A 72,089-nucleotide genomic window follows, 5' to 3' on the forward strand; every position below is an offset into this window, starting at 1 on the left:
GTCCTTTAAAATTGGCTCCAAGTATAGGCTACATCAAAAAAAAAAAAAAAAAAAAACCTACAGCAAAACTCATAATGTGTACAATATATATTTATATACACAATGAAATAAACAGCCAGTCAGTAACTACACGGTATCACAAACTATCTCAGTGCAATTTGACTTTTAGGTTTAATTTCCGGGCAGCCAGGATGAAAGTAATAACTTCTTGTTTAGTAAATTAGTGAGATACGCACTGTTTGACTCATAAGTGTTTTTCCGTCATTTAAAAAGAACTGGATAGTAAGAGTTATTCATTCTTTAGTTGCGCTGTTTGTTTGGCACTGGTATATATTAGTGAAGGAGACACTGTCTTTGGAGCATTTTTCTAGAGCAGGTATTAGTGTAAAAAACAGCCTGCTTCACATCTAGTTTAATCCAGTTGTTAAATCTGACAAAACTCATGATCCTAACCTTTATCTCAGTACTCTCAGTTGGCCAGACAGTGATTCATCTTTTCTGAATCATTAAAATATTGAACAAGCCCAGAGACTAGTGTAGTTGTGAGATCTTTAAAGGTGTGGTAAAAATGAAATAGAGCTCATAAAAGGCTGTATTCTCACTTGACATGGAGTAAAGGCTTGGACCCAGCAACAGTAGGCCTATTTGACGGCACAACTTAACAAGCGGATGACACAGGCATTTGAAAGTAACTTTATGGGTGCCTTGAGTATTGAGGTTTGTCACTACTGCAGTATCACAAGAACACACAATACAAGGGACTCAATGCACTGGCGTCAGCATTTACCTACTTATGTAAAGTATGTTTCTTGCCTTACTCTTCCTGGAACATCTGACACACACACACACACACACACACACACACACACAGTCTTTTGAGAGGAATCTGGTAACTTCAGACAGAAAGTGACGAGGAAATGAGAGGCTAATTGGGGGCAGTCTACTTTATCTGAAGGCAAGCCCACAGATTCAAAGAGGACAAAGACACAGGAAGCCACAGTATTCATAGACCAGCACAGGACTCAGTAGCTAATCTATTTTAACATAAGACAGAACATATGTGCTATAATGCAAACAAAAACATCCCTGCACTTTCAAAAACCAACAGCTTGAGTGTTATGACACCAGGCATAATGACACTGATTTTAAAGGAACAGTTCACCCAAAACTAAAAGTTTTGTCAATATTTACTCAGCTTCATGTCGTTGAGTAAATGTCAAGTCAAACCCATATGACTTGCGTAAAGAATCACAGGTAACACTTCACAATAATGTCCCGTTAGTTAAAGGAATAGTTCACATGAAAATGAATACAAATAAAAATAAAACATTTACTCACACTCAAGTTGTTTCAAACCTGTATAAATTTCTTTGTTCTGCTGAACACAAAGGAAGATATTTTGAAGAATGTCGGTAGACAGTTGATGGACTATCTTGTGTGGAAGTCTCAGGCAATAAAGAGATCGACTATTTTTGACTGTCAAAATGCCGGCGGACACAGCTACAGTGAATTGTTCAAAATCTTTCTTATTGGTAAACTCTGTGTACACAAACAATGTTCTCAATGCTCGAGTTCATGTGTAGAGCCCCTGGTGATACTTCGAGCAAAGTTTCATGTTGTGTCGAGCCTTCTTAGTGTTTTAAAAATAAAGTTTTTTGATGCTATCATAGTAGTGCCCCAAGCACTCCCATTCAAAAGGCAATTTGACCGAAAACTAAAATACGTTCAAACTTAAAAGTGGCGTTTTCATTCTAATTATGCTTTTAAATGAAAGTTTACCTCGGGTAGATTAACAAAAAGACCCTATTGCATTTTGGCGAGAGTTCTCCTTTAAGTCGTTTACATTCATTATTATTGTAATGTTATGTGCTTTGAGACATAAGGTAATTTAACGCCGTATCTCACAACGCTTTGCAGACTCTGCTCTGACGTGCATGTATTTTGAAGGAGGCTTGTCTTTGGAGACGTTTTAAAGGGAGGGTGGGATCTTATGCATTCAAAGCTAGCTAGCTATTGCTAGCCTCTCCGAAATTGCCTACCAACTTTTAAGTAATATTAACAGTAAATTTTGATTTTAGTGATGTATCAGTAATAGCTGAAATTGACATTTACTAACAAATGGTTTGTGAACTAATGTTAATAAACGGAACCTTATTGTAAAGTGTAACCAAATTGCATTATTTTCCATGCAATTACTGGAGTACTTTATAGTGCATTTTTTAAGCTTGAATAGCCTACCTCATGGCATGGCGAACTGTCCCTTTAAGTTTATCTGTTTATACTTCATATCAGATTCAAACAAACGCAAAGGGGGGGGGAAATGATGTGAGCACAGCACATTGCTTCATTTCAAATGTAAACAGAAGAAGAAGAAGAAAAAAAAGATGTGAGCTAACCTAAAAAAAAACATAAAGCTAAAAACATGTCAATTAAGCTAATCTATGACCTCATTAGCTATAGATTTGACATCAACCGCATGTCAGCAACCAAATCTGACCTCTCAAGTCAATTAGCGAGATAATCTATAGGCGTCCTTCTGCACGCGCTATATAAAAACGGCCTGCCCATTAACCTGTGGTCTATAAAAGCACACGACTTAGCAATTAGCCCACATTCCCGTCGCGATCCAGCAGCCTCCTTCCCCAAATTACTATAATTCCTAACAACAACGTGGCAATTTCTAAGGCATGGAGCGTATGCCTCTCAAACTGTTCATTAAGGCTTTTGGAAAGATATAAGAAGTGTGGTTTCCTGGAGAATGACCGCATCAGCTGTCATAATCATAATTATAGCATCTCTGCTATTTCTACTGTAATCATATAATTACAACATATCTGGTATTTCAATCATATAATTACATTATTTGGCCATCCTCACAGAAAGATACCCTCTCTTAGGCCTCTATATTTTCGAAAATGAAATATCTGTGGATGTCCACAGATATTTATCCATAAGCGAGCCACGTGTTTGGCGTCGGGACCTCTTGTTTGAGTCCACTAGCTCTGATAGATGATAACATGATGATGAACGGGCAAGAATTCCATACAGCCTATCTATTTTGTCAAAAACATTTCCTGTAGATTCTCATTTTGCAACACACACAGGGAATAAGATCTGAAAACATGATTATTTTCGAAGCAGAAATCCCTATCTGAAAGCAAACAATGGCTCATTCGTTTTTCTAACAGCATTGAAATCACAATTCTCTCACAGTTGTCTCAGCTAGTTTTTCATGGTTTAGGAAATGTATCTCTTCAAAAAAGTGGTTCTTAACTCTGTGTGAGATAAAAATGTTATTCTCCTCTATTACAATCCTTGAAAGTTATTAGTGCAGGCAGCTGCCATGTTATCATAACAATGAGCTCAGGCAAAACTTAGATTCAGTAAACATTTTTCTAAGATGTCTGCACATTTTGGATGTGCCTAATTTTAACTCAAAAAAAGCAGCTACCTTAATAAGACTCAAGGTCTGTTAAATGCAGACCCACCACAGCTTCTCTAAATAAAATCCTGGCCATTATCACGAAGGACTCGCCAACCAGTCTGTGGCCAGGAGACGTTAATGAGCACAGGGTGTCATTTCTCTCTCACCAGGTGTTAGGAGCTCCAGGACTTGTGTGCTGTAGTTCCACCTGGGCGTAATTAAACATCCCACATATTTATAACAATTTTATAAAGGGCCCCACATAGTCACCAAGGGCTGTGTCCAACAGAGCTGAATTTATGACTCACTGTCCAACCCTTCTACCTAATGAGATACAGAAGAGTTGGTTTCCTATAAGAAACTGCTGAAATAAACATAGCAAATTAAAAATTAATGTACCATGTGGAAACCATAATTTGGGTATGTACAAGAATATCATTACACACAGGACACACCACAAAAGTGGAACATCTGCTCTTTCTTTATACAACATTATCCATTGTGTGTGCGTGTGAATATATTCCTCACAGTATTGTTATTTATATAACTTTTAGGTTGTCTTGATCCACTTTGAAATGGAAATTCAGCTGAAACTTTACTCAAAGGCAAAGAATTGTACAGAATAATGGAAAACAGATTTGTTAGTCCAAATATTCAACAAGTACAAGGATAAAGCAATATTTTTTTTTTATTGAACATTATTTTTTATCACAATGCAGTGGTAAGTCTGCAAAGCCAATGTGACTACAGACAAGAGTGACCTTCATGATCGAAAATGTGCATTGATTAAATGAGTGACATTGAGCTAAGATACTACTTTATGTCAGACACGTTTTTTAAATGTATAACACATTATACGAGTCTTAATTTTTAGCTAAAGGGATATATAAATGCAACAAAAATTATATAAAAAATACATAAAAAAAATAAAAAGGAATTACTGTGTGGGGTTTATGTTCAGCTTGTTTGTGTTTTAGTTTAGTTTGCCTGCCTGTCTGTATTCACTAGTTAGTGTCTTGGTAACTGATTATGTTACACACCTGTTTCAGTTTCTGTTAATTAGCCTCCCTTGCATATATTTAAGCCTTGAGTTCTCACAGTTTTTGTTTGGTGTTGTTTTCGTCTCTGTTTATGTGGACGAGTTTTATATTTCCTGAGTTTCTCATACGTGTTCCCTGTTGGATTTATTATTAAAGCTATTTGTGCAACCACCCATGACAGAACACTGAACCCCTAAAAAGATCATTTTTGGAAAAAAAAGATGGACTTACCAGCGGGTCCGCCTTCTTTGCCTGGAGCAGGAGCATAGTTTTCGGCCTAACCTTAATGAACAAACTGAGAAGTGGGTGCTGGTTACCTGCGAGTCACCTCCATCTGCCTTGTGGACAAGGACAAAACCAGGCCCACTCCTGACCCAGAGCCAAGTCAGACATTAACCATGCCCCCAAGGGCCAAGAGCCTGGGCCAACCGTAACACAGAGCCAGAGTCGTCGCAATGCCAGCATCAGAGTCTATACACCAGAGCCCAAATCACCCTGGAGCTCGAGGTCCACAGAGTGCAGGTGCGTGAGCCGGGCAACAACGTCCGTCAAGGAGGGCATCCTTGTGGAGTTTGACGGCATGGACTGGAGCCCCACCCATACTTCCCCCACTGAGGGTGAGCTTCCCCAGATTCCAGTAAAATGGCATGAGGAAATAGAAGAGGGATTTCCCTGTACTCTCCTGTCCGAGTTTCCTTAATCTCCGCTTGTCCCTTCCAGCCTCCCTCTCCCGCCTTGTCTGTCTATGCCTCCGCTGGCTCCCTTCAGTCCCTTGTCTTCTCCTCTGTTAACTCCACTCTGCTGCTCGGATCCAGCTCGAGTCTTCCGATCGCCAGCTACCCCTTCGCAGGTCCCCTAGCTCTGCCTCTAACCGTCGAGCCTGTTACTCCACCTCAACCTGTCAACCAGTCAGCTCCACCTTGGCTCCTCGCCCCCTTGGCTCCACCTGGGACTGTGATCCTAACGCAGGGGTGGGCAAACTACGGCCCGCGGGCCACATACGGCCCGTTAGGCTGTTTAATCCGGCCCGTCGAGTATTTAAAAAATTGTCTAAAGATCGCATTCATTTAGCCTTTTTCTTGCAATACTTTGCGTTATATATATATATATATTGCGTTGCATATATTTGACAATCGGAATATCAGATATTTCATGCCATAGCTAACAAATGTAAAAAGGAAAAATGACATAAAAGCAGATCATCATTCATTCAGCGCTGTTGTGGCTGCGGTGTGTCACGTAACAAGCTAGACGCGTCCCCATGGAAACCAAACAGACAGCAACTTAAGCGCATAGACTTGGTGCACGTTAATGTTTTTTTCTTTTTTTGAAAACTCACAGAGAAAAAAAAATGTTTGGTAACCGCTTGCACACATGTTTAGTTTTTCCTTTGATTTGTCTGCTATTTAGTTTTGCTACTCTGGATTTGTGGATGTATCCTCCTTTATCGCCTGGCTTTCGACTAACGTTACGCTCCCCTGTCTGCCATGTACAGAACCCGGTTTTGTTTATTAAATGTTCTGATCTGCCTTTGCTTTTTATGTTTTATTTTATTATACTTAAAATAAATTTGTATATTCGTTTATTTCGTTTTTTTCCACAAATGTATGACTTTTGGAAGTGCAAACTTATTGATATGCAGTTTTAATAAAGTTGAATTTATGAAACGCAGTTTATGAAACGCAGTTTTCGCGTGCATATGATACGCACTTAAAGGGATAGTTCGGTCATCATTTACTCACCCTTAAGTTGTTTCAAACCTGTATGAATTTCTTTTTTCTGCTGAACACAAAAGAAGATATTTTGAAAAATGTAGGTAACCAAACAGTTGATGGACCCCATTGACTTCCATTGTAGGAAAAAAAAATACTATGGAAGTCAATGGGGTCCATCAACTGTTTGGTTACCGACATTTTTCAAAATATATTCTTTTGTGTTCAGCAGAAAAAAGAAATTCATACAGGTTTGAAACAACTTAAGGGTGAGTAAATGATGACCGAATTTTAATTTCTGTCAGGACCACTACCGTCAAATATGATTGACAATTAGCATACAGTTTGGATTGGCGGAATGGTTCCGTTCTGGGCGAGAACTCCCTGCGCATCCATGCAGCCTAGCATGGATAAGAGCAGGGAGAGCAGCAATAATCCCCCTTGGGGTAAACAGAACAGAACCAACATGAAAATTTGCAAATATATTTAATTCAAGATTTAAAGTACAACATTATTCAATAATTATTCTGATTCAAGGGGAATCAGAATGTCAAATCCTGACTGGGCGAGAGGAGGAGCTGGGGATGGAGGAGGGTAATTAGCTCCTGAGAAACGCGATAGCTGCTGATAATACTGAAGGAGCTTATATATGTATACGGTGATAGGTGTCGTATTCCTATAGGTAGATGTGGATCAGCTGAGGGTCAGCTGATGCGAGCTTGACTAACGTGACCTGCCAGAACTAACGCTATGCTTGATTTTTGGGCGAACTATCCCTTTAATGGCGTGTAATAGGCACGCACTCAGCACCCCTAATCCTAACCAAGGGGTTTACAGTGTGCAGCATATGCACGCAAAAAAAAATTATTTTGGCGTATAAATGGCACGAGAAATAAAATTCGTGGTATAGATACGCACTTTCATGAGATCGTGTTTCATAATCTGCTACTGGGCCGGCCCTCTGTCAAATTTTAAAACCCAGTGTGGCCCTTGAGCCAAAAAGTTTGCCCACCCCTGTCCTAACGGCTCCATCTGGCTCCTTTGCCCCTCTACCTCCAACTTGGTCAGTCGTCGCGTTGCCTGTGCCACAGACTTTCAGGCCTTCAGCGGCACCTTGTCCCTTTACCCCTTTGGCTCCGTTTTGGTTCTTGGTCCCACCGGATGCACCTCAGATCTCCTGGTTCCAACTCGACCGGTCGTCACCTCCGCCTTGGCCTCCAGGAACTTGTGTCATTCGGTCCCTTTGGCTCTTCAGCGCCGCCGGGGTCTTCACCTCTGTGTGTGGGGGGGGAGAGGTTCAGCTTGTTTGTTTTAATTTGCCCTGTGTGCCTGCCCGTCTGTATTTTACTAGTCAGTTTCCATTTGTTAGTTTGTTTACGTGGTTGTGTTTTATATTTCCTGAGTTTCTCTTACGTGTTGGATTTATTATTAAAGACTGTTTGTTTCTTGAAATCTCCAGCGTCGTGCTATTTGTGAACCCACCCGTGACTGCTTATACCACATAAAACATTTTCAGGAATTTCATCAAACATTACTATGTTGTGATACTGTTGGCATGATATAACAATTCTCATACCTTCAGATAAGATACTTACCAGCATGATTATTGGGCTCATTTGGTGATGTAATTGAATATGATGGATAAGTGAGATAATGAGGTTTAATTAAACTCGCCTTTCTTTTCTTGAACAAGACAGCTGTAAGAAGAAACTCGACAAGGCCTCTTCTTAGAATGACGTTTCCGAGACAAACGCTGCTCCCTACAAGAGCACACATTGTTCTCTCCAAAAACATAGCTGAATGAAAATGGATAATAATCAAACTCAAAAAAAAAAAAAGGTCAGGAGGAGCAGAGTAGAGGAGAAATGTGTTAAGCTACACATATTTCTTTGTGCTAGTACTTGCTATGGTCTTTGTGTGAAATGACATCTGAATTGGCCGCATGGTGTAGAGATGAAAGCTTATTCATTCATACTTGCACCTCACTCTCAGAGGGGAAGTTACCATGATGCAGAGCAACATGGGAAGCACTTTTTCATATGAGAGAACAAACAAGCTTAATAAAAAAAATAAAAAAAAGCTTTCCCAGAAGAGTTGAAGCTGCTCAACAATGTATGGGTATCTGCATACTTATAGTCCTATAGTCAACCTTAATCTAAGCTGATAAAGCTCCCTTCTCGTAAAGACAGTGGGTTCATAGTATGCACTTTATTAAAACACTATTAAAAGAGAGACTTTAACCTCAGAATGGTGCAGATCACTACAGGCGGCACCTAATCCCATAACAAACAGCTCAAGGGAGAGTGGAAAATGCCCGGCCGCAATATCACCGCACCGCTGAGTGGATGAGAACAGCCCCCCTCCCCATCGGCCTCTTTAAAAGGCCTCCATTGTACAGGAGCCATCGCCATGGCTACTGTCGGCCAACTGTAAGCCTTTCAGAATTATTAGCATTCTTCCTGACTCTCTGCACTGTAGCAGAGCCCCTCGCTATTCCAGAAAATCAGCCAGATAAAAACGAACTGAACTTTCCATCTCTCTCCCCTCAAAATTAATTAAATTCGAATTACAAAAAGGTTGGAGTGGAGAAGGTGAAACCTCATACTAACTAAACACCCAGGGTTTGTGTGAGGTGTATGAAGACTCTGGTGTTGCTTTTGCACAGCAGTGATGGAAGAAACTTTAAAAAACTACAGCATTTAATAAGAACCAGCATGGCGTAGCACTGTTCCAGCTAACAGAGAATGTTCTCAGAACTTTGTCGAACATTCTGGCAAGATTCTCTCAAATATATGAACAAATCTTCTTCCAGTAACATTAATAGAATGTTCATTCAGTTAACTGGTCTTTAATAATGTTCTCAAAACGTTAACAAAAACATTCTTTATACATTGTCCATGGAACATTTTAGTTGGACATTCGTCTAACATTACTACTTGTTTCAGAATGTTCAGAGAAAATTAAAAAGTAACGTTCCCATAATTATAAAAATGTTCCCCTAACGTTCATATAACCAATAAAAAATACTCAGAGAACGTTCAGAAATACAATTTTCATTACTTAATGTAATAGGAATGTTAGCAAGATGTTCTTGGAACATGTTTTTTGTTTGCTGAGATGTTCTAACCAGATGCAATTGGCTAAAGGAAGCCATTATAAATCCCTTAAATTTAGTCTTAACCAGCTTCAGCTTAGACAGATGTCAGAACATTCATAAATACGCTGGAGAGCTGTTTTACAGTTGAAATTTATGTCATAATTATAACTAAAATTCTGATTCCTGAATTTGAAAAACTGCGACAGAGGCAGTTTTTTTCCTGTTTATTATTGTTATGAAATAATGTTACTAAAGTTTGGCAATGGTAACATTAGGCATAATGGTTGCTATTCATATCAGATAATGGTGGAAACTTTTAACATGGCAAGGCTAAGCTGGTTGGTCAGCTGGTCTCCCAGCCTGACCATCTAAAGAAGTGGCCAAAACCCCTCTAAAACCAGCCTGCTTAACCAGCTACGAACAGGTACGCCCATCCCAGACAGCAACATAGTGTCGGCCCAGATCCGGTACATGTGGATTCAACGCGTACAGTACCAGATGTGGTCCGGATTTGGGCTGACACTATGTTGGTGTCTGGGATGTCAACAGTCTCTTCTCGTCTCTTCTCTTCGCGGGGCAACCTGTCACTCACATGATACAAGTTATTTTCACTACACTGTCTCTCTATCATATAGAATGTAATAGATGTAATTTAGATGGAGACACTTATTAAGGACACTATGTAATGGTGTTCTTGGTCTCCACCCAGACAATTTTAAGCTCAATTGTTAAGCCCAATTTTAAGAGGACAGGCTGGTTTAGTTACTTCTGTGGAGACTATGACTATGGAGACTCCCTGTGCATAGGGGACACTTTCGAAAAACATAATCGGCTTAACTGGTTATATTTATAAAGCTATTTCTAAAAAGTCTTCATATAGCCTATAACATTATTGCATGAAACCTCAATCTGCCATTTTTAATTGGATAATGCCCAGTGGTTTTTCCAGGACCTATTATAAATCCAGCACAACTGCGTAGCCTTAATAATTGTGTAATTTTTTTCCCATTAAGATTCCAGCAAGCCTTACAAAGCCTTTAAACACAACAAATGAGTGTGCACCAGGTTACTACTATAAGTTGCATTTAAGGTACAGTATATATTTGTCAATTAATGCATTCCCTGGGAATCGAACCCATGACCTTGGTGTTGCTAGTACCATGCTCTACCGTCTGAGGCCACGGGCCACTAACTAACCACTATCTAACTCACCAGGCCACGTTATTACCTGTTCAACTGCTTGTTAACACAAATATCTAATCAGCCAATCACAAGGCAGCAACACCTAAAATGCATTTAGGCATGTAGACATGGTCAAGACGATCTGCTGAAGTTCAAACTGAGCATCAGAATGGGGAACAAGGTGATTTAAGTTACTTTGAACATGGCATGGTTGTTGCTGCTATACGGGCTGGTCTGAGTATTGCAGAAACTGCTGATCAACTGGGATTTTCACGCACAACCATCTCTAGGGTTTACAGAGAATGGTCCAAAAAAGAGAAAGTATTCAATGAGTGGCAGTTCTGTGGGTGAAAATGCCTTTTTGAGGTCAGACTGATTCGAGCTGGATAAAAGGCAACAGTAACTCATATAACAACTTGTTATAACCCGAGGACTGCAGGAGAGCATCTCTGAACGAACAACACATCGAACCTTGAAGCAGATACAGCAGCAGAAGACACAACGAAAGACCACTCCTGTCAGCTGAGAACTGGAAACTGAGGCTCACCAAAACTGGACAATAGAAGATTGAAAAAATGTTGCCTGGTCTGATGAATCTCAATTTCCACTGCGACGTTCAGATGGTAGGGGCAGAATTTGGCATAAACAACATGAATCCATCCCGCCTTGTATCAACGGTTCAGGCTGCTGCTGGTGTAATGGTGTGGGGAGTATTTTTTTAGCACACTTTGGGCCACTTAGTACTGTTTGGGCCCTTGCATTGTTGCTGACCATGTCCATCCCTTTATGATGGCTACATCCAGCAGGATAATGATCCAAGTCACAAAATGTCAAACTGGTTTTATACTCAAATGGCCACCAGTCACCAGATCTCAATCCAATAGAGCACTTTAGGGATGAGGTGGAATGGGAGATTCACGTCATGGATGTGCAGCCGACAACGGTGTGAAGCTATCATGTCAATATGGACCAAAATCTCTGAGGATTGTTTCCAGCACATTGTTGAATCTATGCCATGAATAATCAAGGCAGTTCTGAAGGCAAAACCCAGTACTAGCAAGGTGTACATAATAAAGTGACCGGTATTTCTTTTGTCTTTTTCTGTATAAATCATCTATTTTCATTGTATAGAAAAGAGCAACTTGGACATTCTTGTCAACGTCTAATTTTGTTTAATGTTCGAATTTTTTTTTTTTACAAATGTCGGAATGACATGCGGGTGAGTAAATGATGCCAAAATATTTCTTTTGGAGATAATTATTCCTTCAAGTAAAAGAAAAAGAAAAAGAAAAAACTATTGAAAGTTCAGGGGGAAGGCAAGGACACAATTAAGCCCAAATCCTGATTACCCAACAGGCAGTAATCGAAATCGAACTACTTCATCTACTGTGCCTCTCTAAAAGAATGAGACCCCTTCCATCTAAGGGCTCCAACTCAACAATCAGACCTTTGTTTTAGCCAGGAGTGCTGTTGTGTATTTTGAGACCATGTGGGTTCTTCTCTAAGCTCCAGTAAAGCCTGTGCCCAAAGTGAGAGCCGAGTTGGGTTGGGCTGCGCGTGAGAGAGCGCCAGGCTTCCTCGTCCGGCCCACAGTCAGACATCAGCCACACGGATAGGAAGCCAGGACTGGAATGAGCTTGCCAAGCTGCATCTGTCCACTGCCAGGGCTTCCTCTCCTGTAAATGTTAACACTTTCCCTGGAGTATAATGAGGTGGATTAGATTGAGTTTCATTGCTATAATGCTTGTCTGGAAAGCTGTTGGCTGTGACGGATGAGAATGAAGAGGGGGAACTAATTGTTTGAGGGTGTGAGAGAAGGAAGTAATCTACCTTCAGGTCCCAGTGCACCTATGTTCCCTCAAAACCCAATTATCAATTTGAATGTGGTAAAAAAAAAAAAAAAGGGGCCAAAAGGCACCAGTGTTATTATTAGTGAAACAAACACATTGTTTGCTGGGCTTAAAGACATGGATGTGCCAAAAAATATATATTACTCACCCTCATGTCATCATTTAAAGTCAAGTCAAGTCACCTTTATTTTTATAGCTCTTTATACAATAAAGATTGTTTCAAAGCCGCTTTACAGTGATCAATAGAGTGTCATTGTTCAGCTGAAGTCAGTTCAGTGTTGATTCAGTTTCTGTGGAATAAAAATATTTCAAATAATCTTGATGCAGAAAAAAAAAAAACAATAGCATTAAAGTATCAGAAAGCTTTCAAAGAATCACCTTAAAAGCAGTCCAAATGAACCAAGTCAGTCAAATGAAATAATTAAAGAATGAATCAGATTTGTGAACCGTTTCAACTGGTTTATTGAAAAGCATAGCCTCAAAAAACTGATCTGTTCGCTGATTTGGTTTTGGAATCATGAAAGTGCGTCAAATATGAATTATTAATTTTCATTTTTGGGTGAACGATTTCTTGAATTTGTGTTGGAACAAGTCAAATATGGAAATGGATCCTCCACATCATATGCCTCTGAATGACATGCTATGAATAATTTGCAATATAAATCCCAGATTACCAAGTTAAAGGGATGGTTTGGAGTAAAATCAACCTAGGGTCCTTTGCACCATGACCTCGAGCCAAAGTTAAAGTTAGAGCTTATTTAGAGAAATCAGCCGAATGGCTTAGTGCAGGCGCTAATGGATCCAAGGTTGTATCTCGTAAATTACCCCACTAATAATGCCCAGAATGGTACCAAACTTCTATAGTAGAACAAATAGGTTCTGTACTCATAAAACGAGGCATTGGAAAGTTCGTAAGTACATCAGGAGTTTATTTAAATAACACTTGCCTGATGGCTTGTGCTACCGCTAACCCGGGCGTCGAGGTCACTTCCGTGATTTGGGAAAAGCTCGTAAAAGTCCTGGCAGGAAGCGATGCATTTTTTATTATTTAAGTGTTGACAATTTAGTGTTAACTAATAATTGTTGCAAACTGGTACTACCAACAAAATATTAGTGCATTCCTGGAACTGGGCGTCGTTACACTACATCCTTATGCATCGCTTTCTGCCAGGACTTTTACGTGCTTTTCCCTAATCACTGAAGTGGCCTCGACGACCGGGTTAGCGGTAGCATGAGCCGTCAGGCAAGTGTTATTTAAATAAACTCCTGATGTACTTACAAACTTTACAATGCCTCGTTTTAGAGTACAGAACCTATTTGTACTACTGTAGAAGTTTGGTACCATTCCGGGCATTATTAGTGGGGTAATTTACGAGATACAACCTTGGATCCATTAGCGCCTGCACTAAGCCATTTGGCTGATATCTCTAAATAAGCTCTAACTTTAATAATGTTCAACCAAGGGAAAAAAAGCTTCTGGGGGGGGGGTGTGTTTGGATCGAGGTCATGGTGCAAAGGACCCTAGGTTGATTTTACTCTGAACCATCCCTTTAAGGAACATTTGAAGCAAAAAAAATTAAGCACTGAGCTCAAAGACATTTTCCTTAATAATTTAATGATGACAGGTAATATACTATTAGATGGACAACTTTATCAGACAGCAGAGAAGACATAAGGACACCGTCCCTGATGTCCAGACAGAACGCAGTGCAGAGAGGCCGACAGGTGAACTTCTGTCCAGGTGAGACTGAACAGATCTATTGGAGTGAAGTCTGAAACAAACAAACAAACAAGACGAGATATAAACCAATATTAAGGCACCACTTTTGGTAACACTTTACAGTAAGGTTTCTTCCTGAAAAATCTTACTGACCTCACACATTGACGGTGCACACACACACATTGTATATACAAAAGCGTACCATTTTATTATTACCAATGAGTATTATTACTCATCTATTTCATTGTAGCAAGGGGCAGTATTGTGCTGACAGAAAATCTTAATATTGATGGAGAAAGGCATATTCATCACAGATTAAAGGTGACATATTATGCCCCTTTTCACAATATATAATATAAATCTATGGAGTCCCCAGAATGTGTCCGTGAAAATTCAGCTCAAAATACCCCCCAGATAAATGGAGTGCAGCCTTACGAAGAGACTCAGGAAGAGTTTTGCTACTTTTAAACTGAACCTGGACGTTTCTGAATGGTTAGAGGATAAATTTATGTAGTTGTTGTGGAGTTACATTGATTCATCTCATCGACTTGCATGTACCGTCATGTTTAACTTTCACACAAGTTGACACAGTTCCCTGAGGTCTTTATAAGACAGCAGTGACATTTTTTGGTCAAATAGTCTTAGGTGCTCGTCTGTGCAGCCAAACTTTTGCTATTGCGTTAGACCTGGTTACACTGTTTTGTCGCTTGCGAAAACCAAATGCCGGCGCCGTGGGTGGAAGCGTGCAGATTAAGGGGCGGTAATATTATAATAAGATCCCCTTCTGACGTAGAAATCTGATCAGCTTATTTTTTAACATGCTTGCAGAGAAAGGCTTACCAAAACAAAGTTACTGGATTGTCACTTTTCATGTTTTCTGGGTTGGTAGATGCACCGAGGACCCGATTATAGCACTTAAACAGATTTTCATGATATGTCCACTTTAATTTCAAATGTTCTTGTAACTGAAACCTAATGGTTTCTGTGTCCGATTAGGAGAACCGAACACCCACTAACGCATAAAAACACCTTGTTCTCCCAACAGTCGATGTGTAACACTGAAAGCAGCATCTGGATGTCAGATGCCGTATGATGCAACATCCCCCAAACTACAAAATGTTCTCCCATAAAACCTCTTTAGATGCCTAAATGCGTCACCTTGGCTACCAGAGTCGGCCTTGGCACTCCCAACCAATCGCAGAGCTGATTCCTGTGGGTTCGCACAGTAGCGATGTCACTTTCCCTAAGACAGGAAACAAGTAACGAGCATTAAATCAGTAGCTGAGCTGAAGTTCTTCATCATAATCCTCCAATAAGCCCCGTGTCAACACTCACCAATTAGTGTCACTAAGCGAGGCCATGACATCAGCCAGCACTTGATCGTCGTCAATGACATCATCGTAGGTCAAGAGCATCTCGTATACCTGGCTGGCAGTCGTCTTCCTGATCTACAGACCCAAGAGAGACAATGGAGTCAGAATTACATCAGAGGTGCCTAGACTAAGTCTGGGCTGAAGTGGTCTGCTTATGGTCTCACCACAGGGAAGGGGTGACAGAGCAACATCAACAGCTGCACTAAGACATTCTTCCTCACATCACCCTGGAACTGCACCATCCCACAGAACCTGCGGTGAAAGAGTGGGAGTCAGTCAGAAGGGCTGCAGGATAGAGCCTGTTTTAATCAGTGATCGACAGATTGGCCGATGCCAATATCTTAGGGAGGAGTGATATAAAGCCAGTTGGCTATGGCTACGTTCACACTGTGAGCCTTTGTTTTGTACAGCTCTTCACATTTTGTTGTTTTAAACGTGGTTAATATCAGATTCCAGTGCGAACAGGTCATGGTCCTGAACTGACCCGCATGCGCAAAAGAACGATAAAAATACGTCACGCAACTCGATGTCGTAAGGAAGTAAACATGGAGGACATTAAAGTACGGTAAGTGATTACGCGTTTATTTATAGTGTGATCTGCCGTGGAAGCCAGCGAATTTATGCGCAGGCAATATTAAAAAAACAAAGACGAGGAAATGAAAATATCGTATATAGAGCTGTCACTGCAATACTTGTGATGAGTTCTGACACATCACTCCTTCACTGACTGCCTTTCGCAATTGTCTTGATAACATTGAGTATGTAAAATCTTTGAAGTGACTCCCATGAGCGCAGAATTGTGCTGAATGTTGATCTAGAGTGATACAAGTCGCATGGATTCCGGTATGACTTTTCAGACTGCGGTCGCACAGCAAAACATCTGACCTGTATCGGATTTAGGACCACATATGGAAGTGGCCCAAATCCGAATTGAAATGATTAGATTCCATGTGGTCTGTGTGATGAGAAAAACAGTGAGTCACATATGAGCAAAAATATCTGATTTGCACCACATTTGCCTGCAGTCTGACCGTAGCCTATGTGTGATATTACACAGTTAATTTTTAAGATGGTAAATAACACATGCATAACAATTGCAGCAATATAGTTTGTTTTACATAATTAAAAAGTTAGCAATAATTAATTGGAAAATATATCAATATGCAAAAAATTATTTGACCTCCATAAAAATACATTCGTTAAAACAAACATAGTTCAGATAGAAACATCATCTTACAGTATTTTTCACATATCAGGAAATAGTTAAAAACAGGAATAAAAAGGGGAAAAAACAAACTACTGCAGCTAAATATGCGAACAAACCTGAGTGATGAACTGTAATAAATCTGAACATGAATTTTGCATTAGTTTGAGATAGTGGTTGGTTGTTGCTAAATAAATAAATAAATAAATAAATGCAACTTCTGTGCCACAATACAAATTCGAAGATGAAACTCAATAAACACGTCATCTTGCTTTCGGAGGCAGGTGCCTGCGTCTGGGAACGCAGTCGTGCAAGAGAGTTCTGTGAGGTAATTATAACGAACCACTTTGACGACAGACTTTGCTCAGGCATTTCAGAACAACCAAAACCGCTTTTCAGATGCTGTACAAAAAGATCGGCTCACTGGTTAGTCCAGTTATTCTGTCCCATCGTGCACAGTGACGCTGATGCACATCGAGGAATTTATTCTGCAGATGTGTTTCCGTCGTAGTTTATGCGCATGTTTTCTTATCGGAGAAAAAAAATTATCCAACTAAAACGAGCGCATACGTTTTTATGCACATTTTTAGAATTTATGCAGATTTGAGTGTTTCCATCCAGCAGTTTTTTTCTGCAATATCCCTACCAATCAGAGAGAGCGTGCTCAGAAACAATGACCAATCACAAGAGAGATCACACTAAATCCAATAGTCACACCTGAAAGGGCACAAATGAATCTTTTTAGAGTCATTAAATCAACATTTTCATTGAAAACAGTATAAACGTTTGTCAAAATATTACATTGGAGCTACATTCCAAGAACTAGACTTCTCAATTTCCACATCCTTAAGGCAAATTCACACTGCACCGACAGACGGCAACAGGCACTTCGTCGTGTTTTGTTGGTTCAGTGTGTTACCACCGTTGGCGTCTGTCAGAGCTTGTTTTTGCCAATTGAACTGAATCGCAATAAGAATGTCTGAAAAGTGGCTTTCTGTAATCTGGCGACTATCTGAGTTGATCTGCGTCTGTCGGTGCAGTGTGAATTGGCCTTTATTTGCCCCATGTATCCACAGAGTGTTGGAAATGCAACGGCACTTACACAGCTATACATGAAAACAACTTCTGGACATCCTTGGACTTCTTGATTTCCTCCTTACACAGGGACAGAAGCTCTACGCAAAAAGGATGACTGAAAACAAAAACAAAAAAATTACAGATTAAACCAAACCAACACAAACATTCACCCTCTGTCTTCGTGTTTCAACATATGACTTGGCCGGGCTCATCTCAAGTTCTCCCAAAGGTTCCCTGTGTGAGTCCTTTCTGTGTATTTCTGTCATGATATCATTTCTCCTGCCGAGCTCTGGATGGTTTGTGTATCTGAGCCAAGGGAGGCAGTAATGTACGCTGGGCTTTCCCACGCTCACCTCTCCTCGCTGGTGAAGAGTTCAAAACAGCCGTTAGCGAGAAGTTGGTCCACCATCTTCAGCAAAGGTACAGAAACCCTGTGGGCAGATCAAAATATATAGTATAAATACAAAATAAAATCTTATCATTTGGTTCACAGCCACCAAGTTCCAAAAAAAGCTGAAATAACATTTTTTTTTGTTGTTGTTGTTGAACTTTCAAGCATGTACACCATTACTATGATTACTGATACTAAGATTCTTGGCCATACCGCCCACATCTTCCTCATTGCATCTGTATGACATATGCAGCGGTTTTGTGGCTATGTTGTGTTTTGCAGTGCAGTTGTACCTGTCAATGCGCAGGTTATCTCTGAAGATGCGCAACAAAGTGTCTCCAAACTGCTGAAGCGCTGCGTCATCCTGCTGAATGCCCTTCAAGTACTCGAATAAAGACTGAGAGGAAAAACGCACCTGCAAACACGCAAAAAAAGTTTTCACTTGTGAGAGACCGATATATTAACGGTTAAAATTATGTTCGGTAATTATTATTTGTAATTATTCATATAATATATTAACTATATTTTCCATACAATGAAAACACATCATGATCACTGGCTGTCTAGTACAGTTAATGTTTTGCTTGCTTTTGGATAACTACAATAATTAGGTCAGAATTTTAATCCACATCACGATTGTATTCTTCAAAACTATTTTGAGTAAAATAAAAGTGTATTTTCTTAAAAAAAAGCTAAACTAGTTGGTCTTGCATTTATAGAACTTCTAAGGCTCGGTTTCACAAACCGGGCTTAGATTAAGCCAAGGTTAGGCCTTAGTTCAACTAGGACATTTAAGTAGCTTTTATAAATGAAAGGCGGAGAAAAAACATTATTTATGTGGATCTTGAGACAAAACAATGGCAGTGACATATTTTTAAGACGTATTGCTTTCAGTTACAACAGCTCAAACATGCATTTTAGTCTGGGAGTATCTTAAGCCTTGTCTGTGAAACCGGGGGCAAGTGTTTTAAATTACTTAAGGCATCAAATGAGTCAGGACTGCCACTAGTGCCCCCTCAAAAAAACTCTTGTTTTATGTGACTGTGCATGAGATCATAATAAATGTTAAAGTATGTGATACATTCCCCACAAAGGGAAGAACGTTGGTTGGTTGCTTTAAGATATTGTAAAATAACAAGATTTTTCAGCCTTTTTGTCCTTGGCTGTTACACTTATGTGAAGGTCTTACTGAAACTGTTTGTAATTGTGTAAACTCCCATTTTCACATTATATATGGGGCTGCATATGTGCTTTCCTCTCCGTGCCATTTTTACGGTGTTACACACCACATAACATTTATATGCACTATTAACTAGTTGCCTATTAGAATGGATATTACTAGGATATTGGCTGTTTATTATTACTTATAAAGCACATATCAATGCCTTATTCTGCATGACCATATTCTACATCCCTAACTATTAATAAGCAGTAATTAGGGGTTTATTGAGGTAAAAGTCGTAGTTAATAGTGAGAATTGGACCGTGTGACCCTAAAGTTTTGTCTTGCATATGCTTTGATAAATACAAGTATTAATTCATGAGTATTAAATACACATTTTTAATAGTTGAAGTTTCTATTTCTATTAATACACACTTCAACTTTATAATTGTTTTATTTTTGTGGATAGATCCATAAAATTTTAAGATGCATTGTGATCACATCACAGTTTGAAGCCAAATAATAAATTGTGAAAGAGACATGCCGGTGGAATTTAAAGTCGCAATAAAACAAGTAAAGGCCGATCTTTTCTTCCGCATTGTGTTTTACATCCAAGTGCAGCCTCCGCCTCAAATGTCAAGCCCAAGGACTGCTGGATGAATGTCTGATGCATGAGGCACACAAAATGGGAAAAGTTGTTAAGTCGTCAACTGATGGTTAAATTCCACAGGATTTCGCGTTCTTCAAAGATCTGCCTGGAAACAAAGCCGTTGTGATGCCAAACCCCCTCATGGAAAAAGAAAGCTGTGGTGTTTACTACTGTGACAATGAGTGCTTATCAGGATAAACTAAACGCTGGATTCAACTATGTGAAGTTCACGGCGTCATTGTTGCAGTAAACTTGGCACAACATTCTTGAATTAATCATTTATTAGATGCAAGCCGGTCTGTTATTGTAGGGGCATCAACGTACAATTTACGTATCGATTGTTAACTGGATTTTGAGTTGTGGTTACTGCACACAAAAGTGGAGTAAGAGGCGCATGAGCTTGCAGGGACTGGTTTAACCAGGTTTAACCTCCAATCATTTACATTTACATTTACATTTATTCATTTAGCTGACGCTTTTATCCAAAGCGACTTACAATTGCTATATATGTCAGAGGTCGCACGCCTCTGGAGCAACTAGGGGTTAAGTGTCTTGCTCAGGGACACATTGGTGTCTCACAGTGGATTCGAACCCGGGTCTCTCACACCAAAGGCATGTGTCTTATCCATTGCGCCACACCACCCCTCTAAATGGGTTTAAATTTAAATTAAAGGCAGACAAAATGGGAAAATTATTGGAGATTGGAGAAGACCGGCATTCACCACCAGAGAGAAGTCTGTAATTTTCACTGGAAGGCCCAGTTTTTATATTATGATTTAGGTCAAAGCATTCTTAAAAAAATTACAATAACATGCATTTAGAAAATAGATTTATAAATAGAGAGAAAATAGATATTAATTGCATTTAAACTTTAATCAAGGCAGTCCGATTCAGTATAAGTCATATGAAGTAATGGTACGAGACAGAATGTTCTTATATTTTCATTAATAAGCAAAGAAAGCAGCACTTTCACTCCACATCTTGAACATTTACCCACTACACTCATACTGAATGCAAACTTCTCCCATGCAGCAGTGTGCTAATGTGTGTGAGGGGTCAGATGGTGCATGATTATGTAAGGTATCAGTACGGACTCAGCTGTCCAGAGGGAGCAGATCTTCAGAGAGAAGCTTGATCATTCAGTGTTGAGTCTGTGAGAACCGCTCATTTATCCAGCAGTTTTGGCTTAGAGAGAGATCACCCAGTTCCAGGCTGAAGGTGAGAGCATAACCTCTACCGTGTCTCTAATCAAAAAAGAGGGGGAGGAAAACTCTGCCGCTTCTAATGGGGGACTCATTTATAGGTCCAGTTGGCAGATGAGTTGACATTTACTATGCTCAAAGCTCCCGTTAAAGGCCTTTACATTATTTATTCTTCATCAACAAACACTGGTGGCTATAAATAACAAAAGGGCTTAAAATCAAGCTGATGTCCCAACAGCCACTGGAGCAGAGGCACTGAGCCTAAAACACTAAGAAAGTGGGATGGAGAAAGAATAATGTATCTACCAGACTTTATATATAGAAATAAGAATTTAAGCCTGAACTAACCTTGCCATTTTATTTTTATTAGATAACTACCTGCAGGTTTTGACATGTTAGTTGCACTACATGACTTCATATATGTACAGCTGTAATCGAAATTATTCAACCCTAATTGCAAATCAGCTTTATTGGCAAAACTTTCAGACTTTCAGCTGTTTGCAATGAACAAATCAAACAAAAGTCATTTAAATAGCTGAACACAACAAATGTTTCAAGTGGTTTCCCAAAATTCAACTGAAAATGCAACTTTTAATGACAGTCTCAAAATTATTCAACCTCTTGAATAGAATCCCTCACAACAGCAGGAATCTGCAAAACAGGTGTTGTTTCAAGCACACCTGATGCAACTAATCAAGGGCTTCATTAGTTGCACCAGGTGTGCTTGAGCTAGAACACATGAAACATCTGATCTGGCTAGGTTTGAATGCATGTTAATAATAGAATGGCCCAGAAAGTTAAGAGAAGATATCATCTGCCTTCACAAACAAGGAACAGGATACAAAAAGATAGCAAAGGCACTAAATGTTTCTAGAAACACCGTTGAAAGCATAGTTCGCAAGTTCAAAGTTAAAAGAAGACTGTTTACACTACCTGGACGAGGCAGAAAAAGGAAGCTATCAACGGCTGCAACCAATACTTGGTGGCAACAGACACGATGGATTCAGCTTGCACAGTAAGGCGCGCACTAAACGCATGCGGTTTCCATGCCACAACTCCAAGATACACCACTGCTGACCAAAAAGCACAAGAAAAGTGCTCAAAATCATATAAATAAGCCACAGAAGTTTTGGGATTCTGTTCTATGGAGCGATAAAATACACTTTTTGGAACCTTTCGGCCCTATGGATCAGCGGTGTGTCTGGAGGAAGAAGAATAAAGCATATGCTGAAAAGAACAGTTTGTCTACAGTTAAGCATGGTGGGGGGCTCGGTGATGCTTTACATCCTCTGGCACTGGAAACCTGCAGCGTGTGGAAGGCAAGATGAATTCATTTTTGTCCTAATCCTAAGAGAAAATGTCATGCCGTCAGTAAGGAAGCTTAAGCTTGGGCGTCATTGGACCTTGCAACAGGACAATGATCCCAAGCATACCTCAAATTCCACCAAGGCTTGGTTGCAGAAGAAGTCCTGGAAGATTCTACAGTGGCCATTACAGTCACCTGACTTGAACTAAAGATGCTTGCCATGGAGGGGTTGAATAATTTAGAGACTGTCATTAAAAGTTGCATTTTCAGTTGAATTTGGGGAAACCACTTGAAACATTTGTTGTGTCGAGCTATTTCACTTACTTTTGTTTGATTTGTTCATTGCAAACAGCTGAAAATCTGTTAATTTTGCCAACAAGCCTTATTTGCAATGGGGGTTGAATAATTTCAATTACAACTATGTTTGAATTGCATTTTCATTCAAATGCATTCCTTTGTTATTAACTGTTATCAAATGTTAAATCAAATTACTAATGTTCAATCTCTAATCCCAAAATGAACAAGAATAACAGTGATGTTCTTTAGAAAAACATATACTACCATTCAAAAATTTGCTTTCAATAAGATTTTTTTGTTCAAAATTATGAAGCAGCAATGTTTAATGTTTGTGATAATAATAAGAAATGTTTCTTAAGCATTAAATCATCATATAATGATTTTTGAAGGAACTGAATTGAAAATTCAGCTTTGCATCATAGAAAAATAAGTACAGAAAGTAAGAATAGGAAGAAAGAAAATCAGCATTTTAAAGAAAAGGAGAAAGGAAAAGATTAAGTGTATGAGAGCTGATGAGCTGAAGATCCCTCCAGGGGCCCTAAGTCACCACCGAAAGCATGAGTGCAAATGCTAAGGGACATGGTGCCAATCCCACTTGCTCCGTTCCAGCTAAATTTGTTTTGAACGAATCCTGGCCCACTGGAGGAGCTGTGGTTTCGCGTCTAAGCCGTTTACACCCTGTGCACTTTGAGGCCAGGACGGGCACAGACTTGCAATTGTGGCAAAATGTCAGTTTATTCAAACTCATGTCAGAAATTTTCTTAAAACACCAAAGCGTTTCAACACCAGCTTATTTTTGAAAACCCAAAATAACGGACCACTTTTGTGTTGCAATTCTTGCAAATAAGAAATGAAGCAACGCTCAGTAAAACTACATGATCTAATAGTCTCAATTTCCCTGAAACTATTCACACTCCTGACTGCGGTCACCATAGACATACTCTCTGGAGAACAGAGTGTCGACGGCTCCCTCTGTTGGTCGCTTTTGTGTCTTTTCCTCACCACGCAATTTATTCTAACTGAACCATTTCTCAATTTAATTACCCATAGTGTTTTTCCTCACATGCTTATTCTGATGGCTGTGGTAGATTTATTTTCAATTAAGGTTTTCAATCAGGGGTCTGTGAACCCATTCCATGGGGTCAGAGGAGTAGTTACAGTGAGATTTTTATATTTAATATAATTTATTATAACTTTATATTATAAATATAATATTTATCATATTCAGGAAGGATGCATTAAATTGATCATAACTGACAGTAAATACATTTAAAATGTTTCACAGATTATATTTCAAATAAATGCTGATCTTTTACATTTTATATTTATCAAACAATCCCTGAAAAAAAGTATCATGGTTTCTACAAAAAAATGAAGCGACACAACTGTTTTCAACTTTGATAATAATAAGAAATGTTTCTTAAGTATCAAATCAGCATGTTAGACTGATTTCTGAAGGATCGTGTGACACTGAAGACTGGAGTAATGATGCTGAAAATTCAGCTTTGATCACAGGAATAAATTACATTTAGAAAAACATTCAAATAGAAAACAATTATTTTACATAGTGATATTTCACAATATTACTGTTTTTACTGTATTACTGATCAAATAAAAGAGGCTTTGACCAGCATAAAAGACTTCTTTCAAAAATATAAAAAATATCTTGCCAACTTGCATACAAATCTTACCGATTTGCATTTTCACTTTTTAGAACGAACAACTAATTATTTATTAACTTATTATTTGTTAATCATTATGCAATATTGTAATGTTGGTTATTGTTCAAAATACTGTCAATTGATAAAAAATGTAATTTAAATTAACTTTAACATAGTAAAGTATTAATGGTAACACACATTTTTTACCATTATATAATGCATTAACTAACGTGAACTAACAATGATCAACACATTTTTATAAGCCTTTGTTAATGTTAGTTAATAAAATGCTAATGTTAGTTTACAGTGCCTTAACTACACAACTGTGTATTAACAGATACAACTTTTGAACTTAAAAACGTATTAGTAATGTAAAGGTTTTCAATTAGCAAGAATAATAAATGCTGTAGAAGTATTTTTGACTGTTCACTAATGTAGTTAACTAATGTTAACAATTATAACCTCATTGTAAAGTGTTACCTTATTAATCTACAGAACTAAATTGATGTTTGAAAGTATGACTGAAAATAACCTTTTTTATAGTGTTTTAACCTTTAGAAAGGTTAAAATCCTGTTTTTTTTTAACAAATTATACTCAGCCGCCTCTCAAGGGAAAAAGAGGCGGCTGAGGGTGAATTGTGTTTTAATGGTTGTGTTTATGTGGTGACCTACTGTAGATTCGGTGAGGCCACCCACAGACACGGAAAGGCCCAGGAGTGTGTGGTACTGGTACTGAGGCAGACGCAGCAGCTGCGTGATGTGAGGAAAGGCCTGTGCCGCGGCGTTCCAGTTGAGGGAGTTTACCGCCTCTCTAGGGTACATGTAAAAAAACAAAACACCAGAGGTCAGAGATAAACATGAATGAAGCATTTGGGATGGGCCTTTTTATTGAGCTTCAGCTAAAATTGTAAACAATGAAAATCAAAAGATCTGCTTTCCAGAAACTAATATGCAAAAGTGCACCTCCCAAATTTAATGACATAATGTAAGCCGTTGCATGCAAATCAGAGGAACAAAGAGGCGTAGGTAGAAAACTAAGCCAGTATCGAGGCCAAAAAAAAAAAAAAAAAAAAAAAAGCATTTATTTTTGATGAACCGTTCTCAATAATTGAACGCATGTCTAGCAATAACTGAAGGCAGACTAGTTTTGGAGTTTTTTCCTCAATCAGAGATACATTAATGAAAACCAACAGTTTGAGCCAAAGTCATGGAGAGCCACGATTTAAAGCCCTTATTTCTACTTTAAACTAGCATTATTTTTTCCATAGTTCAATGTAGTGTTTGTAATAATAAGACCATAAACACTAAAATGCTATATAATGTAATATATAAACCAAAAATACAAGTGGCCTAAAAATATTATGAAATTATAGCTACAATTGGCCCAAAGATAAAAAAAAAATAACTTCATTCCTCTTGCGCTATTAAAGTGGTGATACAGTGAAAAATTACTTTTAATAAACTAAAGTTTATTTAAAAATCACCTAAATTAATCACATTTATATAATCAACCCGCAAATTGTTGTATATGAAAATCTTAATTGCACAAAAGGCAGTTTTAATACCAACGTTATAATGATTTGTTGTTGAAACACATTTAAACGATGGTTGTAATAAAAACTTGTTTTCATGACATTTATTCAAACATACATTAAATAATGAAGATTAGGTTCAATAAAATTGTTGAATATACAGTGCATATAATCAGCAAAAAGCTCCAAATCGAAAATAATTTTTTTTTCTATCTGACTATCGAGTTTATGGAAACTGAATGAAAAAAAATGACAAATCGATAGTCAACACAGTTGGCATTTCTAAGCTACCTTATTAAAACTACCTGTGCGCTTATTCACATGATGTGCACACAAAATAGACCTTGACAAAGTCAAAATGTGCCATCAATTTAATGTCATTGTTTCATCAGTTATCTCAGTCTGTTTCAGTCTAATCTGAAAATGTTCTGGCAAAAATGTTCCGCTGCCAAAATGTCAGTGCATTACAATTCAACTGATAAGCTATAACAAACAATTTAGGCAAAAACATTACCTGTGACTGTCTGCCGCAGAAAGCGTTTGGTATAAAAGGCTATTTTCCTCATATCATCCAATTGAAACCATGGTAATAATGCGGCCTGTGTAAAACTGCACAAAACGGTGATTGAGAATTGCAATGTCAAATTTTTAGTGAGTGCACCCTCGTGCTTTTGTGGATGCATCAAGTGTAAACCATGTTTTGATCAGATCGGTTTAATTTGTTTGCTACGTTCCGAAAAGTAGGCTTTGACCAAAATCCGATTTGGTGGAAAACATTTTTATGAGGAAATTTAATCGGAGAGACAAACGGTCTAGGAGTTTTCAGCTACTTAGCATTTTTTATCACTGTAGCACCCCCTAGGGGCCGATCAGGGTGACGCTTTGTATCTGAGTAGCGGGCAATAGTACTACCGTTTGGCCAAGTTTCACGTCTCTAGACCTTACGGTTTTGTCTGCACGATCAGCTTAGCGAAGAAAAATTCTATTAATAATAATAAATATAGCTGCAAGCAGCACTTATCAGGGTTCAAGTGTTTTCGTACAAATCTTTCGTAAAAAACACAAATATGGCGATCTGTGAGCAAGCAGTAGGTCTGTTTGTAAAACTGGACAATATTAACGTTTCCGAGCACGTGTGGCACTCACGGAGGGAAGATGCTCAATAGCTCCTCCCGGTGGGGAATGTGTGGTATTGCGGGCTCCGTGCTATGGAGCAGCCGCAGGAAAACGGTGCCGGCATGGGCTCGGTAGCGGTCGATCTTCTCTGCTGCCTGCTGGGCCAGGCAACACATCATGCGCTGAACACTACAGAAAATGAGAAAAATATCTGTGAGCAGTCTGCAATGTGCACTTGGTTAGCTGTGTTTAAGTTAAGTGAGACTGATAGTGCCTCACAGGTCAGAGGAGAGGAGCTCTGGAGCAGACGCCACCACCAGCAGGGTCACGTCCATGAGACTGCTCATAGCTGCCGCCCTCACCCTGAAACAGAACGAGCGCGAAAAATCTGAGCTACAATGTGACTCAGAGAACCGCAACCACACATGAGATGCTTCAAATATTTGTTGATGCTTTGTTAGTTATGAAGGCATTATGACAATTGCACAAGTTGATTGTTCACATTTTTAGCATCACGTTGAGTTTTTGCCATCCCTGGAGGCACCAGTGGGGATTTTGAGGAATGCAGGCCGGGGACAGCGGAGCACAATACATATGTTCAGCGTTATATTTTAAGACAATATAGTGTAGAATTGCAATAGCTGCCAGTTTAAGTTCCGGTCAAATTAAGTCAAATTTCAAATTGGTTAAATTAAGTGAAAGCTAAAAAAAATTATTTAAAAGCTAAATTAATTGAATTAATATACCAGGGCTATACATAATTATTTACATTAAATGACAAATAATGAGTCAAATAAAGTTATTTATATTTTATTTTTTATAGACTATTTTTTCGTACTTTTTTTATAATAAGTTATTTTTTTATTTTATTAAATTACAAAAATAAAACACACAATAAATAGCATAGCAATACAATACTGCTGGACTGTAAAATAAAATATATATAAATAAATAATAATAATAATAATAATACGTGATTATTCTAATATTTTTATTTCACTAAATAATAATTAAACAGACCAATACATAAATGTATTACTATATTAATACTATTGTACTGTAAAATAATACATTATTATAATAATAATAATAATAATAATACATAATAATAATACATAACAATTATAATAATAGTTGTTACTATCATTAAAATATTTTTATTTCACCAAATTATAATAATTTAACAAAACAACAAAGACATGTATTACTATTGTACTGTAAAATGAAAGTAGAATTTAAATAAATAATACATTTATTTTATAGAGCAACAGTAAAATTACAAGACTAATAGCTTACAATAGCTGTCTTAACTTCTTTGCTTGTAAACGTTAAACCATAGAACTTTTATTTTTGGCAGAAAACTGCAGGGAGATGTAGCAGATGTAGTCCATGTGGAGGAGCATTTACTGTGACCCAAGGCAGTACCTTTATTTTGAGGTTTGAATACCACGACAGCACTGTTGCACTTGTATACCGTGCAACACAAGGCAGCATGTGAACTTACCAGGCCCCTACATCCCCTCTGCTGTCCGTGCTGTAGTCGTTCATACAGCCCAGCAAGGCTTCATACACAGGCCTTATGTTGCCCTCACACAGGACGCGGTCCGGGCTTCCTTGTGCACACACTCCTACAGCTACACACACCCTGAGAAGACAAGAAAGCACAGGACACATGGACATGCAATGCAAGACGGGACAAAGCAGTGAAACTAGACATGAATTTCAGGTCCTGCAGGAAGGAGCAGGCGTTGACCAAGCTGGCTCACGCTAAGCTCTGGCAGACTGGTTCTTCAAGCGCAGAGGAGACAGGAGAAGGTGTTACTCACTGAGACATGGCTGTGGCCGCATCCCTCCTGGCTTCAGTTCGACTCTCCTGTTTCTGAGCAACTCTGCAGGCAGCCTGGAGCCCAGGCAAGATCTGTGGAACACGTAAGAGTATGCATACTCAGCCTAATGGCTCAGATTCACACTTGAGCTGAAAACAAGAGGCGTTATGAGGTGTGACCTGCTGTAGTTTGCCATGGATCATGAACGGAGGCAGCGAGCCCAAGGCGAGAGCGCAGCCACAGCGTGTCAGAACCTCGGGACTCTCCAGGGCTGACAGGTATTGACTAACCAACTGATCTGTATGGCAACAAATGGATGTAAACAAACAATAAATAGACAAAAGCATATGGACACACAATAACCACACCAACAAGTACTCGTTCAACATTTAACTCTTTCCCCGCCATTGACGAGATTTTCCATCATGTATGACACAACAACTTTCCCGCCATTTACACGTTTTTCCGGCAATCTGCGTTTTCACTGTTATACGGTAGGGGGCGCTATTACAGATCTTCTGAAATAGTTTAAGTGTCTCCGGATCCAAAAACAAGCGAGGAAGATGATCTGCGTAAACCAGGAGTGGATAGAAGCATTGCTTACACACAAGTAAGCTAACGTGATCACCAAACATTCGACAGGATGTAATTCAAAACTGCCTAATGTTACCGAATGAAATATCGACCCAGGAAAAGGTATATGACATTAATATACATCATAATAATAAGCACAACCTGCTATTGTGTTAAATGAATTAGTTTCCTGTACCTTGCATTTTCAGGTCAGCTACCCCGGGTTGAACCTGATAACACTGCCGACACAACGCTGCCAATGCTGAGACCGCGGCATCCTACAGAAAACACATTATATTCTCATAACGACCACATTCGGTACAGTTGTAAGGCCTTCTGGGTGTTTAGGTGGTGCCTGTACCTGTACACCCCGTCTGGCACCGCTGGAGAACAGGTGAAGGTTCTTCAAGCTGTCGTCTATTAGCCATTGCCAACCAGCTGAAAGAAATCAGAATACACATTAACTCACAATCACAAACAAGTCGACAACATTACAAATCCATCAAACAATTACTCCTCCGTGAGACACTTGTGGTCAAACATATTTAAATAAGGCAATTGTAAAGAGGCGTGGTTGACTCACTGATAACTGGGTCATCTTTAAAAGGCATCTTGGAGAGAGAGAGCTTTTCAATGAGGCCACAGACTGAAAAAAAAAAAAAAAAGACAAAGGAAAAGGGTGTAAAAAAAAAAAACTTTTTAAAGTAACTAGGCCATCTGCAATGTCTTAAACTTCTATTTCCTGACCTATTAATCACTGATTCTTAAGATATGGGACAAAACACGTCCCTCAACTTTATGTGCCATTAGTTTTTGGCAGCATTTCCACTTACTTCATTACTTTTTACAATGAATTATATTCAACATTTAACTTGATTTTATCTTTAATTTGATCAAAATCTCATGCACATCCCCTTAAACCGCCTGTCATCATACCAGAATTTGGTTGATTTTTTTAAAGAAACAATGTACCGATATGAAAATTTTGGCCGATATCGATAACTCTTCAAAATAACTCAAATAACTCTCAAAAAATATTTGAAAGCTGATAACCGATGTATTGGCCGATAAATCTAAATCCAAATTTTGCATTTTTTTTAATGCAACCATCAAAAACAACCATTAAATCCATGTCCCAAGCACACAATTATAATGGTGTTCTCATTAGAATTGTATGTAGCCTATATGACAGCAATTCAAAACCATCAAGGCGAACAGTGTGCATCAGAAGTGTCTCAGCTGAAGGAAATAATCCATTATTTAATATATTAATTTAATATATCGGACAAATTTTCTTATTGGCCGATACCAATATGGTGGCCAACATACAACCTGTGCATCCCTAGTGCTTGCCCATGCAAAAAAAAAACCAAAAGAAGTACAAGTTTCTAGATACCAAATTGGTAAGATGTTTAATGAACTTATCAGATCGCATTATAAGAACACTAGCTGCATTTAATCCATATTACTAGGGATGTGCATAGGTATACTGAAGTTACACCATTGATCTCTGTTGTAAAAAATGATGCATTAAGTGACTTTTTGCTGAATAAGGAAATTCTGTAACAACTACAGTTCTAGCTGACACTCTATTAAAGCAGGGTTTCTCAAACTCGGTCCGGGCTGCTTCAACCCTGATCAAACACACCTGACCAAGCTAATCAATGTCTTCAGGATCACTAGAAACTCACAGCTAGGTGTGTGTTGATCAGGGTTGGAGCTAAACTGTGCAGGACAGTGGCCCTCCAGGACCGAGTTTGAGAAACTCTGTATTAAAGCAACACAAAAGCCCCCCTACAGGTTGGAAGCGGAATTGTCCATTACCGCTGTTGTAAATAATTTAGCCTACCGTCGCACACACGCTATTTGTTTATCCAGCACCAGCTTTGGAAATAACGATGTCCACAGACAAGGTAGAGTATGCTCCATGATTTTATGAAAGTATGATGTATTGCGACATCAGAAACGGCTATTTTTTATATAGGCTCCACCTATCGGCTGTAGTAACGCTTGCCGTAAAGCAAGTCAAATTTGTAGTTTCTTATGTCTCATTTGAACTACAGATCCGCTACCCAATCTGGCAAACTTGCAAAGTGCGGTTCTAGCCGATAGAGGGTTGCAAAGCGAATGCAGAAGTGCCGTTCACCCTGTTACGAGTTGATGAACCACTCAAACGATTTTGGAAACATTATTTTAAGGTACAAAAGAATCTTTGGTGTTGCTTTAAATGAATGTAACAGACCGCTCCATCTTGAGACAGATTTTTGAAAATAAAGCAATAAGCCCCAAGAAGCCGTGGTTTACAGTGAATTCAGAACAGCTAAGAGGTGCTGTTAGAGTGTTCTAAATTCATTGTAAATCACAGCTCCACTGGGATTATTGCTTTTATAAAACGTTTTTTCCACATACCCGTCAAGGTTTCATAAAATAAACACACAGACACAAAAATGTAATGCTATTGATAAAAAAAAATATTATTCTCCCGCCAAGCAATGTAGTTCTTCAGAAGCAGAATCCTTGCCAAGCAACACATAAGCGGTGCTCGAAACCGTCCTCTATACCCTCATTCACTATTCCCTACATTACTCCCATTTTATAGTCCATTTGAAGGAGTGATTGACAACGAGCGCAGAAAGGGCTGCCGCTTTTGCATCATTTGTGCTTCTTGTTTAATAATCATTTGAAACTTAGCAAACTGGCAGCTCCAGTAGTAAGATGAAAAGATAAACTGGCATGTATAAACCTTAATTAAACAATACAATAATCCGATTAAAAATGAATTTATAACTGTATGATATTACGCTGTACCCACATTGGACCAGCGGTTTGGAAAATGGATGGATGATTCAGCTGCGGGCGACATGCGGGAATTCATTCGGCGAGACCCTCACAATACATTATGGGTATTCTCTAGCCATTGAGCGCACATCGGTTGTTCACTCGTTATTGGGGTGCATTACGGGATTGAATGAGTGCACTCGATAACGTCCACTATGGTTTCGGACACCACTACAAATGGCTGTCCTCTCAAATAGAGTGATATTTAAGGGTATATGGGCTGATTTTGGACACAGCCCACAGAAGCAGTGGCACAGTAATCCTGATGTTATGCCGTCACAGGTGTATGTTTGTTGAGTAATTTAAAACAGCTTCGAAAACAGCTCAACCAGTCATAATCAAGGACCAGAATTATCCATTTTATAATAAATAATTAAAACATGCAGCACTTAAAAAAAAGTGAATCCAAGTGCTGAACACCTGTCAAGCCTGTCATTATTGAAAATCAGCGTGTTCTTTTAATGATCATAATGATAATCTGTAGGCGGCGCATAAAGGTGATCTTTAAGGTGTTTTTCATTGAGTTGATCAGAGTCTTCGTCAAAACCACCATATAATCGGATAACACGGACATCTGTAATTTTCTTCTAAAGAAAATGTTCTGGTGGTTTGCTAGGGGATTTTTGTACTAGCCCAAGTCAAAAGAGCTAAGTCTAAGTCTTATTGATATTCTGGTTCCTATATGGCGTAGGTCCCGCCTTCCACCACTTCCTGCCAGAGCAAAATTATAAGTGGTACACACCTCTCCTTAATTTGAGGTATTATTCATGTCTGTATCAGAAAGCTACAGATTTGTTCAAACCACTAACCATTAGTATGAGCTATAGTAGTAATGAGGCTTTCTTTATGTCACACACACATATTCATTTATAATTTCAACACGTGAAGCACAATCAATTCTACAGCAATATTATTTCTTACCAGCTGGTCTCATTAGCTCTCCACCAAATCCCCTAGGGGTAAAAACAAAACATCAGTTACAAGCTATAGAAAAATAAATGCCCCTAAAAAGCTTTGATGTCAATTATTGCCAGGTTATGAAGCAAGTGCTTACCTGTACTGTTTTCTGTCAGAGAGCTAAAGTGAACAAACACATGGAGGATCAGTTGCAAAAAAAACCTGCTTTTTTTCTTTTATTTCACGAAATAACACAAGAGACTAATTCTGCAGACCTTTTGATGAATGTCTTTAAGGCCTTCAATGGTGTCAGAGGACAGGAAGTCAGTCACTGACCTACAAGGAAAAAAATGCATTAAATAAAATAAAGTTATGGTTAGGCAAAGCTGTAATAAATAAAAGCGGGTGTAACCTATTGTTCTGGGAGGCCAGCTCATAGAGAGCATGAGTGATCTCAGCGCAGGCCAGGATAGCGCCGTGACGGCGGTGTAAATCCATCCCTGTCGCCATGGGCAGCAGCTGGGGTAAAACTGAAATCAAAAATAAAGGTAAGATGGCACAACATTTTAGGCATCTGTGTAGAGGTGAAAAAGCTGTGTTGAAGAATTGGGTTTGCTGTATGTGCACAGACGAAAACTATGGTGAAAAATGTTCGTCAACAAGCTTTATTCCCATGACTAAGACGAGACGACACCAAGGTCATTAAACGATAACCGACTATAGCAGCAAGCCTGTTGATATAGTCAGTGTTACGTGGTGTTGAGCCACACACTGATTACATCACCGCCCTCAACCGTCGTTTTGATTTTGTATAGTAATAAAACTAATTTAGTTCAGTTAGAGAACAGTCACTACAATTAAAAACTGAACATGTCTGCTCATTTCAGCGTGAGCCGAACGAGAGTCGTAGCACAGATCAGCAGCAGGAGTAACATTTCATTTATCACACGACGAGAGTGAGGCGAGCTCAGCTGACTGACAAGACGATGGCGGAAGATTTGGTTTCAAAGCAAAATGTAAAAGCACCTATTTGGCAATATTTTGGATTAAACCCAATGCTAATAGGGAAACTGAAAACTGTTGTGTTTTTCATTATGAATAATAATGAACCCACCAATTAAGCAATTGCCTTCCCCGAATTACCGCTAATTCGTAAAGTAAAATATGTGTCCACTGGTGCGGAGCAGAGTGAGCATTTCCAGTTCATTCCTATGAAAGCTAAGCTTCACGCTGCGGTGGCTCTACTTCCATAAGGATAAATTGAAAACGCTTTCTCCGTGATGAACTGTAATAAATCCAAACATGGATCTCGCATATGTTGTTTGCGATTGTGGTTGCTGAATTTTCCATTGTTTTAATATAAAAACATGTAAGTAATTTGGAATTACTATTAGGAATTTCACTGTTTTAATTTTTGAGAGACGTTTCGTGTTTGACCAGTTTTCATAATGTAGAGAGTGTGTTAATTTTATATGTAAAAATTAGGGATGGGACGAAATATCGTTTGACGAAATATCGCGATACAAAACGTGACGAAACGCATCGAGGTCGAAAAAAATGGATCGCGAAATAAAGATAGATGGCACTGCTGCATGATTTGCGTAGTATATGTAATAAAATATGTATATTTTATTGACACTGGAACAGTATGCATTCAAAAAGAATGCTTATTTAATTCAATAATAAATATTACAAAAAGTTGGCTTTAGCTGGATTCGAACCCCAGTCTCGGTGAACACCTGCAATAGAAAACAGTGTAATATAAATGCGTGATTTTCCCACACGAAGAAACCGGAAATTGTATCATAAGACCTATGCTGAGGAAGACATATCTCTGAACGTCACATTTCACCTTTTCTTTTCGATTTTCTGCGTTTTTCGCATCCACAGCCTGTATTTTGAATGGTGTTTGACAATTCAGAGCCACCGTGCAAGCGAACGACAAAATCCAGCTGTTCGGTTCTGTCTGCCCAGCGCTTCCGCCGGCCGTGTGTGTGTGTGTGTCCATACCTTAGACATACTGCCAGTCTCTGTTCAGGATCGATTGGTTCACGGAAATTGGTCGTCTTCTTTTTAATATGTGGCTCCAGTATCGCTAGCAAAGCATCAAACTGTTCCACTGACATTCTGAGGTAAATTTTGAATTGCTCGGGATAATTTCGCAACTCCTTGATAAGGAGGTGAAACTCTCCTTCCTCTCGGCGCAATCTCAGGATTGGATGGACCCAATATTTTCCTCTTTCTTTTTCTCTTTTTAAGAAGAAAGAGGGCAACGAAATCATCCTCACTGCTTGACGAATCCATTTAGTATTTTTTGCGCAAAGGTTTAATAAATACGCATCGGACTCAGTGTGCAAGGTTTCTGTGCGTGACGAATTTTAAGGCTGACGAACACGAAAAAACGCATACGAAAATTTCGGACTCAGTGTGCAATGGCCTTAAGACTGTCTGTAAGCTATGCCATGCTGTCATTCCGTACACCACATCCAACACATCCAACATGAACCACCACCTTCAACGTCACCATAATAAAGTTGTTGTTATACAGTAATATTTTTTTCTTTTTTGATATCGTATCGTGACGTATCGTATCGTGACCCTGGCATATCGAGGTGCATCGTATCGTGAGTTTAAGTGTATCGTCCCATCCCTAGTAAAAATAGCCTATAATAAATCAGAAACTAAAATGAGGAAAAATAAACCATAACATTCCCTTGATGCTTATAGGGGAAAGTGCAAAAATTCTGATGACAAGTCAAAATAAATTTCGCAAATGACTACAATCGTTGCGATTATGATCTTGGGCAAACTAATCGTTATTATCAGTTTAACCATTACGCATTACGCAGTCAACTAAAACTTGACTAAACAAAAACAGGACAATGTTGACTAAATGAAAAAACTGAAAAGTACATAAGACTAAATAAAAAAAATTAATAGCTGAGAAAATGAACACTATTCTCACCTGTGTTAGCCATGTATTCAGGAGCCTGGGCAGTTAGATTGTGCAGTGCTTTCGTGGCCAGCTCTCTGATCACCCTAATAAATGCGAATACAGCTTTAGTTAAAATTATAAAATAGCTAAAATAGCTAGAAATCCAATTGAAACAGTACAATTACTTACCCGTCCCAGTGATTGATTTTCATAGCCACCAAGTGGTCAATTAAGGGTTTGGTGTATTCCTCAAAACCAGCGATGTAGACACTGAAAAAAATCGTACATTCGTTTTTCACAGCCATTTCTGACTGTTAGTATTCAAGAGGCGGATTTTGCTACTGTACTTAAGGCCACATATGTAAATGACAAGAATTATGATTTGTTCATATGCATGTGGGTATGGCATGCAGGCGGTCATATGCTAGGGAATTTGGAGGCTCAAATTAGCTTGAGCTGAGAAATCAACCCGACCAAATGGTCTCGACGAAGCCTCGGTTACCTCTCTAACTGATCAAATGTATCAGTTTGAGGAAGAATCATAGCTTGTATGCATTTGTATGTGTGTGTGTGTGTGTGCAACGACAGCTACTCCACAAAATGAACTTGTCAATCCATCTTGATGAATGAAACTATGTAGAACAAACAGGGGCGTCACATGTGACTTGCATAAACACATTTTGGAATGTTTTGAAAAGAAATTGACTCGAACAAGAAAATAAGTCCCAAAACAAAAGGTCTTTACAGTAGGTGTGAAAAGACCTTTAGCATGCTTATTGTTCTGATGTCAACAGTTTCTGAACGGCCTAGTTTTACTGTTTTAAAGCATACGTTTACTAAAAAGGTTTGTCCAGACTGCTAGGGGGACTGCTATCATATGTCAACTTTAAGGGTGTGTTCACACTTGTAGTTCGGTTCTCTTGGTTCCTTTGGTCCAGACCAAAAAAGAAAATACATTTAGTTCTGGTTCGCTTTGCGTTCACACTGTCATTTTTAACACAGAACCTTCAGATACAAAGCAAAAAAAGGCTTTTATGATGTATATTTTGCGACAGACCTCGTCGAACATTGGAAACAATGCTGTGTTCTGGGCTAAACGCGCTCGTTGTGTGTGCATAGCCTAAATATGATGGCTTTTGATGGAACTGATAACTTGTGAAGAGCTTATAAAATGTGTAAAGGAGTCAAAACAGCAGCAGGAATCCCTCCGTCACACACAAACGAAGATCTGCTGCGAGGAGACTTAGTTCTGATGCCTGTACCCAACTGTGATGGGCAACATCGCGACTACGACGAGAAAAAACAGGTGTGCTTGTATTGAGAATTCTGTCCTTTTTAGGGTTGCATCTTGTGACATCATGTCCTGTTTTTGTTGCGTTCATATTTCAATGGAACTGCACCAGAGTTCGCTGGAAAGCGGACCGAGACCCATCTTTTCAGCGGTAAGACTCGAGTGTGGCTCTTTGCTCCCTAAGGCTAGCATTTTTCACATTGCTTTTTCACTACATTGAGATGACGCAGTCAGATGGTGGCATTTTTCGGAAGGGTGGGACACAAGAAAGGGACAAGACAGACACGACAGCGTAACCACTGCTTCACTCATAGATGCATTCAAAAAATACCGTGATTGTGCTTTGATTTGTCTGACTGTTCTGAGAAATGGGGTGTATGATTGATCTACCTGAGGCATGTACACTGAGGAACAATGGAGCTTAATTAAGCACATCAAAACAGCTCTTAGTCACACATTGTCACCTCCTTACTCCTTACCTAATGGCCAAGTAGCAGTTATTCAGGTTACCGACCGTGAAGTAGTCCGCCGCTGTGACAATGTCTATGCCATGGGGGAAAGTGCCCTGTGGAGACAGGATATCCCAGGGGATCAGATTAGACACACAGACACGGCAGGCTTCACAGTTGCACTACAAATCAGTGCAGGTGTTAATAATGGATCTGAATATGTAAGTGTATTTCTTTTTCGTCGTACCTGTCTGCCCACATTCTCTTGGAAAGCAGCCTAAAAGAAAAGGAAGCAAACATTACATTTTCTAAGATGTCTTATTGTACGCAAAAGTGTGTATTTTGTTTCCCTGTTACAATACTTTCTCCTATCCAGATGTTACATTAAGCAAACTCATTGTTGCGAATGCTTTTAAATACTTCAGAAACATTTCCAGTTACAAAAAAAAAAGAAAAAAAAGCAGCTTTTAAAAGAATTTCAGGATAAACTCACAGACGCGGCCTTTCTGCAGGTGATGTTCCTGTCAAACACAGTTGCGATGACCAGCGCACTGTAAAGGTAGAAACAAATGAAAGATCATAGATAGAATGACATCTATATATCTATCTATCTATACTAGGACAACTGTTATTATATATCATGCATCCCATCTCTTGATTTTGTTAGTTTGGCAGCCTGAGGTAACGCACATTTACCGCTTTCACTCAAACGTGTACAGCTCTAAACTTTAACAACTTTATTATTAAAAATATTATAAAAAAACAAGCGTGTAGTTCTCATCTCAAAACTCATCTATCATTTCAGTGCCCCCATAAACCTGTTGCACTCTTTTCCCTTAAATCCACCACTCCTCCTCCTCAATCGAGCTGTGTGAACGTGCCCGCGAGGTATTCCCACCGTCACTCACAGCCTGGGAGAATGAAGTACACAAACATACACAGCACACACGCACAAGCCTACGGGCTTAACACGGCCGCGCTGGTTTCGATGAACAACTGATAGTGGCCCGGAGCAGCATAAAATGGACAGAGACTGAACATGCATGCAGAGCTAGACACGTCACTGTTATTGTTTTATAATAACGCCTTACGGAAACCATTGAAAACTTCGGCTTGTGCAATGTGCAGTGTAGTCGTAGTAAGAAATAGTTCTTCCTTACTTTCTTCCAAAAAAAAAAACACAAAAAGGAAGAAGAATTGTGCTGGTCACACTACAAAAATGCAATCACAGTGAATGGAGACTGAAGCTTTTAAGACTCAAACAGGACTTTTATTAATGTGCTTCATACAACTGCTATATTTCAAATCTTTCAAAGCCATATAATACGTTTGTTTGAAGAACAAACCAGAGCGACCAGTACAACTTCTTCGAAATGTCTCTTTTTGTTCCCCTGAAGAGAGTCATATTTATTTGGAACAAGATTTAGTTAGAGTAAATAAAGACTTATCATAGCGGAGTGAACTTTTCCTTTAAATTAAGTGTCCCCAAAAACTGTAAAATGTACATGCTGTGAAAAACAGAGGAGACCACAGATGATTCATTATTCTTAAGAATCTGTTCTTTTTTTCTTTTTTTTTTACTTTTGTAAATATACTACTGCTCAAAAGTTTGCAGTAGGTAAGATTTTCACGTTTTGTTTTTTCCAAAAAAAACAAAAACAAAAAAAAAACAGTAAAAACCATAACATTGTGAAATATTACAATTGAAAATAACAGTTTTCTAATTTAAAATATTTTAAAAATGTAATTTATTCCTGTGATGTTAAGCTGAATTTTCAGCATCATTACTCCAGTCTTCAGTGTCACATGATCCTTCAGAAATCATTCTAATGTGATAATTTGATGCTCAAGAAACATTTATTATTATCAATGTTGAAAACAGTTCGATCATATTTTTGTGAAAACTGATTCTTTGGGGGTTTTTTTCACGATTCTTTGAAAGTTCAAAAGATCAGCATTTATTTGTAACAATGTAAACGTCTTTACTGTCACTTTTGATAAACTGAATGCATCCTTGCTAAATGAAAGAAATAATGTCTTTTAGAAAAATCGGACCCCAAACTTTTGGTAATTTATATCTAAAAAAAAGAATTGAGGAAAAAAATATAACAATAGCGTAGTTTCATGCAATGACACGGTTTCTGAAAGCGTCAGTAAGCTCATAGAAACAGCCTATGACTGCTGATGAAATTAGAACAGGACTCGACAGGCCTTCAGACTGGGTGCCAAATGGTGACCGAAACCCACGACAACAGACGAAACCTGGCAGCACCGTGGGGGTAGGGAGGAGGGAAGTTGCGGGGAGGGCCAACAAACCGAAGGAGCAATGAAAAAGCACAGTCAGTTACATGCAGGCCCGCACTTGTCCTAAACAGTGAGAGGGGGAGTAGCGGAGCATCTTTCAGCTGTCATTCTTGTAATATCATTATGTTTTTTACGGTGACTGAAAGGCTTACTGTTGAACCTTGGGAGGGGAAAAAAAAATGCTTTCTGCTGATGAAACCGTTTCGCTGAGCTGAATCACCACTACATCACCACACAAACCGAACATGGCAGAATTGCTAGAGGATTTAAAGAATACAGTTACACAGCAAACCCCTAACCATAAGTCTGAGTCATAATAGCAAGCACCACAGTTAAAGGAAATACACAACGTCCTTGTGGGACACCGCAGAAAAAAACGTTAACTTTCTGAAAAAGATCCATGAAATAATACTCGCTGTTAGGGCTGTCACGATACCTATTTTAAGTTAAATATCCAGAAATGGCGCATTTCAAGGCCGAGAATCCATAAACCGTATTACTTCCGTTTTATACGGCTGCAACAACTAATCGATAAAATCGATAACAATCAATAATGAAAATCATCGACAACGAATGTCATTATCGATTAGTTAATGCACAATTAGGGGTGTAACGATATTCGAACCGAACCGAAAAACCGCGATACACCACCCACGATACGAATCGCGATACTCTCATGGCGTACCGAACACGCCCGCCCCGCCCCCTGCTGGCCCGGCTCATTGGACCTCATGTCTTATGTGTACACAACGAATACAGCATTGTTGCCTAACCACCATTAACCACATTTAATCGCAATAAGCTCAGTGTTTTGTTACTTTCGATAATAAGCAAGGTGTAATCTTTCAAATTCTGTCTAATTGATCACGAAATTCAAACATTAAATGTCGTTTTGGCGCTCTTTGATGTGGTGTGACAGATCACCGTACTAGGCTCCTCATTTAAAGCGGCAGCACGAGTAAACGCGATTCTTTTCCTCAGTTACAGAATAAACATGAATGGACACCTGAAGGTATGTTGAAAGATACAGTATACTTACTGAAAGGCATCATAACTCGTGTAATTGCTCAGTCAGTGTTTCAACAGCGGAAATATGTCAATAAAACGCTTAGTTTTTCCACATAGCTTTATTTAACAGTTAACGTTACCTCAGGCAAGTCATTCAGTGTCCACAGCTTGTTGGTTTGCTAAGGAAATGAACTCTTTCACTAAATAAATGCACAATATTAGCCTATATATTATATTTTACCTGTTGATGACATCTTGATTATTTAATGTATGTTTAAAATATCTGTCATGAAAATGACAGCAACTGTGTAAATGATTATATTTCAATAATAAATTAGAGTAAAAACATGTTAATGTAAAAACTGCCTTATGTGCAGTTTACATGTTTTCATACAATTTGTTACTTGAGTGTTGATTATTATTATTATTATTATTATTATTATTATATCTAAAAATAAATAGCAACTGAATTTAGGCTAAAAGTCTAGGCTCTGTTGTTAAGCTTTAATGTTATAGTAATGTGCAAGTAAGGGTATAGTTTACAGCATTAGCAGATTATTTTTTTTATCCTTGTGAAACGTTTACTTGTAATTGAATTAATTTAAAGACAAGGACACAATTTGCTAATTAAAGCACTGTTTAAAAAAAAAAAAAAAAAAAAATTAGCTTTCTAAACCCCCCACTCCACCTAAATGAACCGAACCGAACCGAACCGAGACGTCAAAACCGTGGGACGTACCGAACCGTCAGTTTTGTGTATCATTACACCCCTATGCACAATGCAAAAAACTTCTGCCAGCCACGTCAAATTACAGCACTGAATAACACATTTCTATGGACAAAATGCATCTAAAAGTAGCGGAGGAAAAGGAGTGAGTTGTTGCGGGATTGGTGCGTGATCCAAGCCGCCTAAAACATGAGAATTCTTAATTTTAAGCATCAAGCTAATGCATAAGCGTGATGTTTAACGTGGTTTGCGCTGTCAGGCGCTTTGACAGATTGTGCTGTTTAATGTGTGAGATACATTTCCTCAGTGCAAAACTTGCATTTTACGGTTATATCCTTATCTGTAAATGTTACAAATTCACGTGAGTATTTCCATTTTGCATGAAGGCTCGTCCTGACAGTCTGCGTTAAACTTCAGACTTTACCGAATGAGCGCCGGCGCATTAAAGGAGGAGACAATTAATATACAGTGCAAAAAAATTAATTTAGCTGAAATATCTGTTGTTGGATGTTACATTTAGGTTTAAAAGTCTACATGTAATTCAGGTATTTTATGAGAGCAGTAACTGTAAAGGAATAACAGCGTGCAATTGAATATAAATGTAAGACGTTTCTCACATTAACAAGATAAAGAAACGACAGTGACAGTGTCCAGAGTGCATTCCTCTAATGTTAACACTGAGTTTGTGTTTATATTGTTTTGTATTATCTTAATTTTTAATGCAGAGAAACTGTCCTTTTGTTTTAGAACTCAAATAATGTATAGCATAGATAGTGAATATATCTAAGTTTTCACAGCATTCAGTTGACACATTTGTTTGAAGGCCAACATTGTTTGTTTGAAGGCCAACATTGGGCAGGATGTGGAAGTTTGTTTAGTTAAAAAAAAAAAAAAAAAAAGAATTTTATCCGATTATTCGAAGTAATAATCGACCAACTAATCGATTATCAAAATATTCGTTAGTTGCAGCCCTGCATAGTGCTACTGTAGAATCATAAAGGTTGTGATTAAATTAAATACATAGATGTGCTGCGGGTTTCTGAGTAAAGCGTGGTGCTTTAATTATACAGTATATATGCGTGCAGGCTGCAAGTTTCTTCCAGCGTCTTAAAGAGCGGCTCAACTCACAGTAAATGCTGCTCCACACTAACTCTCTAAGTCTCTACATGTGCTGTTTGTGTGGTGTTCCAATAGCGTGCATTTGGGAACACACATATAAAGTGCGCTTTGTGTTTCATAGCAAAGTGCTGCACTGTTATTTTTATTACCACAATTCTTTTTTTGGGATTACTCACTTAATCGTCAACTTTTTTTTTTTTTTTTTTTCAGATTATTCGATTACCACAACAGTTGTTAGTGACAGACAGGCATATTTCACTGATGCTACAGTGAAATATGAAAGAACACAACAAACATGGAATCTGTGCAGATTTCCAAAGAATCAACTAGGTCTACACAGCCTCCACCCCTTGCTTGTCCTTTTATTCAGTATTTAAGCTTTATATAATTTGATAATGCGTTCAGCTACCAATAACGGCACAGTACTCTCAGCATTGTTTAACACATTTTACCATTATTAAATTCACTCTGCAGATTTTCTCAGAAAATCAGTGTAAAAAAATCTCATCAGTCATGTGTATCAAGGCATTACTAAATGTTTGAAGAATCTTTAAGCAGGTGTGCAACTGTTGTAGTCCACAAAAACTTGTAGTCCAGTTTAGAGCTTTTGGTAGAAGTGAAGACTGTCAAGTAATTATTTTGGTTTCATTGTCACACAAAACAACCATATGACTTCAGTTCAGAAGACTTTTTTGTTGTTGTTGTTGTTGTTGTCCTTTTTGGAGCTTCAACTGTAAAAAAGCCACATAATTTTTTTTGGGAACTTTGTGTTCTTTTGTTTGTTTTGTTTTTTGACAAATCAAAGGGAGTGGTTCTCATTGGTTAATGGTTCTCATTTCAGGTTTGCATTCCTGTTTGTAATAACGTGACGGCATAGGGTGAAATATTCCTGTAATTTAATGATCTAAATGATCAACTTTTTTGTAAGTAGTTTGTAATCTTTTGTCAGGTTCATCCAGGGTTCATACACATTTTTTTCCTATACATTTTCATCACTTTTCCATGACTTTTGAGACAATTATGTATGATCTAATGTTCGATTAAAAGTCTATGTACAATACATATGTAAAATAAGAATACAAATCCATGTTAAAATGTATCATACCATATCTTAACTAAAATCAATGACTATTAATGCTATTTGTTTTAACAAAAAGTACAAGCTGTGAGTGTGCCAGATGTTCCTCCATGCAGAGAACATAATGTCACATGACTGAATGCTAAGCATTGTAATTTGTACAACAGAATAAAGAAACAAACGAAGGTTGTATTCAGGTACAGAAATACTACATTGAATAAACTAAATTAAAAAAGATGAATCCTTAAAAATAAAGTTAAAAATGTTATTCAGTTATTGTTTCATTAACATTAATGACACAGACGGCAGCAGGATTATCCTGTCTCCTGTCACTTTAAGATCGAATGCATGAATCCAGTATACTATTAGACGTTTTCTTTCACTTTCCCGACAGTGTTTATGAGGATACTCGCCAAGATGGGCATTCTGACATAACTTTTGTGTGTATTTGGCCGTTTAAATGCAATAAACCGCACTTACTATAAGCCTTACTATATACGGGAAACAAACTGTAATAGATCTACATCTAACCCTACATTCCAAAAGTACTTTAATTTTACAGTAAAATACTGTTTAACAGTTGTTGGAAATAAAAAGGAACAAATCATCTGATAATTTACAGTGAAAAGCCATAAACAGACATTTCCTGTATGACACTTTACAACTGATGGGTTTTCATTTTAATATTTCAGTTTTTTCTTAGTTTTTTGTAATCAGTTGTGTACATTAGGGTCATATAATTTTATAATATGTTATTAAATTATTGCATTATTTTAGTGTTGTGTGCTACCATGATTTTTGTTTTGTTTTTGTATGACACTGTGCACACCTTCTATATATATTAGTATTTACTTCAGCATGTGAACAATTTTTGATTCATCATGTGGACTTCTCTTTACCTCCCGTATTATTATGGTGTTTGTCAGTACATTTTAAAGGTACAAAACAGATTTAAGTAGCAGCATGGCCTTGCTAAAAATAAAAGGTCTTATATCATAATTAGAGCTGAAAAAGCAAATTGTACATTATAGTTCATTGTTGTTGCTCCTCATACGGAGTACTTTAATGTTCTGGCAGATGCATAGACCAACCAAATGAACTGTACTTCCTCAGTAGGGAGAGGTTTTGAGCTGTAAGAGGTGTATAAACTGGTTAAGGCGGTAAATAACTGCAGCCAGGAGAACAGGTATGAGAGGAGGCTCTTATAATCCTTGTCCTTCAAATCTCACTAAAACTTTCTCTATACATGTCCATGAAGTGAGAAAAAAAACTGGATGCTTAAGATAGAATTATATAAAAAAAACGTAATCTTTCAAATATAATTTGCTGTGACAGAATGTTCTGAAAATAATTACCAGGTAGTGAGGTAAAAAGGCCATTCATCTTGCCACACACTGTAGGGCTTGCTGACTAAAGAACAAATAGCCCTCAGTATGTGTGCTGCAGATCTGCTGCCCAGCCTTACTAATCAAATTCTACAGCCTAACCTCACTTACAAAAAAAATATTTCCATTGGAGAGAAAGTGTAACCGTATTGTCAAGAGCCACCCAAGTTGAGCTTTCATTTTCACTCGTTGCTGACATCAGATTAGCTCTCACCACAGTTGGTTGTGGTGCAAAGAGCTTTCATACTGGAGAACATCCAAAAACACCTTCAGAGATCTAAGAAAGGTCACGCCAAATGCTTGTATAAATAGTAGGCGAACAAGGAGTCAGTTTGCTATCCAGAGTTGAGAAAGAATTTATGGTCATTTTTCATATATTCATATTTAAAGGAATAGTTCACCCAAAAAAGAAAATTCTGTCATCATTTACTCTCCCTCAAGTTGTTCCAAACCTGTATGACTTTCTTTCTTCTGCTGAACACAAAAGAAGATATTTTGAAGAAAGTCGGCAACCAAACGACTGATACATTGACTTCCATAGTAGGAAAAAAATAAAAAATACTATGGATGTCAATGGGGACCAGCAACTGTTTAATTACCAACCTTCTTTAAAACATCTTCTTTTGTGTTTAGCAGAAGAAAGGAAATCATACAGGTTTGGAACAACTTGAGGGAGAGTAAATGATGACAGAATTTTCTTTTTTGGGTGAACTATCCCTTTAAGATGAATTACTCTAGATCTGATCCACACGCCTGCCAGGCAGGAAATCTATTGAGTTGGATTATTTAAAAGAATAAATAACATAGTAAAGTTAGCTCTGTGAATTAAGAGCCAAGAGTAATATATTAAATAGATTGTTTGTTTGTTTTTCAGGGCGAAATGTAGGTCTGTAGCACACATGGTATGGCATGAGATACTTAAGGTTGGTAACTTAATTAGCAAATTTAATGAATGGCATAAATAACATGCATAATGTCTCAGTCAGTAATGGTGTTGGGATCGTACCTGGCAATCTGGTTGACATAAGGCTTTAGTTCGGTTGGCTCATAGGCACGGGCGAAAGCCCAGCACACGTAACAGGCTGCATCACGTACATTTGATCCCAAACTGCATGCTCCCCTTTTTTCGTCATATATCAGAGCTTTTAGAACCAGAGGCACCACTGTAGGATTCAGAGACAAAACATTAGTATGCAAAAATCATTAGCTTTGCAATCCAAAATATTTAAATATATTTACATATACATACATGCATATACAGCAGTCAACATTTGAAGTGGATCAAAACCTATACATGAATTTTGAACAATACCCGTTCTTGTCTTAGGACAACTTTGATTAACTTTTTTGATCCACTTCAAATGTTGACTACTGTACATGCATACATACAGTATACATACATACATACAGACACACAATAATATATATATATATATATATAATATATATATATTATTGTGTGTCTTTATGTATGCATGTATGTATGTATGTATGTATGTATACTATATATATATATATATATATATATATATATATATATATAATCACTTACAAGGTTTCTTAGATAAATAGATATCTTTTGTAACATTATAAATGTCTTTACAGTAACTTTTGATTTATTTAATGCATCGTTGCAAAAAAAAAAACATTCTTAAAAATAATCTTACTGACTACAAACTTTTGAACTTTTTTATATAATTATAGAACTAAAATACAACATATTCATAATATAATGTGTGTGGTGCATAAATATACACAGACACACCAACGAAGAAGAGAGTATTGATAGTTGACGTTTGGAAGGTCCTTTATTACAAGGAACTCTCTTCCTAAAACTTAGGTGGGGCCAGAATTCGAAGTATTAAGAGTTTATGATTCATGCTATACGTGCAAATTAATGATAAATAAATTTCAAAACACAAAACTTTACCATTAAATTTATACAAACTGAGATCCAGCGTAAATAACTGCTCAGAACAAAGATTTTCATAATCATGCTGTAAAGACACATCAGGTGCAGCACACATTTGGCTCCATGCAAATCTCACTGGTTGTCCTCAATATCTCCACACCCCTCTGACAACATCCTCAAACCTGCTTCACACCTAACTCTACCACTCCTGGGCTAATTCAACCATTCAGACAAACATAAGCCACAAACAGTCTTGTCTGGCTTCTAGTCCAAGTGGACGCTCACTAACAAGTGAGACAGGAGGCAAACTTGCAATGTATCGTGGCTTGGGGCTTGCCTAATATTAGGCACATTGATGCTGCCTCAGGGCTCTACTGCTTGGGCATAGACTCCACCCCACAGAGTCAACACCTCAGAAAGCAAGAGACTCATCAGACTCATCAGAAACGTGACAGAACACCTAAAGAGCAGACACCTGCGTTCAAGGACAATCATATCAGCCAAACTGTTCTACTGTGGGATTGTCATAAACTTCAGGAGGTCCGCTGTGGACATCATCCATTGACGATACTTCCAACATCACGTGGAATCTGATAACAGGTAAGGCTGTAAAAGCTAAATCACTAAGATTTTTAATGGCAACTGTTCTTATTGCTGTTTGTATGTACTAGCATTTGTTAAGGCTGATGTACTTTGTAGCAGGTGTTTCTAAAGGAGACCACAGATGCATTTGGCAGAAAATACTCTTTTTGTATTTGTCATGTGGTTGTACACATATACACAGTGTCTAAACAGTCAAACATTTACAACAATTCTCGTTTTACGCTAATATCACAAGATTTCGGTGTACCCATAGAAGAGTTGATTAAGAACCAGGAAACAACGCATAATACAGCAAAATACAATTTCACAATACAGAAACTTTCTTTTAAATTGTGCCTTAAGGAGGGAGCGGCTTGATATGAAACATGGGAGTCAAAACCTGAGCCACCACTTCTTGCGACAGCGTGTGACAAACAGGTTCCTTAAGGCGGAGTCATTTTCTGCATAACTTGCCAGGCAATCTCTTTCTTCAATATTCTGCTTCCCTATACAAACCTTCAGGCCTCAAAATCTTTGCACACTTACCAGACCATTATGTATCCTCATTGTAGTGAAGAATTTTAGAAGCCAATTCTTTCAATCACAGAAGCAGTCCAATTGATTACTTATTTTATAACAATTAAATTCCATTCTAATACCTCTGGTAGCTTCTCTACACTTACAGTGCGAGTGAAATCAACTTTTAAATGTCTGGAGTTTGTATCTTGCAAGCAAGGTCCTGGGAAACAGGTGTATGTGGTTTCCCACGCCATCAGGTTTTGATGAAGGGTAGCATGTTTCTACAGGCCTACCCTGGCTTCACTAGTGCAGATAGAGCATGCCATGCTAACACGCAGGCCAGCGAACAATACAGAACTGCTACAAACTAGTTGAAAAGCTTAAGGGACTGTGAACATGCAAACTCCCTTTATATAAACCTAAAGATGTTAATGATTTTTTTTTTTTTTTTTTTTCTGTTGCCAGATAAAGCTGACAAACCGCACAGTGTTGGATTGGAACAACTGCACAAGCATGGATATTCTCCAGGGGAGAAAACCAAAGAAACCCCATTACATTCCACGCCCTCCTGGCAAACCATTCAAATATCAGTGCTTCCAATGTCCCTTCACCTGCAACATCAAGTCTCATCTCTTCAACCACATGAAGTACAACCTTTGCAAGAACTCCATCTCTCTGGTATCTCAGCGCATGGAACAGACAGGAAAAACAACCAGACCCTCCCAGAATAATCTTCCTTTCAACCACAACAGTAAAGATCCACCCCTGGAAGCTGAAGCCAGCAAACCTATAGAAAGGATCAGTGACAAGGTTGAACAAGAGGAGATGGTTAAAGAAACAAGACAAAAGCCTGAAAGTCCCATCAAGGAGGTCAGCAAGCAAGTCCCAGAGGCAGTCCGTGAGATTAGGGACAAAAGTGCAGACATAGACATTGCACAGAACAAATTATCTTCGGCTTTCTCACCAGTTGCACGAACAGGTGAAAGTGAAACTCTGTCTCCACGCAGAGACAATCAAACATCTTCACCCATTCCTCAGTTCTACAATCAAATGGCACCTTGGGTCCCACCTGCTTCCACAGCACCTCTTCTTCCTCTAATACAAGACTATCCTTCATACATGGTACCTGAGAGGCCCTTGCACTCCCTCTACACACCTTACCCACACAACCAAGCAAACACCTCTGCCTACCAACTCACACCCCGGGAGACCCAGAGACCTCTGGTGCCATCACCTTTGGTGGTCCCGCCTAGTCCTTCTCTTCTCCACCCTTATCACTATAGATATGCTCATTCTATTATACCCGGTCCACCTCTACCCTACAGCGTCTACCAACACCCTGAACTATCCATGTCCTTACAGAGAACTAGGTATCTTCCTCTGGATGTATACAGCAACAGATTTTATCCTCGAGAGTACGGAGGACACCTGGTCCCCATATCTCATCCGGATTCTTACAGCAGACTTCCTGAGGACAGGGCTGTCCAAGAGCACAGTCCAGGAGACAAAGGTACTCGCCAGAGTCCTTTAGCAGGATGTGCCGCCTCTGGATCGCCAGACAGGCCCAGTACCGCAGATGTCATCCAGCGTATCCCGGTTACAATTAGACTCGCTTCCCATGGGGAGTCACTCCCAGTCAGTCAATCACAGCATGTCTTACAAGGGGCAACTACAGCAACCGACAACTTAACCGAGAAATCATGTGGACAGCCTCAAGAGAACATGTTACAAAAGAGAGAGAGGTAGGTAAACTATGTGAGACATAAAGGCCCCCAAAGACACTTTATATGACAGTCAAATAAAGCAAGTTAATGGTTTCCCTAATCTTTACAGAACTTGAAATAACATTGGTATCTTGTTTTCTCTTTCTAGGAATGACCCACAAGCCACAGATTCTGCAAGAGGCAGTGAGATTTCATCAGAAAAGGTGGAGGACGAAGAAAATGAGGAGGAGCCAGTTCCTCTTAACCTTTCAAAGAGGGACCAGGCCACATCCAGTCACATGACACACCACTACTCTGACCGAGAGCTCCATTATGATTCAGAAAGTAGTCAAGAGGCACCGCTCAACCTCTGCCTCAGGGGACAGTCCAAAAACCAAGCCTTGCCCAACACCACAGGCTCAGAAACTCCAGAAAGACAAACCCTCATAAACGTTGAGGAATCCACAATTGCTTCACCCAGAAAACAAGACCTAGACCCATGTGACCAGAGGCACTCAGCAGCCTTTGCTCTGTGTCAGCTAGCTAGCTCAAGGGACATTATCATGGACTCCTCTATTGATCAACAAGAAATGGCCGAGGGCCAGAACAGCCATCACCTTCCTCCCCCAGACAACTGCCCAGTAAAAGACACTCCAGACACACCCAAACAGAACACACGGGTGCTGGGACAAAAACGGGCAACCAACAGACCTCTGAGGCACAATACCAAAAGAGCAAAGGTAAAAGAACCGTCCCGAACTCAAAGAAAGAGGTCGCAAAACTGCTGATGCAGAGATTTCAAAAGAACGGACTGCTGCAATTCAAATATTTGATAGAAAGGAGTTCCAGTGAAAAGAGCAATACTCAAGAGACTTTACAGGAATAGATGGTCAACATCTTTCAGCCAACATGGGATCAATTCAAAGACTATGCCTGAATGGCAAAATGTATCAATTTAATCCAATGTAAGTTGCTTTGGATAAAAGCGTCTGGCTAATGCATGCAAATGTAGATACTTCCAAAATACAACATTATGCACTGATTGGAAAAAGAAGGCACCCCAGATTGTACACTGAAAATCTTCTGCTCTTTGACAGACTTACAAAAGTATGTATCACTTCATTAAAGGGAGCTGGGTGGTGGCATTTCTTTCTTTGTTTTAATAAAGAAGCTAGTCAAACTTGCAGTATTTGAATAAAGTGTTTGCATAAAGTGAAGTATGTTTGCTTGTGAATGTTTTGTACTGAGTACGATCAAGGGGAGTTACAATGTTTAGATTAAGATTATAGCATTAATTGATGTCAGTGGGTAAACTTAAAACCAATAGTTTTCAAACTTAAAACAATAGAGAATAAAAAAAGAGAATACAAACCAACCATCTGAAAGACGCGAAGGAAGCAGGAGTCCTCTCCGGCCTAGCTCTGCAAGAGCCAGGCAGCCCCCGTGCCATGCATTATCTGTTTCCTGGAAACTGCAATATGCAGAAAAAATACCTTACTAAGTATTTGATGAGATTCACATCATCACATCTCAGCCTCCTGTTATATCATGCCACACCTGAAACACTCCAAAACAGATTCAACCACTTCATCTGCGAGCTCTTTAGGCAGTCTACCAGTCACCCTTCCAATCCTGCAGGTGGTTAAAAAGAGAAAGAACTTAAAAAAGGAATAATTTTAGTACTCTAGAGATTATTACAGAGAAATGTGGCACTAAAATATGGCACTGTCATACCAAGCCAAGACAGACAAAATCAAACAAAGTGTATTTGATAAACTTGATTGTTCTCACCCCTTTGCAGAAGACCATCGCACTATTGTCTCTTTGTCTTTCAGTCCCACCAACAGTTGTTCTGCAACAACGAATAAGAAAATTAGCATTAACAACATAGCATTTAAATATTTAGCAAACAAAACAAACAGAAATGGAAATATGCCTGGATACTTACCAATGACATTCTCTACCTCCTGAGGTATGTCATAGTCTTCCTCCTGACTGACAGACTCTAGATCAGGTTTTGTATCCTCAACACTTCCAGTGACGGAAGACAGGGCCAGGTTCACTGCGAGTGATCGACTTCCTCTCTGGTATCTGGATGCAGTCATACAAAATGCTTACAAACAAGCTGACACTTTTGAGCATTCCTTGTTTCATTTTTATGTTTTTGTTTTTGTTTTGTTTTTGTCAGTCGGTCACTCCTCCATTACCTCCATTTGGCCAAACGTGGTTTTAGACAGGTCAAGCCAAGTCTCTGGACAACTTTTACTCCCAGCTTACGCAACGTGGCTTGGTTACTTTCAGCTATTTTCTTCTGGTTCAGGCACTGAAGCACTGTGGGGGCTGTGAACGAATGGTACAGATTAGCGAACATTTATCTATTTGTATGTTTTGGCTTTATAGAGACCAAAGAAAGACCTATAAGACGTATACACACCATACTGCAGGAAGTCATCACGTTTCCCATGCTTGAAGAGCTGAGCCTGGAGAGAAATCATTACTTGATTAGGATAGATTTTGCTAAAAAATTGTCATGCATTTAACTTTTTAAACAAAATCATAGTAACTTTGCTTAAAGTCCTAAGGTACACATAGGTCTACCCCTGGTTGGGAAATACAACTACTCATTCAAAATCTATGAGCAATACATTACCTATGTATCATTAGGTTGATGTGGAGTCAAATTTATTAAAATTAATTAAACCCATTTGCAACGTGTCTTGTAAAATGCTGAATACAGTTATGCTTAATGCCAGCAGCAGTATCTTGTAATTATCAAGTGTGCACCACACATGTTCCTGCTCCCTGCCTTGTAGCACTTAAAGCCTATATGCAAATCGTTGATGGCAGTTTTAGTACCTCAGGCATTCCCAACACACAGAGCCAGTTTTGAGCACCTCAGGCGATAGAGACATGCTTCACAAAAGAATAACAACTGCAGGATTGTTTTCACAGCTCTCTGGACTTTAAACTATGTAGGATGTCCCATTGCAACAAAAAAAAACCTAATAACAATTCTGATAACGATCAGTCACTAAATGCGCACAGCACAGCACTGTAAAAAGGTAGGAGGGCATGTGACATCTGGCAGGTAACGGCTGCATAGTATGTGCAGCAATCAAACCAGTGCCGGAATTACAGTATAAGCTTAAAGGGCCGTTCACACCAATAAATACAACAAAAACTATATTAGTTGTATAACTATATTAGTACACACCAATAGATAATATCGTTGTTTATTATAAGCATGCGCTGCAGTTGTTATCGGTCTCTGTAATGCTCAAGCAGAATGGATTCTGATTGGCTATCAATGTTTTTATTGTTCATCAGCTAGAAAAAAAAGGGTTCACTTTATTTTGATGGTCCCTTTAACACATTCTGTTGACTATAAGTAACGTTGCACCTACATGTCTACTAACTCTCATTAGAGTGTTAGTAGAGTATTAGTAGACTGGTAGGATTTGGGTTAGAATAAGTTGACATTATTGCAAACATGCATTTTATGTTTACCCACCCTTGAAACCATTTACTCTACATTTATACATACAATTGTCTCATTTATTATTAATGAATTTAATGAAAGGTAAATATTTGATTGCTTGAAATCTCAGGGAGTTTTATGTGAATCAGCTTGGACTGTTTTTGCCAAGCATTTGCATGTTCGACATCTTAATTCTCATGAAAAGAAAGGGAGGAAGTGGTGGATGTAAACAGCCCTATATGTGAGATAAACAGTGGATTGGAGGCTCACCAGGGACTGCAAAGCTCCATCAAGGGCCACGGTTCCCTCCATGGTCATTTCACTGGTCTGAGATATGGTGGTCAGACACCAGTCCAGAAAATCACCCAAACGCTTCTGCTTCACATCTGGACGGGTCACAAACCTGTGCAGATAATACAAATCTTTCAAGCAAAGAGATCATCCATAAGTGTTTAAACAGTGCCCTCTACTGCTCAGTGAGTAAAGCTGGCAATGTTTTGCAGTAAACACCCACTTTTGGATATTATAAGAGTGGCATTCATCGGAAATCATTTTTATTACATCTTATTTTATTACAAATTTGTTTTTAATGATCATTTAAACCAAACAGCTATTTAGGGGATTCAAACTGCTTAAAGATAAAAAATAAAATATTTCATAAAGCATGTTTTCCACACTTCTTTTCACTAAATGAATGCTAGAAAGAAGGATATTTAATCATTTTCATTTATACACACCAATACATTGTACATTATTAGACCAAAGCACTAAACAGCAACATATACATGCTTATATAGTGTACTAAAATGTTTTAATACATGGAGACTTATAAGTTATGGCGCAAATGAATCACTCAATCAGTGTTTGGAATAAAGTCATTGAAATTAACCGTTTGAAATGAACTTACCAGCTCAAATGCTGAGTACTAAAGTGTAAATGAGAGTCACTATTAAATCAGCCTTAAAGGGATGGTTCGGAGTAAAATCAACCTAGGGTCCTTTGCACCATGACCTCGAGCCAAACACCCCCCCAGAAGCTTTTTTTTCCTTTGGTCGAACATTATTAAAGTTAGAGCTTATTTAGAGATATCAGCCGAATGGCTTAGTGCAGGCGCTAATGGATCCAAGGTTGTATCTCGTAAATTACCCCACTAATAATGCCCAGAATGGTACCAAACTTCTACAGTAGAACAAATAGGTTCTGTACTCATAAAACGAGGCATTGGAAAGTTTGTAAGTACATCGGGAGTTTATTTAAATAACACTTGCCTGATGGCTTGTGCTACCGCTAACCCGGGCGTCGAGGCCACTTCCATGATTTGGGAAAAGCCCATAAAAGTCCTGGCAGAAACTTAGTGTTAACTAATAATTGTTGCAAACTAGTACTACCAATAAAATATTAGTGCATTCCTGGAACTGGGCGTCGTTACACTACATCCTTATGCATCGCTTTCTGCCAGGACTTTTACGTGCTTTTCCCAAACGACGGAAGTGGCATCGACGTCCGGGTTAGCGGTAGCATGAGCCGTCAGGCAAGTGTTATTTAAATAAACTCCTGATGTACTTACAAACTTTACAATGCCTCGTTTTATGAATACAGAACCTATTTGTACTACTGTAGAAGTTTGGTACCATTCTGGGCATTATTAGTGGGGTAATTTACGAGATACAACCTTGGATCCGTTAGCGCCTGTAATAAGCCATTCGGCTAATATCTCTAAATAAGCTCTAACTTTAATAATGTTCGACCAAGGGAAAAGGCTTCTGGGGGGGTGTTTGGCTCAAGGTCATGGTGCAAAGGACCCTAGGTTGATTTTACTCCGAACCATCCCTTTAACTGTGAGGCATGGTGAATTTTGTATAATTACAATCTTTAAAAAAAATTAAAGTACACAAATAAAGACCAATTAAAAACAAACTCATTCAAATGATTGCAATATTTACATCTAAATATTTAAGCCCAGCTCTACCCAGATAATAAACACACATATAGAGGAATAACAAATAACATGCAACTTACTTTGATACAAGGACTGATGCAGCATCTCGAGATTTGTCACTGACTCTGAGAAAGGACTGCAAATATATATAAATTTATATATATTTAATAGTACAATTATTAATTAATAATACAGATTTTGTCTATGGTGGTCTGTGATTGTGGGCGTCACCTTGGCAACAGCCAGAATACGATCCATTATGGTCTCTCTGTTCAGCCCGGGGTCAGCGGACATGTGGCCGTCCAGACGGGACAAGTCAAAGGGAATGAGACATGTCATGGAGAGCCAGAGGAGGAGTATGTAGCGTGTTTCCCAGGTCTAATACAGAAACATACAGTCGATTACTAGATGATGTACAACTTTTGTGCTTTGGGAAGGATAAATTACAAAAAACACTTGGATGGCAATTTTCTAGACATGACAAATGTTGACCTGCTCCACTAGTTACTGCCTGAAGCTATTCAGTGGTCATTTCTTGCTTAATAAATGCAAATGACAAAAAATAAAATTCCTGATTGATCAATGTTAGGACATTAAGTCTGAAATAAGAGACTAGTTCAAAAGTGGTGGGCTCAAAAGTTAAAGGCACACTATGCAGTTTCCGTTTTTCTCAAACAGCGACCTCTAGAGTCGCTGTGGAGTACTTGTATTTAATGTTACTGTCGTAAATACCACTCACGCAGAGCCGTCTCTGCACTCTTCTGACCGCGCTTTCTTCGTCGACTCTGCCATGATTCACGTCTGAAATGCGTGCTAGTGTCTTCCATAGAGGCTGCTTCATATGTTGCTGATGTATGTGACGTCGTGCCGTAAAGCAAGTCGTGATTCTCGCGAGATTTGGCGGGGCGCCACCTATCAAACCTGCATTGCTGGTTTTGCCAGCGGCGTCCCCCCCGCTTTGCTATCGGGATGATTCGCCCTACTACGAGTTCGTTTACCATCGAAATGATTTCGAAGCTGTTATATTAAGGTACAAATCTTGCGTAGTGTGCCTTTAAAGGTCCCATATTGTCAATACTGAAATATCCTGGCTTTTTTCATGATAGCAGAGGTCTAGGCGCTATGTAACTACCATATAAGTTTCAAAACCGTCAATCCACAGACAAATGCACACAGCCTGCATAAAGTAGCTGTGCCTTTTCACAAGCCATAAAAATGACTTCCGTAAAAATGTGACGTCAGAACTACTCAGTCACCGCCTTCAGTCCCACACCGAGCACTGCCCACCATCCCTCTCTCAAATAAATTGTTATCCATATGTTGCACAAAAGCGACAAGATTTACAGGCCAGAACGAGTTTCTATTTATAACATGTTTTCAGCGTTGAGCAATGTAGCCAATCACAGACACATATGTGTTGATTTCTTGAACGCAATGGCCAATGAGATGCAATTAAGATTGCATCTCACCGCTCAAAGCTGAGTTTTTGTTCAGTGCTGAATTCTGCATGCTGGCAAATCCTCTGATTATAACAAACGAAGTGTTGACATTATGAAAGATTTATTGTGCAGTCACAGGTTTGTGAATGTTTATGCTTTAATAACAAACAACTTATCACCATCATTACAGGTGTTTAATTTACCTTACTTGTGAGCATCACCAAGCCACAGCATTCATGACCCTATAGTTACTTGTGGTTGGTCTGGCCGTACGTCACTCAGAAAACAACAGGCCAATCAGAAGAGAGGCTCATGAATATTAATTAGACAGGCCAAAATCGACCTGTTCTTGGCAGAGCTCCTGAGAAAGGAGCTGTAAAAATATATTGAGATGGTTTTTGATACTTATACCGCAAATATATATTCTTAAGGACATCAAAACCTAAAATAAAAGGCCAGAAAGGTGTACAATATGGGACCTTTAAGACATTCTTGTAGTATAGATCAGTGGTTCCCAATTCCAATCCAGTCCTCGTGACCCGCTGCTCTGCACATTTTGTATGTCTCCCTTATTTAACACACCTGAACCAGATCATCAGCTCATTAGGAGAGACTCCATGAACTGAACTGAGTGTGTCAGATAAGAGAGACCTACAAAATGTGCAGAGCAGTGGGTCACGAGGACTGGAATTGGGAACCACTGGTATAGATAGTGCCAAGCACAGATTTAAGCACTTCTGAATGCTCGCCTAAGTGCACCTGATAACAAATTACAATTTTTGTCTGTTGTCATCAAGTACCTTAAGTTCATAACCTCATTAACCTGCAATATTTCTTCAGATAAATGTGTCTCTTTGCCCAAAATGCAGAAAAATAAGTCATAACAGAAAAAGTTATATTTCTTTATTTCTTTTTTTAGATAAAAGAGCTTGTAGCATTATGAAAGCATACAGTAACTTTTAGAACTCAAAACTTCCTTCCTAGGACAAAAAGGAGCATTTACTGACACCAAGCTGTAAAAAACCCTTCTGAATTCTGCAACTTTCTCACCTTAGACAGATGAATGCGTTTGTGTATGTAGTGTTTACATTGATTCACAGCTGCAAATAATGTCTTGTTAAATTCTAAGGATCATTGAAAAGGTGCAAAATGGACACAGACACGAAGTACATTTATAAAAAATAAAATTTAAAAAGAGCATACAAACTGTGGGACCAGCTCACCTCAGTGTCTTTTTGGTCCTGTCTGCATAAAAGGTCCAGAACTGGCTGAACGTCCGACACCTCGTGGGGGAACAGCTGCATGAAAATCTTGTATCCTCTGACCTACGAAAGCACCAGAACTTCAGTTACAGATCTCCCTACCATGATTTTAGAGAGATGATCAGTTCAACTTAGAGAACCGTGCACCATCTTAATACCTTTGAGATCATATAGAGGAATTTGAAACAGAGATGGACCAGAAGAGGTGGCGACTTCTCATTGCGGATCATCTCTAACAGCATATTCAGCATCCACTCTGAACAACGGCAAATACAGCGTTACTAGCAGTGTCCAACCACAGAACACAATCATCATGTCCAACACATCCATGATACTTCCTCTTACCCAGGTGAGGGTCCAGAAGATGTGGCTGCTCCTGGTAGCGATCCATCATAACTGCAACAGCAACCCAAAGCATGACTTGACATTTTCACCATGATCTTTTATGTTATACTTCACCTTTGCATTACAATAGCATAAACAGACAGACAGACAGGATAGATAGATAGATAGATAGATAGATAGACTTAAAGAGACAGACACACAGAGAGACAGACAGACAGGTAAACAGGCAGATATACAGCTAGATACCACATATGACAGAGAGAGAGAGCTAGCTGTAGCTAGCAAGACATAATGTACATGAAAATCATACATACCCACAAATTTCTCGATGGTGGTCTCTCTGCCGACCGTGTCGTGATGGATGTCCGGCAGGCTGCTGATGAGAGCCCGAGCCTCTGCGCCTTCACTGAACTCGGACAGCACACACGCCTGAGCCGTCACCTCCGGCTCCTCTCCATTACACACTCCCTCCATCGCCGACATCCTCTATCACTGCTGTCTCTGACTGACCAGGCTACAGATGCGCTAAACGTGCGCGCTCACGTTTGTTTAGAGTTTCTCAGACTAGAGGATCTGACAGATCCAAGATGAAGTCGCAACCGCTCCTCACAATGACGCACTCAAGTCTCTTCAAACTCCAGCTCATCACTTCTCAGTTTCTCTAATACGCGGCAAAACATGCATTAAAAGCAACTGCTGTTGTCTTCTTCAAACTACTCACAAATAGTCGAATATATGACGCAATCAGAAAAGACCGTAAAGGCTTATAAGTGCACCCCGCGTATTATTATGATGCTCGCGCTGGCTGCATGTTAACGGCAAGTCGCGAGGATCAAAATAAATAAAAACGCGTTTATTTTTTTTTACTTCAAGTTTAAAGTCTTTACAACTGGAAGGGAATGTTGCAATGAAACGCATTATACAATTTTAGATGCGATAAATTCGAACCTTTTAATTTATATTCCTATATTTTTTAAAGCTTAATATTCCCTTTCATAGGTTTTTTTTTCTTTTCCCGCCAAAGTATCAGTTCATAAGAGAACAACTAATGGTGAACACTCTTAATGATTACGTTTCATCATCCACCCAATTTTCCAAATCAAAATATGAGGTCACAGGATTTTACATTAATTTATAAAATAATAGTTATATGGTTATTGTGTTCTCTCTTTGAACAGATTGGCAATATTTAAAGCTAATAAACTATGGTCATATTTGTAAATGCGTACATAGTTCCAAAACTACATGGCAATCAAAAACACAACACAAAGTTATTTTTAAAGTTTTATTTTAATGTCCATACATCCATTAAGCATCCTGTTATTCCTGCAAGCAGTTCAGCAAGATCATAGCTGTTTAAATAAACCGTATTATTCAGGTGTGTTTTCATTTTTATTTTTCATTTTCATTTTTGGGTGAACTAACCCGTTAAACATCATGTTAGTTAGTAACAATGTAGTGCAGTGAAATGTTATCATAGAATACTTCATGCGCACATGAAGGAGTCTTGTAAAATGGGCTCTCTTCAAAAGCATATGTGGGCCATTCAACAGAATTGGTGCAAACTGCTGTCCCACAACCAAAAAACACAATTAAAAAGCATTTAAGTAGGCCTATTCAAATCTTAGATGTTTATAAAGATCATTATAGCCTGTCTATTGAATCCCACAATAATATTTAAAATATCAGTAAGCTTAATATATATAAAATCATAATTTATTAGGTACTTTCAATTAGGAGGTGGCTGTCCTGAACCCTAACCCCTACATTTCAACTTGTGAAAATGATATTGAATCTTTTTTGAATAATTTTGCAATTAAGCAAACTTTTTGGGGTGTTATTCGATAAAATTGAGTTTTTAATGCATGTACAACTGTTCAGAACTGTGCTAGGTAACCATGTGCTGGTTATCATATTTGAACTAGGCTCAAAACTATCTAAAATTGTCACTACCGAAACATTTATTTGGGGGAAATAAACAAAATGTTAGTACAGTTATGCATATCATTAGTATCTTAGTAGTGTTTTAGTATGTGAGCTAAAACTCTGGAATGTGATGTGGTCACTCACTACCAAAGCATTACTGTCACTACCGAAAATGTGCCGTCACGACCGAAACACGCATGTTTTGTCTAAAATAAAGTATATTGAATTATCAACTAAGATGATATTATAGTGTTTGGTTCAATGTATATTCAGACTAATGAATCCTTAGCTTTGAAATCAGTATGATTAACTTAATGCCTTTCACAAAGAAAGATTGGATTCAAAATACACCAATTCTTATAAATTACACTTGAAATATTGTTAAAATTGTAATTGTTATTGATTTACCTGTGGAAACCTTTTTTTTTTTAAATAGCAAAACATATATTTAGAAGGTAGATGTAAACAAAATATTAATAGGTCAATATAAGCCTTGTTATTTATTTATTATTGTGTTTCGGTAGTGACAAATTTTGGGAAAGGAAAAATATTTCAAAACTTTCTGAAAATACAGCATGATAATTAACTGCACAATTAAATGTGTACTTTGGATATTATACAATTTGCATACACACACAATTTGTGGAAAAATACACATTTGTTTTTTTTAAATCAAGTTAAAGTGCAATTTGCAAAAAGGGAATGATGCATTTTAAATAATTAATTTTTTGGCCATTGCATGGAAATCAAATGTATTCATGGTTTTAACAAAAAACAACAAAAAATTATATTATATATTATATAAGATATTTTCAATCTGTGCAAATTATTTTCATCTTGTCAATGCATTTCCATCAGACAGGTAATGTTCGATACAAAGTGTGTGACTAACTTCGAGTTAGTTTATCATCCACCTTCATAAATGAAGACTTGAGAAGGATCCTTTAATGAAGAGCATCTACTTTGTTAGATCCTTCATGATCTTTAGAGAAGAGCCCCTGTAACCCCCACCGAAATGATTCCAGTGGTTCAGATAGTGGAACAGCTGGTATAGTTGCTGCCTCTTTGCAAACCCAGCGGTCTTGGGGATCTTCTGATGGTAAGCATTGTAAAACGAGCTCCCAAAACCAGAAAATATGCCGCCAATAGCCAGCTCGTACTCCGAATGGCCATAAAACGATGCTGGGTCAAAGATGACGGGACCATCAGAGCATTCGGCCACATTTCCTCCCCAGAGGTCTCCATGCAGCAGAGCTGGAACCACCTCTACATCTGTGAACAGCTGAGGGATCTTCAGCTAATAAAGAAAAGTACATATGCAGCACTTTATGAAGACTTACAGACTTAGCTTGTCATTCTTTAAATAAATTACAGGGATAGTTCACCCACAAATGAAAATCCTCATTATTTACACAGCCTCATGCTGATCCAAACATGTGTGCATTTCTTTCTTCTATAAACCATCAAAGAAGACAATTTGAAGAATGTTGGTAACCAAACAGTTTTGGCATCCATTGACTTCCATTGTGTTTTTGTCCATACAATTCGATTCAATGGGAACCGAAACTCTATGGTTACCAACGTTCTTTACAATATTTTCTTTTATGTTCCACAGAAGAAAGAAAGTCCTACATGTTTGGATCAACATGAGGGGGAGTAAATGATGAAAGAATTGTCATTTGTGGGTGAACTATCCATTTACACTTTTGAGACAAAGACCAAACAGGGTTAATGATTTTCGTTTACACTTTATTTTAAGGAGCCGTAGTTACATGATACTTGCTCAAATTAGTACTGGGGAATATTAACTACATAGTTCAATAACAATAGAGATACGGTTAGGGTTAGGGTTTGGATTAGTAATTATGCATAATTTACTGTTATTACTATAGTAAGTACATGCAGTAACTTGTAACTACGTCACCTTAAAATAAAGTTACATTAAACATTATTTTGTTTGTCCCTGTCAATGGATAATGTGGACTTTCTGTTTTTAAATATTTTTGAGCAAATGTTGGATAAACATTATGGATACATATCAAATTACTAATTTAAGTTGTGTACTTTTACACTTCATTTTACTACTGTACCATTAAATTAGATCATATATCAAAAATAAAAAGAACAATATACAATTTAAATTGATAATGATGATTTGGGATTCAATCAGTAATTGATTTGATTTGAAAAGTGGTGATTTTATACCAGAATGTAGTCAGATGATTGAAGTGGAAGGGTTGGAAAGTCATTTAAGAGGCACAGAAAGTTATAAAATCTCAAGGAAAGATTATGAAGACAAAGATTTTTTGTTTTTTGGAATAACATGCACTAATGAGTTAATCAGCATAGGAACAAAATAGGTAATATTTTTATTTTTATATCATTAATATAATGTCTATTCTATTTTATTACATTAAAGGTATAGTGGAGGATCTTTCCGAATTTTAGATAAGACCCGCCCTCTCCACTTTTTGAATAAGTTTGATTGATTCACCAGAATGATTGACAATAAGGAGGACCAATAGTATAGGTGATCCACCCGGAAGTAAAAAAATCCTCCATTATACCTTTAATGTATATTTTAATGTTTAAATTAATTTAAAATAGTTTACTAGAGACAATGGGTTTCATTCACTAAGCATGTGTACGCACAAATTTGTGCATGAAATCTGCGTACGAACATTTTAATGAACAAATCATGATTCATCAACTTTCATTCTAAAATGTATTCTAAATTATGAAAAAATATAGGAAGAACTGAAACCACTTGTACACAAAAATTACATAGTCTTGGTCATAGATATCATATATAAACGCTAGATGTCTTATGGCGCAGTCACTTCCGGCATCATCGTTCGGCCATCTTGTGACAGTGCTCTGTGCATTAAGGTGAATGATCAGCACGCACACAAATCCTCTTATCTCGCTGAAATCTTGACGGATTTACAAACGGTTTGGTTTCTTACAAACGTTATTAACGTGGCTATAATTCCGAATGCTTGAACATGTATGTTATAATTTTTCATATATATGCAGTGTATGTATGCAGTGTCATAACTACATCTCTGACGTTTATAACAAACCAAACCGTTTGAAAATCGGTATGAAAATGAGCAAGTTATGGTTATTTAAAAGTACATGCACCATTGAAGTAGTGAGCGAGTACACTGTGGCAAGATGGCCGCCACGTGCGGACGTCGACCTCCATTGGCCAGCAGTGCGCACGAGACATCTAGCCTTTATATATGATATCTATGGTCTTGGTGGCCTTAAAAACATGTCAAGATTAAAGGCCCTTGCACACTCAGTCCAAAATTCGCTTACTCACTGCCTCCGAAACTTTCGTCTGTCATAAAAAAATTCGGATCAGGTTTGATTTTCTGCGTTTTTCGCATCCGTAGCAAGCATTTTGAATGGTGTTTTGACAATTCAGAGCCACCGAATCACGAATACGAAAAAACGCATGTGAAAATTTCGGACTCAAAACAATTTCGGATTTCGAAACATAGATATATAGATAAAAATAGATATCATATAGGCCTATCAGTAAGAGATTAAGAAAAGGTGCGTTAAAGCTCATGCTGCGAGGTAGCTCTGCATAAAGACGCAGATACACGTACGTACAGCTGGCAAAACAGAGGTCTGTAATGTCTGTATAAAGGTGTTTAATGCATTTGAACTTGTTTTGAGGATGGCACTCTTGGCATTGCTCTGGGATCTTGCGAGAACGCGTCTGTAGAGAGTGTCATGTTGGTGTGAGGGAAAAGGGTGTGTGAAATACCCTTATATGGACATGGTTTGGGCGTGTTTTATGTAAATGAGTTACGCTCATTTAGAATACTCCGAATTCATCAACATTAGAACGAGGTTAAGAACTAATTAATGTGCGTACGCACGTGTTGTGAATTTGGCAGAAAGTTTTTGTAGGAAGTTCAAATGTGCATTTATATACGAATAGTGTATGCAATTATTACCGTAGTAAATGAGACCCAGTATCTTTTTGTGTTTGCATGATATTTTGCTGGAATAAAAATCTGAGCTGTTTGGTTTACTTGGAGTTTGGACCACAATTCCCTGGCCTCTCTGTCTCCGTACGACTGCTCCACCAAGCCGAGCTGGTGCTGCAGCCTTTGCTGGGAGTAAAAGGACACCCAGTCATCCTGCCAGTCATTTACCTGAAAACCGAAAGGAGAGATTTCAAAGTATGTTTGATTATAAATCACTCCATTTGTTATCATGATCAGACAGCATACAGAGCAGAGATGCTGACCTGAGGGATATAACCACAGCATGTGTTCACGTGAAACCCAAACCTGTTGGCTGTTTCAACCTCAGACTGTCCTGGTCCTTTCCCTTTTTTAAATACAGAAATTATGATAAATAATAATGGCACTGAAAAGTCTCCATCAATGCAATATAAAAAAAAAAACCTTACCAACAGTCTGCTGCTCCTTGTTTTGTTTCTCTATCTGTCTCATGTTGTAAAGATGCAGGTCAGCTAGTTGTTCCCCCAGTTTTGATGAGTGTCTACATAAACATTACATATTTTAAAAGGAGCACTTTCCAACAATGCCCACAATGTTAATGTGACATTTACCCAATTCTCAGTCCTATTACATGATCCTAAACAAGCTCTATGGGTTCACGTGATTACTTATTTAAGCTCCTCATGTCCACATGTTCCATTACGAGAAGAGCTCCACTTCTCTCGAGGTCCAAGACCTTCACAGGCCTGGGCACTTTCACTGTGTTCGTGGACAGGATCGCTTCCAAGCTTGCCATCTCTCCATCAAACATCCTCCTAGCCTAAAGAAAGAGAGATCATTAATTTGTGTACTTCCAAATAGTTCTAAAGCAAAAATTTTACAATAAGGTTTCATAAGTTCACTAACTAACTATAAACAATACATTAATACAGCATTTATTAACGTTTGTTAATGTTAGTTACAGTTTTTCTCAGTCGCTTTGGTGCATTTCTCACATCACTATTTACATTTGCACAACAGTTAGTTCAACCTCCACAACATTTAGTCATTTGTGCACATCATAGTAGCAGTTTCTCATTCCTTCCAACAAATTGCAAATGCTTTTGGACATGCATCAATTGCTTTCATACAACTCTCTGCTGTTTTATAACATTATCATTTGCTTATGTCATGTCAGTCAAAATTAACTATACTTGTGAATGCTGAATAGTCATTCCATATAAAACTAATAGTCCTCATTTCATTGCTTGAGTCATTACATACAAAAATGTTGAACTAGTTGTCAAAATCTGTCATTTAAAAAAAAAAAAAAAAAAATCCTGAAAAAGTCTCCTAAATTGAACAATTTGCAATTGAGCAAGAGATGATATTCGCTGTGATGTAGATTAAATTATGTGACCAGACAGAGAGGAACGTCTGGATGTGCATGAATGATTACAGTCCTATGTATGTTGTATGTTCAGTTCCAATACAGTATATAGGCCTACTGCAATATTGTGCACAGCTCTACCCAAAGGGAGTTTATGTTTGTTGTAAATAATGGTGTATTTTTTCTTTTGCACAATGCTGTGAACAAATTAGAATTGCAAAGAGCATATGCAGTAAAAATGTGAAACATACATATTTTCAGTGTCTTGTACTCAGTTACCTCATAAATACAGTAATGTGTAACTTTACTGTATTTTTTTCAAATGGCTGTGCAAATAGTATTTAGTGCTGTATTGAGCATTTTCAGGTAGTGTCACCAAGATCTGACTTTTATCATTGGAAAACATTTACAGAGTAAACTGTCATAATGAAAACATGACAAAGCCATTTGACTATCTTGTTCATAAACGATGGTGTCAGGACTTTTTATTTTGATGACACTGACACTTTCATTGACATAAATACTTGCTTTTGAGGAGTGAGCTATCCATTTTGAGCAAGTGACACGCTTTTGCAGGTTATCAACTAGGTTTTGCAGTTTTCACTAATTGTTTTGAGAACTGCATTAACTGTTGTGCAAATGTAAATAGTGTTATGAGAAATGCACCAAAGCGACTGAGAAAAACTGTAATACATTTTCATTGTTCATGTTTGTTCACAGTCCATTAACTAATGTTGACAGATAGATAATTTTGTTCTTAAAAATGTAAATGCTGAAAATACCATTTTGATTAATAAATAATGTAAAAAGTGTTGTTCTTTGGTAATTCATGTTACCAAATGTAGTTAACTAATGTTAACTAATTAAACCTGGTTGTAAAGTGTTACCGTTATAAATTTTGTATATAAAATGACAATGCATAATATGCAACAGATCATTAGCTGATAATGTACTTTCAAATATCAAACAGAAATAACATCATAAAGGTAAAAAAGAATAACAAATATATCTATAAGCTACATCTTAGCATGTATAATGTAATACAATGCATATAGATCATTAGTAGATGTACTTCCAAATAAAGACTGTCAGACAAAGTTGTAATGAATGGAAGCAGTATATTCACAATATTGGAAGCAGTATATTCACAATATACAGTGTCATTTAAGGTGTCATTGTTATATATGATTTTTTAACTATTTATTTGTATGATACAGCTGCAAATAAGTATTTGAACACCTGAGAAAATCAATGTTAATATTTGGTACAGTAGCCTTTGTTTGCAATTACAGAGGTCAAACGTTTCCTGTAGTTTTTCACCAGGTTTGCACACACTGCAGGAGGGATTTTGGCCCACTCCTCCACACAGATCTTCTCTAGATCAGTCAGGTTTCTGGGCTGTCGCTGAGAAACACGGAGTTTGAGCTCCCTCCAAAGATTCTCTATTGGGTTTAGGTCTGGAGACTGGCTAGGCCACGCCAGAACCTTGATATGCTTCTTACAGAGCCACTCCTTGGTTATCCTGGCTGTGTGCTTCGGGTCATTGTCATGTTGGAAGACCCAGCCTCGACCCATCTTCAATGCTCTAACTGAGGGAAGGAGGTTGTTCCCCAAAATCTCGCAATACATGGCCCCGGTCATCCTCTCCTTAATACAGTGCAGTCGCCCTGTCCCATCTGCAGAAAAACACCCCCAAAGCATGATGCTACCACCCCCATGCTTCACAGTAGGGATGGTGTTCTTGGGATGGTACTCATCATTCTTCTTCCTCCAAACACGTTTAGTGGAATTATGACCAAAAAGTTCTATTTTGGTCTCATCTGACCACATGACTTTCTCCCATGACTCCTCTGGATCATCCAAATGGTCATTGGCAAACTTAAGACGGGCCTTGACATGTGCTGGTTTAAGCAGGGGAACCTTCGGTGCCATGCATGATTTCAAACCATGACGTCTTAGTGTATTACCAACAGTAACCTTGGAAACGGTGGTCCCAGCTCTTTTCAGGTCATTGACCAGCTCCTCCCGTGTAGTTCTGGGCTGATTTCTCACCTTTCTTAGGATCATTGAGACCCCACGAGGTGAGATCTTGCATGGAGCCCCAGTCCGAGGGAGATTGACAGTCATGTTTAGCTTCTTCCATTTTCTAATGATTGCTCCAACAGTGGACCTTTTTTCACCAAGCTGCTTGGCAATTTCCCCGTAGCCCTTTCCAGCCTTGTGGAGGTGTACAATTTTGTCTCTAGTGTCTTTGGACAGCTCTTTGGTCTTGGCCATGTTAGTAGTTGGATTCTTACTGATTGTATGGGGTGGACAGGTGTCTTTATAACGACCTCAAACAGGTGCATCTAATTTAGGATAATAAATGGAGTGGAGGTGGACATTTTAAAGGCAGACTAACAGGTCTTTGAGGGTCAGAATTCTAGCTGATAGACAGGTGTTCAAATACGTATTTGCAGCTGTATCATACAAATAAATAGTTAAAAAATCATATATTGTGATTTGTGGATTTTTTTTTTTAGATTATGTCTCTCACAAGCACCTACGATGACAATTTCAGACCCCTCCATGATTTCCAAGTGGGAGAACTTGCAAAATAGCAGGGTGTTCAAATACTTATTTTCCTCACTGTATACACACACACACACATTTATATATATATATATATATATAAATAAAATTACACACAGTGGGTTACATAGGGTTAGGGTAGGATTAGGGTTTGGTTGAGGGTTAGTTGCATATAATTATGCACAATTTACTGTCATTACTATGGTAAGTCCATGTAACATATACGTACAGTATATGGACACTGTAAAATAAAGTGTTACCAAATAAAATACTAAAGACAACTAGAAAATGTTGAAAATATTTACTCAAACAGTTTGGTTTATTCTACATTTTCATATTTATTTTGGTATCATCTTGAGACAAAACAATTGCACTTAGATATGTTTAGATATGTCAGAAGTTACTTTCAATTACAACTAGACTTAAGTTGTCTGTGAAAGCATTTACGTTCGATACGTAATGTACTTTACTATACCAAATCACATTATTATTCCAAATTTGATGACACAGATACATATGAAGTAGCATTGCAAGATTGCAATGCAAATCCAAAGCGTCGAGCTCAAGTGTATGTGTGCGCGCTCACCTCCGACTTGTGGTTGATCTTGACGAACACTGTACCAGAGTCAGTGTAAAAGCTCTGGCCTTCACTGATGCATCCTCCTCCTGAGTGACCAGTGCTCTTCAAAACAGACGTGGCCAGCTCTCTCTTCAACAACGCCTCCATCTCACTGCACAACGCTCATACAACCATAAAATAAATACAAAACAATGCGTTTCTGCAAAACTGGTTCATATTGCTACACAAGTGCTGAGTAAATATCTCTGGATGATTGCATTGGTATGTGGGTATTAACAACACAGTCGTGAGCAGGATTACTCACTGTTGAGATGTCAAAATAAAAGTCATGGATATATATATATATATATACTACCGTTCAAAAATTTGGGGTCAGTAAGATTTATGTTTTTAAAAGTATCTTCTGCTCACCAAGGCTGCCTTTATTTGATTTAAAAATAAAATAAAAAAAGATTGTGAAATATTATGACAATTAATATAAGATAATAAAATATTTATATTAATAAAGATAAATGACTGTTTTCTATTTTAATATTTTTAAACTGTAATTTATTCCTGTGATCAAAGTTGAATTTTCAGCATCATTACTCCAGTCTTCAGTGTCACATGATCCTTCAGAAATCATTCTAATATTATTATTTGATGCTCAAGAAACATTTCTTATTATCAATGTTGAAAACAGTTGTGTACAATTTTTATTAAAAATTCTTTGATGAATATAAAGTTCAAAAGAACAGCATTTATTTAAAATAGAATATTTTCTAACATTATAAATGTATTTACTGTAACTTTTGATCAGTTTAACTCATCCTTGATGAATAAAAGTGTGGCAGTTTGCAATTCTAGTGCTGCGTTCCAGTCCACTTTTAGACACGCACTTGCGAACTTCCCTAAGCACTTCCCCTTGGGGGAATCCCTGCCACCATTTTGAAGTGTGTTCCACTTCGTGAAGTAGACGAGGGAAGTTTATATGGACAGACCCTCGCTCCCTCGATTTTGACCGAGGGAGCGAGTCTGCTTCAAATGTACACTTCAGGCACCTATATGTCCCACAATGCAGTATGATTGTGACGTCAACACATATCTCGTCTAATCACAACCACAACAGACAACTTTATGATATATTAGTTGTTATATATATTTTTTTATTTAAAACAACCCAAACACACCTATACATTTGGATGCTGCATTAAACAAATTCTTAAAGGGAAAAAAATGTAAATAATAAATAAACTCAATGGCTGATTCCAAGTGATCAAGGGCTTAGGACGTTCCAATTCAGCGCATTGCAGTTTCCGCCAGTAGTGGGCACTCGCAATGACGTACATCCGAGTGAACGAGACGGAGGGAAGTTAGCGAGTGAAGGGCATGACAATTTTGGACTGGAACGCAGCATAGGTTAAGTCCGACTACGCCACCCGGAAATAGTCCGGGAACCCACAGGTTATTCAGGTACACAAAGCGCGCAGATCCGTAGTGGCTGAGTTAAATAGCAGACAACGATGATCGTACAAAACAGTTTTTATTCAAAAAGACACCATTTAATAAATACGACACGATCTTCAATAATAAATCGTAGAGTCAGATAAAACAACAATCATACACACACCCACTGACCCACACATAGGCTACCACTTCAGAACCTGGGGGATTTGTCCTGCAGATCAACACAGCGTGCTCTCTCACAACACTCCACTCGCTGTGAACACTGCAAACTGTCAGTCAAACCACCACCACACCCAGAAGACTTCAGGAACCACGGGACCACGGGTACCCCAGATTCTGAAGGGAAAAGACAAGAACAATCAATATAACAATAAACACATACTCTTTCCACATAAAACTCTGTCAATGAAGCATATAGTCGCACCCGGCCGTAAAGGCCTGTCTTTCTCAGTAACAATACCAGCCAACCAGCTGATGCTCGTGGACCGTGATCAGCACGATAGCGGGCGTTAATGGGTCATTCCCATATATGTTGACAAACACAAAATAAATCACAACAGTAAATCAATGCAACACAAATGGAAAATCAATTCAACACAAACAAAACAAAAATACAAAAGAAAACTAAACATTCCTGATGTACAAATATAAGGGTGACACACATAGACCTTCGTCGCGGTAAGGTTACCCGTTCTCAGTCCGCCCGTCGAGAAACACTGTGAAAGCCCCAATTTAGATGTATCCTGGCAGGCTGTATGCTTGGCGCGTATTTTGATCAGCTCTGGCGTCGTCCTTAACAGGTGTCGTGCCGAATTTTGACTCCTGCCAAATTATTACCCCCCTAGTATTGGTAGGTTTAGGATTAGTTGTGGGGGAGGGGTTAGGATTAGGGGTGGGGTTAGGATTAGGCAATCGGTACTGACTTCAACGAGGGGAGTAATAATTTGGCAGGGGGTCGAAATTCGGCACAACACCGGCAGCGTCTTCAATGCTCCCAGAATCTGCAAAGCCCGCTAAGCCTGCTGCAACACCTCCACGCCTCATACCACTATTAAAACATAACATTAGGTTTAGGAGATAATCATCTCGTTAGATTAGGCATAAGAAGAATGCATCACATACCTGCGGTAATTAACTCATGCCGCGCAGTGCACTCAAGGCGTAGGGTAGAGTGGGGGAAAACGCCCCCCTTAAGGAAAATGTGACATTACAGTGAAACAAAACATAAATGTGACTAGAATTGCCATCCCGCATAGTATGGAAGCTTATGTGTAGCAATATTCAATTTGAAATGTAATATGCAAAATGACAATGCAATATGTAAAATGGCAATGCATTTCTGATTTAAAATTTTAATTTCCCCATACATTTGTGCAACGTTTGGTGCAAAATGAAACTGAAAATTCAATTATAAAATTTACATTTGCCATTTCATACACTAGGTTTAATATGTAAATTGAATACATAATTTAACGCTTTATAAGTTGCAAAATTAAAATTAAAATGTATTACAGAAATTATTAGATAAGTTTAACATGTTCAAGCAAAAACTGTGGCAAAATTGTCATTTAAATGTTATTTTTTCTTAATTGCATTTACACTCACAGT

General features: G+C 38.3%; 3 protein-coding genes across 5 annotated transcripts in view; 1 reads left to right on the forward strand and 2 right to left on the reverse strand.

Annotated features, from left to right (window-relative positions):
- Positions 1-12,750: 12,750 nt before the first annotated feature.
- On the reverse strand, positions 12,751-59,430 carry tbcd (tubulin folding cofactor D). 2 transcript variants are annotated; one of them, XM_084419380.1, is made up of 40 exons: positions 58,918-59,430; positions 58,604-58,654; positions 58,417-58,514; positions 58,220-58,321; positions 55,789-55,935; positions 55,638-55,693; positions 53,889-54,021; positions 52,575-52,620; positions 52,348-52,480; positions 52,089-52,231; positions 51,932-51,992; positions 51,698-51,772; positions 51,517-51,611; positions 46,431-46,587; positions 38,297-38,354; positions 38,051-38,080; positions 37,834-37,919; positions 36,253-36,333; positions 36,094-36,167; positions 33,541-33,658; positions 33,404-33,464; positions 33,286-33,308; positions 33,153-33,184; positions 29,977-30,039; positions 29,755-29,831; positions 29,590-29,671; positions 29,000-29,118; positions 28,821-28,912; positions 28,499-28,639; positions 27,274-27,357; positions 27,025-27,183; positions 25,019-25,157; positions 18,364-18,485; positions 18,033-18,110; positions 17,705-17,794; positions 15,563-15,650; positions 15,361-15,473; positions 15,184-15,268; positions 13,826-14,077; positions 12,751-13,034 (listed from the first exon to the last, which is right to left on the reverse strand). In XM_084419380.1, the coding sequence occupies exons 1-39, from the start codon at positions 59,084-59,086 to the stop codon at positions 14,063-14,065; spliced, it is 3,576 nt and encodes a 1,191-aa protein (XP_084275506.1). In that variant the 5' UTR covers positions 59,087-59,430; the 3' UTR covers positions 12,751-13,034; positions 13,826-14,062. The 2 variants fall into 2 exon arrangements, with proteins under 2 accessions (XP_084275506.1, XP_084275507.1); XM_084419381.1 differs by lacking the exon at positions 33,286-33,308 and having other exon boundaries at positions 33,384-33,464.
- Positions 47,561-50,929, forward strand: znf750 (zinc finger protein 750). 2 transcript variants are annotated; one of them, XM_084420575.1, is made up of 3 exons: positions 47,561-47,936; positions 48,903-50,179; positions 50,310-50,929. In XM_084420575.1, the coding sequence occupies exons 2-3, from the start codon at positions 48,951-48,953 to the stop codon at positions 50,926-50,928; spliced, it is 1,848 nt and encodes a 615-aa protein (XP_084276701.1). In that variant the 5' UTR covers positions 47,561-47,936; positions 48,903-48,950; the 3' UTR covers position 50,929. The 2 variants fall into 2 exon arrangements, with proteins under 2 accessions (XP_084276701.1, XP_084276702.1); XM_084420576.1 differs by lacking the exon at positions 47,561-47,936 and having other exon boundaries at positions 48,841-50,179.
- Positions 59,431-59,897: 467 nt separating the features above from the next.
- Positions 59,898-72,089, reverse strand: part of fn3krp (fructosamine 3 kinase related protein) — a 14,778-nt gene continuing 2,586 nt past the window's right edge. Inside the window, exons 2-9 of the mRNA XM_084405520.1 lie at positions 71,170-71,529; positions 70,653-70,817; positions 69,042-69,186; positions 65,184-65,335; positions 64,965-65,056; positions 64,800-64,882; positions 64,582-64,704; positions 59,898-61,826 (exon numbers count right to left, since the gene is read on the reverse strand). Of these exons, the coding sequence (XP_084261646.1) occupies positions 61,488-61,826; positions 64,582-64,704; positions 64,800-64,882; positions 64,965-65,056; positions 65,184-65,335; positions 69,042-69,186; positions 70,653-70,660 (942 nt within the window). The 5' untranslated portion in view covers positions 70,661-70,817; positions 71,170-71,529 and the 3' untranslated portion in view covers positions 59,898-61,487. The remainder of the gene's footprint in view (positions 61,827-64,581; positions 64,705-64,799; positions 64,883-64,964; positions 65,057-65,183; positions 65,336-69,041; positions 69,187-70,652; positions 70,818-71,169; positions 71,530-72,089) is intronic.

Source organism: Rutilus rutilus (assembly GCF_951802725.1).
Source record: "Rutilus rutilus genome assembly, chromosome: 1".
NCBI classification, from domain to species: Eukaryota; Metazoa; Chordata; class Actinopteri; order Cypriniformes; family Leuciscidae; genus Rutilus; species Rutilus rutilus.

What these genes read in the sequence shown, in the direction of transcription:
- znf750 (XM_084420575.1), top strand. Translation starts at nt 48,951, where the DNA reads ATGGATATTCTCCAGGGGAGAAAACCAAAGAAACCCCATTACATTCCA. An exon ending in ATGTTACAAAAGAGAGAGAG is followed by an intron (nt 50,180 to 50,309) that starts GTAGGTAAACTA and finishes TTCTCTTTCTAG; the next exon opens with GAATGACCCACAAGCCACAG.
- tbcd (XM_084419380.1), bottom strand. Translation starts at nt 59,086, where the DNA reads ATGTCGGCGATGGAGGGAGTGTGTAATGGAGAGGAGCCGGAGGTGACG. An exon ending in TCCATGGCAAACTACAGCAG is followed by an intron (nt 28,913 to 28,999) that starts GTCACACCTCAT and finishes CGTGTTCCACAG; the next exon opens with ATCTTGCCTGGGCTCCAGGC. An exon ending in GCGGCCACAGCCATGTCTCA is followed by an intron (nt 28,640 to 28,820) that starts GTGAGTAACACC and finishes TTGTCTTCTCAG; the next exon opens with GGTGTGTGTAGCTGTAGGAG.